The sequence below is a fragment of the Silene latifolia genome, chromosome 1, assembly GCF_048544455.1.
Source record: "Silene latifolia isolate original U9 population chromosome 1, ASM4854445v1, whole genome shotgun sequence".
Lineage (NCBI taxonomy): Eukaryota > Viridiplantae > Streptophyta > Magnoliopsida > Caryophyllales > Caryophyllaceae > Silene > Silene latifolia.
The window spans coordinates 14,488,212-14,560,300 of NC_133526.1; the positions used below are offsets into that span (position 1 = coordinate 14,488,212).

At 39.6% G+C, this 72,089-nt stretch overlaps 4 protein-coding genes across 4 annotated transcripts; 2 read left to right on the top strand and 2 right to left on the bottom strand.

Moving 5' to 3' along the window:
* Positions 1-14,526: 14,526 nt before the first annotated feature.
* Positions 14,527-21,349, top strand: LOC141599534 (RNA polymerase II C-terminal domain phosphatase-like 3). Its single transcript, XM_074419573.1, has 12 exons — positions 14,527-15,413; positions 15,678-15,810; positions 16,005-16,060; positions 16,160-16,220; positions 16,314-17,657; positions 18,069-18,644; positions 19,007-19,153; positions 19,253-19,521; positions 19,597-19,708; positions 19,880-20,137; positions 20,505-20,551; positions 20,659-21,349. Exons 1-12 carry the CDS (start codon positions 14,938-14,940, stop codon positions 20,720-20,722), a joined length of 3,543 nt encoding a protein of 1,180 aa, XP_074275674.1. The 5' UTR covers positions 14,527-14,937; the 3' UTR covers positions 20,723-21,349.
* A 3,019-nt stretch (positions 21,350-24,368) lies between these two features.
* Positions 24,369-32,380, top strand: LOC141599586 (RNA polymerase II C-terminal domain phosphatase-like 3). The gene is made up of 12 exons (XM_074419657.1): positions 24,369-25,398; positions 25,756-25,888; positions 26,006-26,061; positions 26,165-26,225; positions 26,317-27,663; positions 28,608-29,129; positions 29,836-29,982; positions 30,080-30,348; positions 30,430-30,541; positions 30,644-30,901; positions 31,311-31,357; positions 31,474-32,380. Exons 1-12 carry the CDS (start codon positions 24,887-24,889, stop codon positions 31,535-31,537), a joined length of 3,528 nt encoding a protein of 1,175 aa, XP_074275758.1. The 5' UTR covers positions 24,369-24,886; the 3' UTR covers positions 31,538-32,380.
* A 2,443-nt stretch (positions 32,381-34,823) lies between these two features.
* On the bottom strand, positions 34,824-39,219 carry LOC141599595 (putative aquaporin PIP2-6). The gene is made up of 4 exons (XM_074419666.1): positions 38,789-39,219; positions 37,169-37,464; positions 35,637-35,777; positions 34,824-35,199 (listed from the first exon to the last, which is right to left on the bottom strand). Exons 1-4 carry the CDS (start codon positions 39,099-39,101, stop codon positions 35,062-35,064), a joined length of 888 nt encoding a protein of 295 aa, XP_074275767.1. The 5' UTR covers positions 39,102-39,219; the 3' UTR covers positions 34,824-35,061.
* A 25,085-nt stretch (positions 39,220-64,304) lies between these two features.
* Positions 64,305-69,310, bottom strand: LOC141599606 (polygalacturonase QRT3-like). Its single transcript, XM_074419676.1, has 3 exons — positions 68,844-69,310; positions 68,201-68,446; positions 64,305-65,628 (listed from the first exon to the last, which is right to left on the bottom strand). Exons 1-3 carry the CDS (start codon positions 69,051-69,053, stop codon positions 64,615-64,617), a joined length of 1,470 nt encoding a protein of 489 aa, XP_074275777.1. The 5' UTR covers positions 69,054-69,310; the 3' UTR covers positions 64,305-64,614.
* Positions 69,311-72,089: the final 2,779 nt, after the last annotated feature.

Below are 72,089 nucleotides of genomic sequence, written 5' to 3' on the forward strand. Positions count from 1 at the left end.
GGAAATCGTCCCTCTTTAGCATCCTATCTCTAGAATGGCTCTCGTACGCCCTGGATAAGGTCGTCCACTATCCAAAGTTTCTGAGTAAGAGGTGAAGGTACGTATTGGGAAGCCCTTTAATCAAACACCCAATCCCGCCCGCATTAGCGGCCTCTACTGATCGATCTTGGTTGGTTGAATGCAAAAGTTGATAAAACGGTTTAAATGCATGAATGCGCATCCAATAATTTAAACCTAACATGTGAGAGCTTTCTAAGTCGAGTGATTTAATCCAAGTATCAAGTATAAGATGTCGGGTTGGATTAATGATTGGTTTGCATGCAAGACGGAAATTAAACATCCATTTACCGTATTAGGTTTATGGTGCATAACATGATCCATTTGTCTTAGTAAGACATTTTGCAAATATGGTATTGAATAGTCATCTGATCCATCCTATATCCGGGCTAGCCGGAGTCGGGATCGTCCTGGACTAATGTTGGAAGGGAACAGGCCTTGTACCAGACGGCTATATGAGGTGCGAGCCAGCCGGCGGTGTAAGGGGCCTCCCTCTGGTTTTGAAAATGAGAAATGGAGAGCCTGTTTAGGCGCATGTTAGCGCACGGTTTATGTGCCGTGTTTTGACCTTTTAGAAAACGTTATAAAGCGTATTGAAAATGGGTATTTGAACCCGGTTTGTTTTGAAGGGGTCGTTTAGACCGCATTTGTTGATTTGAAGAACTAGACTCGAATAATCATCATTATTTTGATAATATTCGGTGTCGGGTTCGGCTTGACAAACTTAACATGAATAGTTTTGAAAGTGATTATGGACTAATTGTCTTAAGTCCATTTGAATGTGATTAGTCTATACTCATCATCGTACCCGGGTTAAAATCCGGCATGGTATGTAGAACCAAGGATGACTTTGTGTTGGTGACTAATATGTTTGTTTAAAAATGTAAAGAAATGAAACAAAAGGCTTTAAAATATTTTTTAAATGTCATTAACCAAATATTATGACCGAAACACGGATTTAACCGTCATGGTATGAGGAACCAAGGGTGAACAATGTTTTATGGTTAAAACAAGTGAAGTAAAATAAAAAGGGTTCGAAAATACTTGAAATGGTGAAAACCGATTACAAATATGAAGATGGATTAAAGGGAAATGACGAGAACAAACACGCTTAATCTCTGGTCCGAGCACCCCATTTAGGCGCGGGCCAGTTGGCGACCTAAGGGGCTTATGCCTCAGACCAAAAATCAGTTTTGGCTCGTTTATTCCATGTTTTGGTTCATGTTATGCATGTTTTAGCATGTTATAGTCATGAAACAAATGAAAACACAATAAAAGAGGATTTTTACACCCTCATACTTACATGCTTGGTTATGGCGAGTGACCGACGTAAGTGTAACAACTCGTTTGATCGGAAAAAACTCGGTTTAAAACCATTTTGGTAAGTAAAAAGAGTGTTTTAAATGTTTAGTGATGGTGTAGTGGTCGAAGTGGTCGGTCAAGTGATTTAACACACGATGACGGTACCAAACAATGTGTAAGGCTCGTGTTTACGATCGGTAGGTCGTAAATACGCGTCGGGTTGTGACTTAAGAAGTCGAGTCGAGAATTTTAAGGGAGAAAAGAGGGGGCAGACACTCGCGTAAGTCTCAAATGGGTGGCATTTGAGAGGTATTTATAGGAGAATGAGTGGTTGTGTGAGTTTTGAGCGACGTGGCCACATGGGCTGCTCAAAGAGGCGCGAGCCACGTTGCGGTTCTTCGAGTTGTGTTGTCACTTTCACAACAAACGCAATCATGATTTGTTCTATCCTAGGTTTTGTAGTCACGTGTTTGGTACTTGACCAACATGAATCCGGGAAAACTTAAGGTAGAAGGTTTGAAATGTTTTGTTTTTGGTGGTTGACTCGGTTTGACTCGTTGTTGGAGTCGGGATTTGAATTCTTGAGTCGGTTTTTGGTCCGGTGTCGGTTTTGACTCTAGCTAGTGTCATTGCGACCCCGTCGTCGTGCATTAAATACTCCAGGTATTTTTGAAATGTTTTGAAATGTTTTATTTTCAAAATCGTTTTAAGTTTTCCGACGTAAAGTTGTACACAAACTGTCGATCAAACGCCGCGATTCCAAAACATGTTGTAGTCTGATAATCATCGTGTGTTTGTTGGAGTCTCAGCAGATACCGGGTATCTACAATTACATGTGACACTATCGAATAATGGGTAACGCGTACCTTTCCTCGATGAGGCAGATGAAGTCGAGTATGCAGCGTCGACGGTGTTTATTACAGCAGAGGTACAATAATAATCCTTCCTCCATACTGGTTCATGTCGTTCACGAGCTCCGCGTCCCATCTCCACCACTGCGGGTGATGCAGCAGGTGCTTCTTCCTCCCTTACTCCTCCCTCTGGTGCACCCGTAACCTCCTGCCCATCTACCTGTTCATCATTCACTACATCACTGTCTGCATTGGGTTGCTGCAAAACCTCCTCCTCGATGTCTCCCATATCCGTGAATGCATTGTCCATGAAACCCTCATTGCTTGGCACCTGTTGATTATGATTGCCTTCATGAAAAGGATACACGTGTTCCATGAACACTACATCACGGGAGGTATAAGTCTCTCGTCTTTCTAAATCATATACTCTCCATCCTTTCTTTCCACAAGGATACCCAATGAACATACAACGTCTCCCCCTTTCTGCAAACTTATCCTTCTTTCGAGCTTTGCTATGTGCATAACACAAACATCCAAACACCCGAAGGTTATCCAAACTCGGTGCTTGGTTGTGTAACAATTCATAGGGTGTTTTTCCATTTAAAAGTGGGGTTGGTGTCCTATTAATCAAGTAAACTGCCGTCAAAACGCACTCCCCCAAAAATTTTAATGGTAACCCGGCCTCAAAACGTAAAGCTCTCGCCTTCTCTAAAATATGTCGATGTTTTCTCTCGACTCGACCATTTTGTTGTGGGGTATCGACATTGCTAGTTTGCAATATGATTCCATTGGAACGATAATATTCAAGCATAGACAAGGAACGAAATTCGGCTCCGTTGTCGCTCGGGATAATTTTGACAGGCTTGTTAAATTGTCGTTGAGTCATATTACATAAGGTAATAAGTAATTTTCCTGCTTCGCTTTTGTCTTTCATCAAATAAACCCATACTCCTCTACTATAATCGTCCACAATAGTTAAAAAATAATGATCCCCGCTTAACTCATTTGTTCCATACGGCCCCCATATGTCACAATGGATTAAATCAAAAATATTCGAAACTCTCTTATTATTACGAATAAACGATGAACGGGTTTGTTTAGCCCGACAACAAGCATCACAAAAAATATCCTTATTGCACATAAGAGTACTACCAACTAAAGGTGATACGGAATACAAAACTTTATTTGAAGGGTGTCCTGATCTCTTATGCCATAATCGAACCTTTCTATGAGCTTCTACTCGACATACTACCTCCTCCTTTTGACCTTTGTAGTAATAAACACCATCATGCTGCTTACCCGCTCCAATCATCCTCTTCGAAGATCGGTCCTGTATTACACAAAAATCAGAATAGAAGGTTACAATGCAGTCTCGTTCCTTTGTTAATTGTTGCACAGAAATTAAATTACAAGTTAATGTTGGAACATATAAGACGTCTTTCAAAATCAAACCACCCTCCAAATGCACTTTTCCATGGATGTCAGCCTCCTTTTGTACTCCATTTGGTAATACGATATTAGCTCGTGTACCTCGACACGAGTTTTTGATTTCTTCTTGTCTACCTGTCATATGGTGCGAGGCACCGGTGTCCAGAATCCAACTATTTTTGAACTCTTTACCTGACATTTTCTCTGAATTGTCTTTAGTTGGTTGAAGCAAACTCCTTAAGGATTGCAATTCTTCTCGTGTCAATGGAACGTCATTAGCCGAGATGTTCCCTTGGTTTGCTCCTTGACTTGTAGAATTACTTGCTCCTTGTACTGCATTCACTTTCCAAGTCTGCTGCCTTCCATCTCCGCGGCCTGCTCCTCCTCTACCCCTGGTAGTTCGGCCTGTGGGAAATAATATGTATACTTCCCTTAAACTAGAAGGATTATAATGAATTTAACAATGATGATTAAAGGTCATAAACAAAATACATAAACAAAGTATAAGGACTTAGAATTAACCTTCGGTCCTAGCAAAATTGGCCTAAGAACAATATCAAAATTGATATTCGCCTATTAGTTGCACCCAAGACGATCTGAGATATGCCCTTTGATTATGCTAGAAATCGATCTAAAATTTTCTGTAAAATTTAGTTGTTTTGTGGTTTTTGATGAGAGAGAGGAGGCAAGGTCAAGAAAAAGCATTAGGGTAGAAATAATTCTCTCCCTTTCTTTTTATACAGACCGAAATTTGGAGTCAATTAGGAAAGAAAAGCCTTTCCTAATTTCGGCCATCAAACCGTGACAAGCATTATTTCCTCCTTATTTTTGGTCTTTCCAAAAATATATAATATGTGTTGAATTGTCATCTAATGAGGATCGAACCCATGACCTCTTGGTATGTGTACCCTCACTATTACCACTATGACACATTCAGCTTGTTGATATTAAATACAACTGATTATATTTAATTACGAATTAACAGATTAATTCGTCCAAGCTAACATTATATATATATTTAATTAAATATAACTTATTATATTTAATTTACTAATTGACAGTTAATTCGTCTCAACTAATATTATTTAATAATTATCTCATCAACACATCGACTAACTTTTTAGTCATTTTGGGCATCAATGTGATTATATTTCTATAACCACATTTCTCAAACACATCCTATAGGTGTGACCTTTAGGGACCAGTTGATCACCGCCATCTGTATGATAATAACGTCAAACTTTCTAGCAAGCCAACCGTTATTAGGTAAACGTTAATCAACTGATTAACTATACGAAGTATACCCTTGTGAACCTGTAAGAGATTTACAAACGTTATCACACAAATTTGTGGGGAACACAAGCTCCAACAAACTCCCACTTGTCCTCACAAGTGTATGTGCGATAACCGATTCTCATATCCTATAAAATTTCTCCCACTCAATGTAAAACAATTTGCAAATCCGAATTCACAAAGGTCATATTTTACAAGCGATCAATATCAAGAGTGGTTTTCCCGACTAGAGAGTAACTTAACTGATAAACGAATCAACATTCGAGCATGGCCATGCATTTCAGTTACAACTCCTCGAGTGGCCCTGAGAAATAACTATACCTGATAAGGGTTGGATATTTTCCTCAACTCGAATCCTGCAGATGTAAGCACAGTATGAAATGACCCAGAAAAATCTACTTAGCCCTAGTTACGGTAGACCGTGAGAAAGAAACCAAAGTCACCCAAAAACTGCCTTAATCTCAAGAGACAGTTGATAGTCAAAAGAATCGACTCTAGGAACACAATGGATGTCCTATCCACGACCTGGCACCGAATGTTATTAAACATTTAGGACTCCATTACGTTGTCACAAAAAGTTGTCCTACGAGGTATCGTCATAATCTCGTATCTGTGATCGATCAGTCAACCGTTTGACTTATGGCTCGTTGAACCCACCATCAATCGACTGCACAATATAATAGCCGGAGTTATCAGCTCACATTGGCGATTACGGACCAAAACAAATATAATGTAATTCATTCACTCTGTGCGTTCAATGTTGTCGATAATCCACAAGAAAAACAAAATATTATATATAAAACGATGAAGTTATAAATAGTATATGAAAAAGATAATGTATCAAATCCATAATCAAGTACTACAACTCAGGAACATGTTTAATTCCCATGGAATTTACATGCCCTACATGTTTATCATAATTCAACGGTTTGGTGAGAGGATCCGCGATGTTATCATCCGTCGCAATCTTGTCAATCACTATCTCTTCTTGCTCCACGTAATCACGGATCAGGTGAGCCTTCCGAAGTACATGTCTAGATTTGTTGCTAGACTTTGGCTCCTTAGCCTGGAAGATGGCACCTCTATTGTCACAATAGATGGTGATCGGGTCATTCGAACTAAGAACTACCGAAAGCCCTTGTAAGAATTGACACATCCATATCGCTTCCTTTGCTGCCTCCGAAGAGGCATAGTACTCGAATTCAGTAGTAGAATCTGCTACAACACTCTGTTTGGAACTCTTCCAGCTGACCGCAGCACCATTAAGAGTGAAGACGAACTCGGACTGAGATTTTGAATCATCTCGATCCGTTTGGAAGCTAGCATCTGCGTAACCGGTTGCGCATAACTTAGTATCGCCTCCATAAGTCAATACCCAATCCTTAGTCCTCCGTAGGTACTTGAGGATATTTTTGATCGCTATCCAAATGTTTCACCTGGAGTCTTTTGGTACCGACTCGTCATACTCAATGCATATGCCACGTCGGGACGTGTGCATATCATGGCATACATGATCGATCCTATTGCGGATGCATAAGGAACACGACTCATGCGCTCAATCCCTTCAGGGCGTCGTGGGTGATCGAGACTTGCTCAATCGCATCCCGGTCGTCATAGGAAGGTTCCCCTTCTTGGAGTTGGTCATGCTGAACCTCTCAAGAACCTTATCCAAATAAGACTCCTGACTAAGTGATAACGTCCGTCGTGATCTATCTCGGTAGATACGGATTCCCAAAATACGCTGTGCCTCACCTAGATCTTTCATCTGGAAATGGTTCTTCAACCATTCTTTAACCGAAGATAGGAGAGGAATGTCATTCCCAATCAAGAGTATGTCATCGACATATAATATCAAGAATACAATCTTGCTCCCACTCGACTTGATATATAAGCATGGTTCCTCGACCGATCGAGTGAAACCATAGTCCTTTATCACTTGGTCGAAACGATGATTCCAACTCCGAGAAGCTTGCTTAAGTCCATAAATGGAACGCTTAAGCTTGCATACTTTCTTAGGATGTTTAGGATCCATGAAACCTTCGGGTTGCACCATGTACAACTCTTCTTCCAAATAACCGTTTAAGAAGGCGGTTTTCACATCCATTTGCCAAATCTCATAATCATGAAATGCGGCAATCGCTAAGATTATCCGAATGGAACGTAGCATGACTACAGGTGCAAAAATCTCATCATAATGCAATCCTTGCACTTGAGTGAAACCTTTTGCCACAAGTCGTGCCTTATAGATATCTGGTTGCGCGTCTACAGAACGCTTTATTTTGTAAAGCCATTTGCACTGTAGAGGTTTTACCTTATTAGGTAAATCAACTAGATCCCATACGTTATTCTCATACATGGAGTCCATCTCGGATTGCATGGCTTCAAGCCATAGCTTTGAGTCGGAACTGGCCATAGCACCTTTATAGGTTGCGGGTTCATTACTTTCTAGAAGTAAAACGTCATTCTTCTCGACCATACCAATGTATCTGTCCGGAGGATGAGAGTCTCTACCCGACCTCCTAGGTTCCTCAGGAATATTAACCGTATCATCAGTTGGAGGTACAGCTTCCTCTATCTGTTCCTCGGTTGTTGGTTCTGGAATCTCCGACAGCTCGAAGGTTCTATTACTCAACTTGTTCTCGAGAAATTCTTTCTCTAAGAACGTCGCACTAGCCGCAACAAAAACTCGATGTTCGGTAGGCGAGTAGAAGTAATGACCAAATGTTCCTTTTGGATAACCTATAAAGTATGTCTTGACCGATCGCGGGCCGAGCTTATCCTCGTGTCTCCACTTGACATAAGCCTCGCAGCCCCAAACCCGAATAAAGGACAAGTTAGAGACCGTCCCTTCCACATTTCATATGGAGTCTTGTCGACAGCTTTAGACGGACTTCGGTTAAGTATAAGAGCGGCTGACAAAAAAGCATAACCCCATAATGAATCAGGCACTACGGTGTGACTCATCATGGATCGAACCATATCTAGTAAGGTTCGATTTCTCCGTTCGGACACACCATTCAGTTGAGGTGTTCCAGGTGGAGATAACTGTAAAACGATCCCACAGTCTTTCAGGTGTTGATCAAACTCATTTGAAAGATATTCGCCACCCCGATCTGAACGGAGTGCTTTAATCTTTTTACCCAGTTGGTTCTACCTATTCGTATTCCTTGAATATCTCAAAGGACTCACTTTTATGCTTCATTAAGTAGACATATCCATATCTACTCAAATCGTCCGTGAAAGTGATAAAATATCTATAGCCATTTCTAGCGGTAATTGACATAGGTCCACATACGTCCGTATGTATGAGTCCTAATAGGTCACTAGCGCGCATTCCAACACCTTTGAAGGAAATTCGAGTCATCTTGCCAATGAGACATGATTCACACGTGCCATATGTAGAAAATCCGAATGCGGGAATAGTCCCATTATCGACGAGTTTCTTCACACGTTTCTCATTTATGTGTCCCATTCGACAATGCCATAGATAGGTTTGATCTTTGTCACCAACCTTTAATTTCTTATTATTCATGTGTAATACTTCCGTGGTTTGATCTAAGATATAAATTCCATTCATGGAAACTGCTTTGCCATAAATCATTTCATTAAAAGAGAAAATACAACTATTATCCTTTATTGAAAATGTAAAATCGTCTTTAGCAAGTACGGAAACAGAAATAATATTCTTAGATAAACTGGGTACATAGTAACGGTTATTTAAAGATAACTCAAAACCACTAGGGAGTTGGATTACATATGTTCCCTTCGAGGCAGCAGCAACTCGTGCTCCATTCCCGACTCGCAGGTCCACATAACCTTTTTCGAGAGGTATGATATTCTTTAGGCCCTGCAAATGATTACACAGATGAGAACCACAACCAGTATCTAGTACCCAAGTTCCGAAACTTGCATGGTTAATCTCAATCATATGAATATAAGATGACATACCAACGAGAACGAGCGCGGCCTGCCTTGATGTCCTCACGGTAGACGGGACAGTTCCTCCTCCAATGTCCAGTCTTGTGACAATGGTGGCACTCTATGTCACCGCCCTTGCTCTTTGTCTTGCCCTGTGAGCCACTAGTCTCACCAGGCGCACTCTTACCGTTTCCTGACTTCTTAAACTTTGGCTTACCTACAGCTAGGTCGCCATGAGCCTTGCCCTTACCTTTACCTTTGTAAATTGTGAGAACATCCTGCTTCACGCTCCCACTCAATTTCATGTCCTTCTCGGTCTGTACGAGAAGGGAGTGTAGCTCATGAAGACTCTTTTTCAAGTCATTCATATAGTAGTTCGCCCTGAAAAGGGCAAAACCATCGTGAAGAGAATGAAGCATTCGGTCAATGACAATGCTCTCACTAATTTTACAATTCAGTGACTCCAGCTTCTCGACATTCTCAATCATGTGAAGAATGTGTGGGATAACCGGTTGGCCCTTCTGGAGTTTCGCATCAAAGAAGCGACAAGTATGCTCATAGGTAACGATTCTCGTTGCCTTTGAGAACTCGTTAGTGAGCGTGGTGAAAATCTTGTTTGCACCTTGGGCAATGAAGCGTCTCTGCAAATTGGTTTCTATTGCAAAGATGAGTACGTTCTTTATCGCACCCGCTTCCATAACGAAATCACTATAAGCGAGTGACTCGTTGACTCGCATTTGGGCCTGGTTGACCGGTATTGGCTCGATTAAATACCCGAGCTTACCGTCGTGATGGCAACATTCCGTAGTGCCGCCTCCCAGTCCGCAAAATTGGACCCATCATTCTTCAGTCGAGTGGACTGATTCATTTAGTCCATAAACATTTTTAGCCAGGACGAACGATCTAGTGTGGCACTAGGCATTGGGATTGCGTTATTTCCAGCCATTTGTTGTAACAGTATTATTGATAATAAACGTGTTCTACACTGCGAAAGAAGAATAAAATAATAAGCATGTGCACCGTTTTTATTTTAAGTCTAATGAACTAATGTCATAACGCGAAGACTCAAAAACATTTATACAATTGACCTCCCTCAAGAATTATATAAATGACCCCAAGACTCAATTCTCTGTAAATTGATAAGCTAACCTTTTAGCTAATTCTACCGTTAGAATCCTTGGTCGATAAATTTCTGTAAATTCTATCTATAGTCCATCATAATCACGAGAAACTCTTCGGACTATGATGTTGAGGTAAACTAAGTCAACACAACTAGTTACCCAACGTAGAAGGGGTCATATTAGGCCTACCGACGAAGAAGGGATTCATAGATGTTTGCCCTTATAAAGACTAATCTCAATTTCCGTTTTAGAGGAAGATCCCATCAACTTTATTTTAATTCATTTTAAGTGAACTATAATCTAGCATGCGAGAATGATTAAACTAAGGTGATGGCTTAAAGACTGTGACATCTGCATGTCCATATGAGTCAATTTTCATGCATTTTAGTAATAGGTGGTTTGGTTTTAGGCGGAATATGATGCATAAACTAACATGTGAATGAAAAGCAATAAGAATGAAAAAACGTAAAAACAGTAAAAGTCCTAGTGTGGCCTATCCTATCAAAATGAACAATAAATACAAGTTTGGAATCCATCCTTGGACCCGAGAAGCTTGTCTTGATGTTCCATCTTGATCCATGTAGCGGGAGTGAGCTTCAATCTCCATCTTTAGTCTTCTTTGAAATTACAATAAATAAAATTACATAATTGATCTATTAATTACATTCTAATTTCAAAAACCCAAAACTAAAATAAAGGAGATTCGAGATCTCATAATTACATAAGAAATCATGCTTCCTTCATTACGAAAACATAATTTGACTAAGGCCACACTAAGTATTACAAATTACAACCGATTGCAAAAATAAATACGTAAATAAAATTCATTCATTCGATTCATTCAACAAAATTAAAAGCATCAACTAAAATAAATTAAACATACATAACACAATACATTAATTATGTTGATTAATTTATCCAAACCACCTATTTAAATTAAATTAAGTGACAATTCCGCAATTTAATCACATTAATTTCATACTTAATCCATATTAAACTTGTAATATGAATTCTATCCGTCTAAATTTTAAACCGCTTTAAAATAACTCGGTATCTTTAAATTGTGAACCGATTCACAATAACTAATTGACCAAAATATAAAAAAAACAAAACCCAATATACACATGGTCTCGGCTGAAAAAAAATGACAATTTTTTTTTTTTTTTATAATTCCAGCTCCTACACGGCTGAAAACAACCCCCTCCTTTTTTTTTTTTTTTTTTTATTCGGCAAATTAGGAAAAAAACAAAAACTTTTCATAATATTTTTCGGTAATATGGCAAGAAAAACAAAGAAACTAAACTTTCCTTTTATTTTATTTTTATCTCGGTTTACCAAGAAAAACAAAAACAAAAATAAATTTTTTTTTTCTTACGGTAAACCCTAAAACGTCCTCCCCTTTTTTTTTCTTTTTTTTTGCGGCAATATGCCCTAAAACAAGATTTGATGACTAAATTGTTTACCTTTGCTATTAGAACATGATTAGCATATGAAATAATGAACATGATTAATTCATATGCCAAAAACTATATAGCAAAAACAATCTTTTTATCATAAACATGACGATTCCATTTAATTTTAACTTAATCTGCATTAAATCAAAACTACTAATTCTTCATATGATAATTTTAACTGATTATAAACTATAATATGAAAAATAAGATGGAAAAATATCATCAAACAAAAAGAGAAAAAAAAAACGGCAAGAGAAAAAAAAAACAGATCGGCACAAATTTTTTTTTACCGAACCCTAAAATTTTCGAAACCCTTATTGTTTACGTACAAATTTATGAAAATCATCAAGATTAAAAACGTGGCCTAGTGGGAAATAATCTGTATACTTCCCTTAAACTAGAAGGATTATAATGAATTTAACAATGATGATTAAAGGTCATAAACAAAATACATAAACAAAGTATAAGGATTTAGAATTAACCTTTGGTCCTAGCAAAATTGGCCTAAGAACAATATCAAAATTGATATTCGCCTATTAGTTGCACCCAAGACGATCTGAGATATGCCCTTTGATTATGCTAAAAATCGATCTAAAATTTTCTGTAAAATTTAGTTGTTTTGTGGTTTTTGATGAGAGAGAGGAGGCAAGGTCAAGAAAAAACATCAAACCGTGACAAGGAGTATTTCCTCCTTATTTTTGGTCTTTCCAAAAATATATAATATGTGTTGAATTGTCATCTAGTGAGGATCGAACCCATGACCGCTTGGTATGTGTACCCTCACTATTACCACTATGACACATTCAGCTTGTTGATATTAAATACAACTGATTATATTTAATTACGAATTAACAGATTAATTCGTCCAAGCTAACATTATATATATTTAATTAAATATAACTTATTATATTTAATTTACGAATTGACAGTTAATTCGTCTCAACTAATATTATTTAATAATTATCTCATCAACACATCGACTAACTTTTTAGTCATTTTGGGCATCAATGTGATTATATTTCTATAACCACATTTCTCAAACACATCCTATAAGTGTGACCTTTAGGGACCAGTTGATCACCGCCATCTGTATGATAATAACGTCAAACTTTCTAGCAAGCCAACCGTTATTAGATAAACGTTAATCAACTGATTAAATATACGAAGTATATCCTTGTGAACCTGTAAGAGATTTACAAATGTTATCACACTAATTTGTGGGGGACACAAGCTCCAACACGGCCTCTTCCTCTGCCTCTGGCAATGATGTGTGCTGGTAAACCGTTCTTCGACCAACAATCATCTTCATCATGGCCCCATTTGTTACAGTAAGTGCAACGTTCTTCTTGATCGTCCACCTCACCTGTATACTTTGCTCGTCCACCACGGTTACTAGACTGATTCTTTCGCACAGAGAATGCAACTTCCTCTGTTTTGTCTTCCTTTGATCGCACAATTGCTTTGTGCCTTTCTTCTCGCAAGATAATGCCATAGACCCGACTCAAGGCTGGAATTGGTTCCTCCATCAGTAGATTAGTGCGTAATCCACCATAAACCGCATCATCAAGGCCCATCAAAAATTGATGTACCTTCTCCTCTTCCTTTTCTCTCAAAATTTCTTTTCCGGCTCCAGAAGTGCACCTTGGTACACGGCTATAACTGGCCAATTCATCCCATACCGCTTTTAATTTGGTATAGTACTCCATTATGGCCAGTTTCCCTTGTTTTAATTCGCTCAATTCGGACTTTAGTTGATGGATCCTAGGTGTGTTTCCCGTTGCATACCTTTCCTTCAACTCGTCCCAAATTTCTTTGACTGTTCCCGAGAAGGCTATGCTGGCATGTAGCTTCGGGTCTATCACGTTTCTCAGCCACGTCTTCACCATGGAAATACACTGGCGTCTGACGCCAAGCAACATGCTCTACCGTCTCTGCTTCTCCTTTGGCTACTGTCGGTTCTTCGATTTTCCCATCAAGAAAATCCAATTTGTTTTTCGACTCAAGTCCCATCCGAACTGCATCAGACCAATTATCATAATTGTCACCATTAAACACAGTTTGAGTAGTCATGATATCTGGGTTGTCGGAGGGATGGAGGTACAATGGTGATGACTGCGGAATAGCCATCGGAATTTGCTTGCCATCGCCTCCAGCTGTGCCGCCGCTCTTTGTCATGATTTCTTTTCTTTTCTTAACCTAGGGCTCTGATACCATGTAAGAATTTGGGAAAGATTATGTTATTATTGCATATATCAATTACAATACAATACATCGTTTATATAGCATCTAATGACTTGCACAATAAGACATACCCTAGCTAGTTTAGGAAATCCCGAGATAAGGATACTGAATCCTACGTACAATATATCATAATACAATATGGAATATCGACATATACGGAATATCTTCATAATGGTAACCAAAAGTTTCTTTAGACCCTATATCTAGAGTTCGCAAGGCTGACCCGACCCAATCGAACTCGAGAATTTTGTGACCCAAAACCGACCGACCCGATGACGATCCGTAACCCGACACGACCCCATAATTAGTGACCCGAACCAGTCCCAACCCGATATTGACCCGATTAAATTGATGATCCGACAATTACTAAGCTTAATATTGATCAAAATGAGAGTGATTTAGTGTTTCGATTGATACGTTTGGCTTAATAATGAATTAACTAAACCAATAATGGTCGAAAAAATAATTTTAATGGACAAAAATTGAAGTAATGCGATAAAATCGCTGGACCCGATAGTACCCGACCCAAACCTGACCCGACACATCATTTGACCCCGAAATGACCGACCCGATAACGATCTGAACCCGACTCAAAAGGGTGTACTGACCCGATATAACCCAAATCCGATATGACCCGACCCAAACCCAATTGCCACCTCTAGGCTCTATGTATATCAACTTTTGTAGGAATAAAATTAAGTCCAAATAAACAATTAGTCTTGCTATATAATTGCTATAGACAAGACAAATACAATGAAAATAGTGATATTTTTTGTCCCCACCACCCTACTTGTTGTTTGTCCTATTAGAAAAATGGTATTGTATTTGGCCCGTCTATCCGTCTATAATAAAATTTGTGCCAAATAAAAGGCTCGGTAGATGAAATTTTAATTTATAAAATCGACTACATACAGAGCACGGAGTATCTTTTTGACCGGAATCAAATCACACTACGCAAATTCAACACAACCATCTTGTTCTTACTGTTCATGCTTTTGTTTTAGATCTCCATCTCTCAAAATAATTGCATGATCGCCAATCTTTCCAGCGAATTCATCTTCTCATTATTTTGTATTATCATCGATTCATCGTCAGCCGCAACTCAATCCAAATTCAATTATTTTTCACCTAGATTTTTCCCCCAAATCTGAAACCCTAATTTCGCTAACAATCTTAATTTAATAGCCTTGTAAATTTGATTACTAAATCAAATCGAATCGATTGATTGTGTATTATTGTTGTCGGAGATAATAAAACCCTAGATTCTATAGAATGGGCAGCAATGGCGGCGGTGGCGGTGTAGAAAACGGAGAATTAACGCCGCCGGAAGCGACTAACAACAACAACAACAACAGTAACAATAACAGCAATAAAAATAGTTATTGGATGAAGGATATGTATAAATATTCGTATCCGCGAGGTTACGGAGGTGCATCAGGGTTATACAATATAGCATGGGCTCAAGCTGTACAGAATAAGCCCCTTAATGATGTATTAGTCGAGCTCGATAATACCAAAGACAAGAATAATAAAATTGATGATGAGAAAATTGATAGTGATATGGAGGAAGGTGAATTGGAGGAAGGTGAAATCGATGGCGAATTCGAGGACGGTGAAGATAGTAATAATAAGGATAATAACACCAAAGGTGGTGGTAAAAAGGAAGAGATTGAAGATGGTGAATTGGAGATTCAAGTTTCTTCAATTCGTAAAGTTCTTGATAATGTCACTGCTGTTGAAGCTAATAAGTATGATTTTTCGCTATTCGGTTTCACATTGCTTGTTGATTAGTTTGAACTTTGATTGCACTGCTTTTAGCTCGGTTTTACTATATTCCTTTGATTTGATTACCCTGTTTTCTGATTGATTTTAACTTCGATTGCACTATCTTCGATTACAATGATTTTCAGTCGGTTACAACTATGAATGCAGTCATACATACACTGCTTTTCAGTTGTTTTAACATTGCGTTTTGATTGGCTTTAACTTTGTCATGATGATGATGATGATAGGTCATTTGATATCGTGTGTGCTCGATTGAGGAGTTCACTGGAGAGCTTGAAAGAATTAGTATTGCACACTTGGTTTCCTTCAAAGGATGATCTTATTCAACAATCCTTTTCTGCTTTTCTATGTGTTTACTCTGTAAGCTTGACTTTCCCTTTTTTATTTTGTTGTGATTATACGAAAATGTTGGACATTAATAATAGAAGTTAGACTGTCAAAATCGAACGGGGATAAATCAAGTTGGGAAGAGGATAATAATACAAAATAGGAGTATTATTGTGTGAGCAATTTTTAGTTAAACGAGGACCTTAATATGTGATTTCTATTTGCAGGTGTTCTCTCATATGAATCCTACTGTAAGGGATCAGAATAGAGATAAAATGTCAAGGTCTTTTCTTCTTCATGACATAGATGATCTTTCTTTTGCTTTTTTTTTTTTTTTTTTTTTTTTTGGTTATGTTGTTTACTTATATTCGTTTAAATGCAGGCTTCTCACCTTTGTCATGAGCCTTAGTTCTATTCTCTTTACTTTGGACCAGAGGAAAGAGGTTTACTTCGTTTCCCTCAACTAATTATTTGTCATTTACGGTTGAATTTGAGTTAGTTTTAAGTTTGACAGGAGTGATATTTTTCTGTCTCAGGTAGAGGCCATGATCGCATCTGTTAATCCTCCCTCTCCGCCAAAACCCAAGTCCATGGACAGGCAGGAGGAGTTGCCCATAAATAATGATAAAGCTATTATAACTGATTCTATCACAGCGAGTGTCATTAATGGTGACAGCTGTTCTGACTTTTCGGAAAGAGTTGGATTGGACTCACCTATTCATCAATCTGATAAACTGAACAGTGACGTGTTAGGCAATGCAATGAATCAATTTCAAGCTAACTTGAAGGCCAAGGGAGGTGGTTTTAGTCTTTTGCTGGATCTTCACAAAGTTCATGATGAGGACAGTCTCCCATCTCCAACTAGCAAAACAGCACCCACATTTCCTTACTTCGGATCAGGTGCTCCTCCTAAGATATCACATGGTTTGCACAATTCTGCCATGCATCCTTATGAAACTCAGGCAATGAAAGCTATGTCCAGCTACCAACAAAAATTTGGCGCAAGTTCTTTTATGACCCCTGATAGACTTCCAAGTCCTACTCCTTCAGAGGATGGCAATGAAGAAGGAGTTGATGTTTCCAATGGAGAGGTTAATAGTTTTGGTAATAACAGCAATGTTAAGAATGCTATTCACCCTATGTTGACGCAACCATCTACATCATCTGCTATTGCTTCTATCCTTCCAGCTAACCAAGAATTGGTTAGTGGTATTAGTGCTGGAACTTCAAATGTGGGGATTAATCCTGCATCTCGGATTTCTGGAAAGAGTCGAGATCCTAGGCTGCGGCGTCTTAGCTCTAATTCGAGCTCGATTGACCTTAGTTTTTGTCCTTCTCCATTGTTGCCTGTCTCGGCCCCTAAATTGGAGTCGTTGGGAGAGAAAATGAATCCAAAGAAGAAGCCTGAAGGTCCTGTGGTGGATAGTCCTGCATTGAAAAGGCACAAGAGTGGCCTTGAAACCACATATATGTCTACAAATGTGAATGAAGTGCAGACTGTACGTGGAAGTATTGGCTCGTATGCTAGCAGTTTTCTCGGACCTCCAACTGATCCTAGGAAATCGGTTGGTATTACTGTTAGTCCTGGGATTAGTAGTATTAGTACCAGTGGGCCAATAGGTACAATATCACAGCCGGTAAACAATGGCAGCTATATGAACCCCTTGCAGTCTTTATTGAATGGCCTTTCTGGCAATCCAGCAGCATTAGTCAATATATTGAAGGAGCAGCAAAAAATTAACGAGCCTTTACCAAAAGTATCAGAGTCAGCAAACTCAAATTCAGTACAAGTGCAAGTGTCATTGCCAACCACTTCTTCAACAATGTCTTCTGGGGTTGGACCGCTTCAGACCTGTTCTCCTCCTCTGATAACTGCAACGGTGATGCTTTCTGTTTTCTATATCTCTTTCTCCCTCGCATGAAGAGAACAACTACCACAATAAAAATAACCTAACAATGAAGCACAACTAACACAATAAAAATAACATCACATGAAGGACTTCTAGAACTGGACCTCTTTACGCGATTGTGTTAGTTCTCTTCATGTGAGGACCAGTTCTAGAAGTGCTGCAAGTCCTGGCTGTTTGTGTGGTGTGAGGGCATGTGAAAATTTATATTGCGTAAAGAGGATAAATGTGGTTTATTAGCTGGTTTGTTATAAGCAGCCATTCTTTTCTTTAGTTTATCATGATTTCAGTAATGTTATATCTCAACCCATAAACAATGAAATGTGAAGCTTTGTGATTCATTGGTCGTGTTCTGAGGCTAACATGTGGCAGTTCTACATGCAGAGCCCACAGGAAGACCCAGGAAAACATCGAATGAAACCTCGTGACCCTCGCCGTGTCCTGCAGTCAAATGCAACTCAGAAGACTGGCAATAATAAAGTTAATGGTTTACTTAATGTAACCAACCAAGGAGTTAAGGACAATTTCAATACAAATTCTACATCCTCTTTTTCAACCCCTGATCTGCCGGATATTGCTAAGCAGTTCACAAAAAACTTGAAAAATATCGCAGACATAATCACCTCCTGCGAAACGTCCAGGGTGCTGACTTCACCTTCAATAGGTTCTCAATCGCTCACAGTTAATCTAGACAAAGCGAGTGTTAATTCTGCATTAGTAAGAACTGTTGATCACCACTCAGGGTCTGCATTAAAGCCTGAAGAGGCTGTTGCCAGTCGTCCTCCATCACAGAACCACTGGGGAGATGTTGAACATCTTTTTGAAGGATATGATACTCAAGAAAGGGCAGCTATTCAGCAAGAAAGGGTTAGAAGGATGGACGAGCAAAAGCAAATGTTTGATTCCCGCAAGTTGTGCCTTGTGTTAGATTTGGATCACACTCTTCTGAACTCAGCCAAGGTTAGCATCTGTTTTAAGGTGGTAATGTGGTATATTATGGTAATTCTAACATGAATAATGTTATATTTTCTCCATCCCGAATTTGCTGTCTCCATTTGACTAGCTTGTGTCAATTTTGATTATCAATTCCTCCAAATATATTAAAACTTGAAACAATGCTTGTATATGTTGGACATGTTGGGTTTTTAAAAACAATTTATTTGCACGATCTTGTAAAAGATTGAAACTATTTCTGTTGTGAGAAAATATCTATCAAAATCAACAACTTTAAACCACCATGTCAAATGAGGACAATAATAATGGGATGGAGGTAGTACTTAATTTGCGTTTTAGATAGATTGCTTCTGATCATCTCATCACAGTTTGTGGAGGTGGATCCTAGACATGACGAGATCTTGAGAAAGAAAGAGGAACATGATCGTGAAAAGCCAAAACGCCATCTTTTTCGCTTCCCACGTATGGGAATGTGGACGAAATTGCGGCCTGGTGTCTGGAATTTTCTTGAAAAGGTACATGTTTCTTCCGAAAAAATAGTTTACCATGAATACTGGAGAGAATCGTGTGTGTTGTTTTGAGGGACTCAAGTCTTTGTGCTATTGCCATTTCAGGCTAGTAAGCTTTATGAACTACATCTTTATACCATGGGGAATAAATTGTATGCCACTGAGATGGCTAAATTGCTAGATCCAAACGGAAATTTGTTTGCTGGGCGAGTAATCTCACGAGGGGATGATGGCGAATCCTCGGACGGGGATGATAGGGTGTTCAAGACTAAAGATTTAGACGGTGTTCTGGGCATGGAATCTTCCGTTGTAATAATAGATGATTCTGTTAGAGTTTGGCCACATAACAAGCTTAACCTAATAGTCGTGGAAAGGTGAGTGATTATGAAGCACCTATATGACATAATATTGGCTTTTTTTTGTATGTGCTCACATTTCCTTTGGGGCAGGTATCTGTATTTCCCTTGTAGTAGGAGACAATTTGGGCTCTCAGGTCCTTCTCTTCTTGACTGTGATCGTGACGAGAGACCAGAGGATGGAACCCTGGCATGCTGTTTAGGAGTAAGTCTTGGGAAAAGTTTAATTTTATCTACATGCATCCAAATCATTTTCTTTACCTCTTTTATTCAAAGGTAAACAAATGACTCAGGCGGAGGGAGTATATTTATTTTATCAGGGAGATACATTGGTGGATGATACTATTGTATATCTAACTATCTATACATGAACCAGGTCATAGAGAGATTACATAAGAACTTTTTTGCCAACAAGTCGCTAGATGACGTAGACGTTAGAAACATCTTGGCTTCTGAGCAAAGAAGTATTTTGGCTGGCTGCCGCATTCTTTTCAGCAGAGTTTTCCCTGTTGGCGAAAGCAGTCCCCATCTATATCCCCTTTGGCAGACAGCCGAGCAATTTGGTGCTGTGTGCACCAACCAAATAGATGAACAAGTTACTCATGTAGTAGCCAATGCTCCAGGAACAGACAAGGTATTCCTAATGTTCATCCATTTTTTATTGTCTCCAATTTATAAACTTTATATTACTCGTCAAAGCATTTTGACTTCGACCAGTAGGTGCATGTTGATTTACAATGAAAAATTTGCATACTATCTTTTTAAAAAAAGATTGTAGTTGGTGTATTTTGTTAGAAAATATTGGTTACTGTTGACATTGTTTGACTGCTAAAGTCAAATGGGGACCGTATGTATGGAATGGAGAGAATTTTAGTTAAGTACCATCTGATTATGCGATTGCAATGTTGCTGGTGAGGAGTTTACTTATTTCATTTATACCCGAGTAATGTTTGTCTTTTCCTGTTCCTACTGATTGCTCTTAACATTTTAATCTGAAACAGGTTAACTGGGCTCTTTCAACCGGAAGGTTTGTAGTGCATCCTAGCTGGTGAGGAATTGTGCTCTTCCACTGAAGTTATTCTTATTATAGTCAAATAGCTATTATCATTAAATGTTTTAGACGTGTGATGTTTTTCTTCGGACTTGGTAATACAGGGTGGAAGCCTCTGCTGTACTTTATCGAAGGGCAAGAGAGCACGATTTTGCTATTAAACCTTAACCATATGTTTGGATAGAGGGATGTGGAAGGATACAGAGGGAGAGAAATTTGGTTAGTAAGATGGGGTTTGAGGGAACTGGTGGTGTGAGTAAAATGGAAAATCCATATTCTCTGCACAAGCCAAATTAAAGTCCTTTTAGGGAAGTTCCAGAAGGAAAACACCATATGCCTTCCTCCGTTCCGCTCTTCGTCCTCTTCCCTTTCAACTGCATCCAAACAAGCACCTTACGTTTTTATTCTGATAGCAACGCCAGTTGAGGGTAAGTTTTCGACCATTTCTGGGTAACCGTGCATGAGGTCAGTACTGGAGGAGGAGGTTGGTGATACATGCTATTCGCTACTGAATATCTTTAGCTTTTGTCATCAGGGCTTCGCCTAACCCTATGAGAAGAGAATCCCTAAAGATTTAGGTCAGGGGTTGATTGATACAGAAAAGGGAATGAGATCAATTTTTGGGTGACACATTGTTGAGAGGGATGGCAGTAGATGAATCAGAGAAAGGAATTATCAAGTCTCGGCTAATTGCTACGACCCGTATAATGGTTTGAATTTGGAAACTAAAGGCCAGTTGCATATTTGAATTAATTCATGAAACTAACTGGAAATTATAATTAACTTGTTGAGGCATTGGGAGTCTATGACTCTTATGGACGAACTTAAAAAGGAAAAAAAAAATTTGAAACAAAAAAAAAAAAAAAAAAAAAAACCATCTCAGTGATAATGAAATACCCAAAGTTGAGGAGTGTCAATGAAAAAGAAAATCATCTCATTTGACAATATACCAACAAATGAACAAATTAAATTTATTTTTATTTTATTTAATTTTATTTGAGTTTCTCATTAATCAGGGTGAGTTTGATCAATGAATCATCACGACGTTAACACTAGTAGTCTGAGGTAAAAGGACAACAAAGCTAATCCGAAAAGGAAAATGTATCTTTTACTCGTATTAGGCAGTAAAATGTTTTGACATATTTGTTGTCGCCAAATACGCAAGTAATGATAAGAACAAATGAGGTTCAAACCAACATTCGTATCTGTGCATGATGTTGACTGTTGTGCTGATGTTAACTTAATAAAATTTCTTGGTTAAGATGGACCTATTCGTCTTAAAGAATAAAACGAAACAAATAGATGGAGGAGAAAATACGCTAAATGTCCAAGGAATGATAGTCTTGATTCATCTACCTCTATATGCGTGAGCAAAAGTATATGATACGCTTTTATAATGTGAATGTAATCAAGTATTTTAAGTGATTACACGAATTTCTGTATATACGATACGACTTTTAAAAACGGTATCAGATTAGGCTTTGTTAAAATTGAAATCCAAGTCAAATATACGGTTTCTAACCCTGTTTAATCCTTTTTCACACAATCCTCCAGCACAACAAACATCTCTTACAAGTCACAACCAACCTAGCCAGTAGCCACCACCTTTCAAGTCGGGACCACCAACACCACCCTTACTATCTGCATCTTAGCCTAGACCACAAACACCCTCCTTATTTCTATCACCACCAACCAACCTTCTTCACCCTAAATCTAGCCAAAGCTTGGTACTTCCTTCGACCACCACCACAAACTATATCGAGTCCTCTAATGCTTTCGACAAACACCAATGCCTTCTTCATCGACGGTTTTGTGGGACGTGCATCAAAAGAGGTGGGTGCGGCCGTGCGGGTGGTCATCATAAAGGTCTAACTTTTTAGAGATGACCGGTCTTTGAAGGTGGTCGACCAAATCTTACCTATTTGGTAGTTTTTACTCATTGTTTCACTTAAAACAGATATGATTGTCTTAAGGGACACTAAGTGTAACTACTTAAACATATGAAGAGATTTTTGAGAAATTTGAAATTAACCATTTTTATTTTATCAATAGCCGAGTTGCCCGAGTAGAATATAAGCATAATTTATAAAGGTTGTTTATCAATACCTACCTAAGATAACCCACCCCCTCTTGCCTCACTTCCCTAATATGGTTGTTGCCTCGCTTATCCTAGCCGCCCATTATCAACATTACCACTCCCATCAACCATCACCACATTGCACGTCTAATTACCGTTGCGCTGACGACACTCTTTTGTGGTCGCCGACGCTAGCACCACATTACCCGTTGTATAAACCTTTGCCCCTCCCTTATTCAAATTCTCACACCACTGACACAACCACCACCAAAAACCTAAACGAACCTTACTTCACCTCCGAAATCACCTCCCCCGCCCATGCATGGAAACAACTTTAAAATTTGAAATTGGAATTTTGCTCAAATGCTTATCAATTTCAACATAGCTAAAAGTTAAACTGTAAGCTCTCAAATCTCTACCTAATAATAGTCGTTTCAATTCTATCGCTTTCCGATCTCTTCCAATAAACTTTTCTTATGACGCAAATTTGGTCCCAATATTTTTTTTCCATGTCATAAGTATTTTCCGTTACTATATTTATTTATTTTATTCAAATTTTTTTCCACAAAGGATAATAATCTGTTCGGAAAATTCACGTGGTACCTTCAGAATTTGTCATTTTTCATGTGGTACCCAACTTTTTAAGTTTGTGCACATAATATCCTTAAAATTTGATTTTCAAGCACAACTTGCCTTTTTATCGTTTTTAAAATTTTCAATTGGTCATAAATTATAGACCAGAAATCGGAATTGATTTTTTTTTTTTTTTCAAATTGATTATCTCTCCGAGATCTATAGATTGATAAAACGAAAATGGTCATTCGGAAATTTAAGATCGAAGATATGGTTGATTTGAGATTTTCGTTAAAAAAAACCCTATAAAATGTCAGTCGACAATTTTTTTTTTCACAAATCGTAAATTATGATGAGATAATCATTTTAGGAAAAAAAATTGGTCGATTCAGAATTCCAGTCTAGGAGTTATGCGCAATTGAGTTTTTTTACAGCGACAAAAGGGGTATGTTGTGCATAAAAATCAAACATAGAGGGTATAATGTACACAAACTTAAAAAGTAGGGTACCATGTGCAAAATGGAAAAGTTCGAGGGTACCACGTGAATTTTCCGTAATCTCAAACTTGTCACAATAAATTACACAATTCTAGTTTTAATTACATAGTTTTCTAAAACACCCTTGAGAATTCATAAATGAATTCCAAGTGATCTTCAAACGGGTTTATGACATTAGAATTGAAATTAAATATTAACAGTTAAGTTTCAACTTACATCATAAAAATGAAATCAATTATGTATTTTCAAACATCTCAACGGAAAAAAAATCATGTATATGAAAGAAGGCCCCGTTCCTTCTGGCTTAATTTCAGCCTAATTCAATTCAGTTCAACTTAATTTTACCGATTAACACTTAGGGGTCGTTTGGTTGCCACTTAGAAAACATAGGCATTGGAAAATTCCATGATTTTGAAAAACATGGGTTAATAAGTTGCCATAAATTTTACAAAATGTAGGAATTAGAACTTTCCAGGAATTTCCAATGCCTACATGAGGTGGGAAGTTGCTTACCTACTCCCCCTTGGTTATCGCAAGTTCCTATGGAATTTAATTCCTGCATGAGCAACCAAACACTTTTCCCAAATTCACCTGAATTTGATGAGGGAACTTAATTCCCATGAATTGCATTTTTCTAGAAAAATTAAGTTCCTTGATCAACCAAACAACCCCTTATTTTAGTTGAGTTCCATTGTTCAAATTCAGTTCAGGTCAACAATAAATGGAAAGAATACCATAAAATGGATGGAGTCGAGAATAAATATTTAAAATTTAAAATGAAATGCATCTGAGATTAGCTGCCAATACTCTAGAATTAGAGCCGTGAATCTTCAACTTTTGGGGATAAAATAACTATCGTATTCTCACTGCTGCTGCCTTTTCTCTGCTAGATCTGCAAATTATTCGACGGAGATCGCCAATCTCTTGTTCCCCAGCGATTGATGTCCAACAATCTACAGTTCCTATTACCATTATTCTGAATCTGCTTGCAAACTAATTTCTCATTTCTGAAACCCTAATTTCGTGAATAATCCTAATTTTATCTCCTAAGTCCTAACCAAATTAACCTTATAATCGCGATTGTTTCGCTAACGTTCTGCGATTGTTGAATCGAATCGAATCGAATCGAATTGATAGATCGGATATCGGTGTTGTCGGAGGTACTAAAACCCTAGATTTTACAAAATGAGTAGCGGCGGCGGCGGTGGCGGTTGTGGTGGTGCGGAAAGTGGAGAATTACCGGATACGAAACCAGCAGCGGCATCGGAAGCGACGAACAACAACAACAACAACAATAATAACAATAGTAACAGCAATAAAAATAGGTATTGGATGAAGGATGTGTATAAATATTCGTATCCTCGAGGTTACGGAGGTGCGTCAGGGTTATACAATTTAGCATGGGCTCAAGCTGTACAGAATAAGCCTCTTAATGATGTTTTAGTCGAGCTCGATAATCCGAAAGATAAGAATAATGATAGTGAAATGAAAGTTGATGATAAATCTGATAGTGAAAAGGAAGAAGGTGAATTGGAGGAAGGTGAAATTGATGGCGAATTCGAGGACGGTGAAGATAGTAAGGATGATAAAAGCAAAAATGGTGGTAAAAAGGAAGAGGTTGAAGATGGTGAATTGGAAATGCAAGTTTCTTCTATTCGTAAAGTTCTTGACAATGTCACTGCTGCTGAAGCTAATAAGTATGTTTTACGATTGGTTTTAGTTTTGGTTACACTGTTTCCTTTTACTCCATCTGTCCCAGTCGAGGGAACCTAGCTAGTAGCAAAGGGTAGCACCCGCTACCCCAAACTTGCATAAAATGGTTAAGATTGTCGCTTTTTGCTACCTTAAGATTCTTAAATATGTGACCTTAACATAAGTATAAACAACATTTTAGTTCTAGGTTCGCCCTTTACTCCCAGTCATTTGTTTACGTTTGATTAGAATATCTCTTACAAAGAGTAAGAAAGGTAAACATATGACGGAGATGAAATGAGTACTTGCTTTTTGAGTGGTTTTAACTCTGATTACTTGTTTGTTCATAATGTTGATGATAGGTCGTTTGATATCGTGTGCGCTCGATTGAGGAGTTCACTGGAGAGCTTGAGAGAATTGGTGTTGCACACTTGGTTTCCATCCAAAGATGATCTTATAAAACAAGCTTTTTCTGCTTTTCTGTGTGTACACTCTGTAAGGCCGACTCTCATGTTCTTATTTTTGCCATTGGTAGTAAAACTATTGCGTAACACAGTAATGCGTGAGCAGTTTCGAGTTAGTTGACGACCTTAAATTGGTTTTTATTTGCAGGTGTTTTCTACTATGACCCCTACTATAAGGGATCAGAATAAAGAGAAAATGATAAGGTCTTTTCTTTCCCACCCCCGTCTTTGTTTTTTACTTCGTAAATTTCATTTCCTTTCGCTTTGGCTGTTTGTTTCGTTGTTTCCTTATATCCTTTTAATGCAGGCTTCTCAATTTTGTCATGGGACTCAGTTCTGTTCTTTTTACTTCGGACCAGAGGAAAGAGGTTTACTTTGATTGCCCTCAACTAATTAATCATCTGTGGTTAAAATTTGAGTTAGTTTAAATTTGACCTGAAATTTTATATGGTGTCCTAGGTAGAAGCCATGATCACAGCTATCAATCCTCCGCCTCCACCCTCTCCGCCAAAACCCAAGTCAATAGACAAGCAGGAGGAGCTGCCTATAAATGATAATAAAGCAATTCTAACTGATTCTAACACAATGAGTGTTACAGACGGTGACAGTGATTCTGACTTTTTGAAAAGAGCTGGGTTGGACTCACCTACGCATCAATCTGATAAACAGAATAGTAGTGCTGTATCCAGTGCAATGAACCAATTTCAAGCGAACATGAAGGCTAAGGGAGGCGGTTTTAGTCTTCTTCTGGACCTTCACAAAGTTCATGATGAGGACAGTCTCCCTTCTCCAACTAGCAAATCAGCACCCACATTGCCTTTCTTTGAATCAGGTGCTCCTCCAAAGATATCACATGGCTTGTACAATTCTACTATGCATCTTTATGAAACTCCAGCATTGAAAGCTGTCTCCAGTTATCAACAAAAATTTGGTGTGAGTTCCTTTTCGACACAAGATAATCTTCCAAGTCCCACTCCTTCGGAAGATGGAAAGGACGAAGGAGTTGATGATCTCAACAACGAGGTTACTAGTTTTACTACATATAACAGCAATGTTAAGAATGCAGATCCCCCTATCTTGACACAACCACGTATTTCATCTCCCATTGTTACTAGCATTCCAGTTGCCCGAGAATTAGCAAGTGGTAATAGTTCTGGAGCTTCTAATATGGAGATAAATACTGCATCCCGGTCCTCTGGAAAGAGTCGAGATCCTAGGCTTCGACGTCTTACTTCTAATTCAGGCTCTATCGACCTTAGTTTTTGTCCTTCTCCACTGTTGCCTCGTTCGTCCCCTAAATTGGAATCATTGGGGGAGATAATGAATTCAAAGAAGAAGGCTGAATGTCCTGTAGACGGCAATCCTGACTCGAAAAGGCAGAAGAGTGGCCTTGACATTACACATATGTCATCAACAAATGTGAATGAAGTGGAGACTGTGCCTGGAAATATTGGGCCGGATGTTAAAAGTTTTCTTGGACCAGCGACTGATCCTAGGAAATCGATTGCTGTTACTGGTACTCCTGGGATTAATAGTGTAAATGCCAGTGGTCCAGTTGGTGTTATATCACAGCCGGTAACAAATGACAGCCCTATGGATCCCTTGCAATCTTTATTGAAAGGCTTTTCTGGCAATTCAGCAGCATTAATTAATATATTTAAGAATCAACAGAAATTCAGTGACCTGCTACCGAAAATATCACATTCAGCAAATTCGGATTCAGTAAGGGGACAAGTGTCATTGCCAATCACTGCTCCAACAATTTCTTCTGGGGCGAGTCCGCTTCAGATCCCTTCTCAGATAGCTGTAAGGGCGATTTTTTATTTGCTCTATGTTTCTCATCCTCCCTCTATGTTTGAAAAGTGCAAGGCTCAAAACTGTGTCACTAGTCAAAGTGCTTTAGGGCGCCGTAGGTATGCCTTTTCTCAAGGCTGGCGAACAAGGCACACTACTATGCAATTTTCATTTTTATTTCTTCTGGTTCTGTTGCGCCCTACCCTTTGCCTCAATATACCTAGCTTTTATTTATTCCCTTCATCCGATCATTTGTTTACCTTCGGTTTTGGCAGGAAGACCAAGTAGAGTGAAAGGGATTTGTTTGTAGATATTGTTATTGGATGACAAGTCGACCCAAAATACACATGAATGATCAAATTACCCCCAAATAATTCCCAAAATAGGGGTAAACAAATGAATGAGACGCCCAAAAATGGAATAGTTAAACAAATGACTGGGATGGAGGGAGCATTTATTTGTTTTTATTATTTTACTGGTAACCCTCTTTAAAATCCAAGGGGTATGGGTGCTGACAATTTTATTTTGGAAATACAATTTTGGTTGCAAAGACAAAGTGCGTTATGTGTATGAGGCTCATGTTTCCACTTTCCTCATTGCTCCTTGTGTCTTGTTGTGTCTCGCACATTCTAGAAGTTAGCTCCCTCCCCAAAAAGAAAGTTAATGGAAGGTTTTAAGTTAATTTTGTTTCCATTCTTCGCCGTCTGCAACTGCGGTCCATTCCTAATACTGCGGCGATTCTTCGTTGTTGGTGCAGACTGCATGTAGAAGTTTAATTATGTCTTGGGATGATATACTGCTCTTATTTTTGTAGCTGGCTTCTTGTCAGCACACATTCTTTCTTTAGGTTGCTCATGATTTCAGTGATGATTCATTCAGATCCATTATCAAAGAACTTTGGAGTGTTATGACCCTCAGTGTTACTACTGAGGCTAACATGTATTGAATACTTGCAGGGTCCTCAGGAAGACCTAGCAAAACATCGGATGAAACCTCGTGACCCTCGCCGTGCCTTGCAGTCCAATGCAACTCAAAAGACTGACGATAATAAAGTAAAGGTTTTACCTAATGCAGCCATCCAAGGAGTTAAAGACAATATTAATACAAATTCTTCCCCAGATTTGCCGGATATTGCTAAGCAGTTCACTACAAAATTAAAAAATATTGCCGACATAATCACTGCCTCTGAAACGTCCAGTGTGCAGACACCACTTCCAGTTAATCTTGACAGAGCAAGTGTTAATTCCAGCGAGTCAGTTAAATCTGCGTTAAGGCCCGAAGAGGCTGTTGCTGATCGTCCTTCATCACAGAATCACTGGGGAGACGTTGAACATCTTTTTGAAGGATATGATGCTCAAGAAAAGGCAGCTATCCAGCAAGAAAGGGCCAGAAGGATGGATGAGCAAAAGCAAATGTTTGATTCCCGCAAGTTGTGCCTTGTGTTAGATTTGGATCACACGCTGCTGAACTCAGCCAAGGTGGGTGTCGATTTAAGGTTTTATGGTAATTCTAGCATGGATAATATTATACTTACAAGTTACACCTACCATAACTTAAGCAAGTTTTTTAAAAAATTTGGAATAATAAACAACCCCGAACTTTTAAGCGCAGTAGTGATGTATGCTGTATGCAGCTGAGGCATCCTAACAGACTTGAACCTTGCTCCTACATGACTCGATCAATTCGATAAAGCATTCGCCATCTATTTTCGTTGTTCAATTATTTGACAACACGAAGAACCATTGGTAAACTCTTTGACAACCTGAAAAAACCAAAGCCCTGCCCTCCCTCTCTATCTATCCAAGGGATAGAAGGGTGGAGGCCTTTGGTGTCCCCTCTGGCCACAAATTGGGATTCAACCTCTGATAGAAAAGATATACCTTGGTTATATTTCATCTCTTCAACAAGTTTAGTAATGAGCATAACAACCCTGTCGTTCCGAGCTTCTAGTGTGTCACTGTGTTGTAAGGACTAAGGAACAGAAAAACATGTGAATATGTGGATGAAATTTAAGTTGGTGAAATTTGTAGGGGTCATAAACCATAATGATCATAAGTCACATACAAATATGAAATATTCCAAATAGGAAGTTCGCTCATGAACTTCCTAAAATATTTATTCATGGACAGAGGGAGAAGTTAGTACTGAATTAAGATAGATCTTTTCTGATTATGCTCATCACAGTTTGCGGAAGTGGATCCTAGACATGATGAGATATTGAGAAAAAAAGAGGAACACGATCGGGAACAACCACAGCGCCATCTTTTTCGTTTCCCACGTATGGGAATGTGGACGAAATTGCGACCTGGTATCTGGAATTTTCTGGAAAAGGTACACGTTTCTTCCCTAACGTAACTTTACCTTCATACTTTCCTGAATCATTATTTTGTTTCTAGGGTCTAAAGTCTTTGTGCTATTGTCATTTCAGGCTTGTAAGCTTTATGAACTACATCTTTATACTATGGGGAACAAGTTATATGCTACCGAGATGGCTAAACTGCTAGATCCTAAAGGAAATTTGTTTTCGGGGCGAGTGATCTCACGAGGGGATGATGGTGAACCCTTGGACGGGGATGATAAGGTGCTCAAGAGTAAAGATTTAGAGGGTGTTCTGGGTATGGAATCTTCCGTTGTAATCATAGATGATTCTGTTAGAGTTTGGCCTCATAACAAGCTAAACCTAATACTTGTGGAAAGGTGAGTGGGTATGAATCAACTTACACGTCCCACACAATTTTGACACTTTAATCTTAATTCCCACATACCATTTGGTCGCAGGTATCTTTATTTCCCTTGTAGTAGGAGACACTTTGGGCTTTCAGGTCCTTCTCTTCTTGATTGTGATCGCGATGAGAGACCAGAGGATGGAACCTTGGCATGCTGTTTAAGTGTAAGTTTCATGGAAAGTATTGTTTTTTTTTTTTTGCTTATTTTTTTTTATCGCGGTGATACATTGGCAAATGATGCTATACTGTATCTTTACATGAACCAGGTCATAGAGAGATTGCATAAGAACTTTTTTGCCAACAAGTCACTAGATGATGTGGACGTTAGAAACATCTTGGCTTCTGAGCAAAGAAGTGTTTTGGCTGGCTGCCGTATTCTTTTCAGCAGGGTTTTCCCTGTTGGGGAAGCCAATCCGCATTTATATCCCCTTTGGCAGACAGCTGAGCAATTTGGTGCCGTCTGTACCAACCAAATCGATGAACAAGTCACCCATGTAGTAGCCAATGCTCCAGGAACAGATAAGGTATTATTGCCTCAATCACATTGTTATTGTCCCCATTAACTTTGATAGTTAAAAGTTAAAACATTCCAACTTTTAACTGTTTTTATTTATAAATATAACTAGATGTTCAAGATAAATTTTGCGTAGCTTGAATTTTCCCCAAAAAAAAAATCTTCATATTTGCTTTTTATAGAAATGTTGTTAGAAGTGTGTAATGAGAAAATTTTGGTCAATTATTTGACTGGCAAAGCCAAATGGCCACGATATATATATGGGATGGAAGGGTGTTACCGTGTTAGTTAATAACTTATTTGATTATGTGATTGCAACGTTTCTGGTGAGGGGTTCACCTATTTCATTTTATTTATGTAATTTGCGTGTCTTGCCGTGCTCCCTACTGAGTGCAGTTATCATCTTTAACCTGAAACAGGTGAACTGGGCTCTTTCAACCGGAAGATTTGCTGTGTACCCTAGCTGGTGAGGATATGTGTCTTTTTCTCCAACTAAAGCTTTACTTACTATATTCGAGTTTCTTTTGTTATCTTATGTTTAGACTTGTGATGTTTTTCTTTCATTCCTATTGGGCAATACAGGGTGGAAGCTTCTGCTGTACTTTATCGAAGGGCAAACGAGCAGGATTTTGCTATTAAACCTTAATCCCTTATCTGGATAGATAGATCAAGAAGGAAAACGAGGGGAGGGAAAGGGAGATGTATAATATCTATTATTTGGATAGCGAGTTTGGGTTGGAGGGTAATGGAGGTGAGGGAAACGAAATGAGACCATTTTCGCTCTTATAAGCCTAATTAAAATCCGCCCGACGTAGGAAACTTAGGGAAGGAAAACACCATATGATGTACATTCCCCCCTCCCCCACATTCCTTATCCTTAGTTCCTTACTCTCCCCTTCGTTTCCTTGATTCCTTCTACAATTGCATCCAAACCAACCTTGCGTCTTATTCTGGTTGGAAACTTAGTGGGTAGCCTTTCAACCATTCTAGGGCAGCTGGCCATTGGGTTGGGGGGTTTGAATGTCTTCGATACATGTTAATCGACCTTTTATAGCCATAAGTTTGGATGAGGGGACCTGTCCTTGGCTTTTTTTACCTCGTTTTCTCAAGCATAGGGCGAGAGAATTCCCAAGGATTAGGGTAGGGAGGAAATTCTGGCTTTGATACCTTTTAGAGAGGGAGCCAAAGTTTGAGGTAGAAAACTATGGTTCGTCTGAATTTGTTGGCTTTGCTGTGTGTATGGTTTTGTTGGTGAAGATCGATTATTCATGTCCAAGTCGCGGCTAATACTGTTTTGAACTTGAAACTAGAGGCCAGTGGAATTGTTGGATTAATTCATGAAATTAACTAGAATTATAATTAATCTGTTGGGGGCATGGGAATTATATGGACATCTTTGGAAAAAGAATATGAAAAAACCAATCACAGCCATGATTATAACTTGTAGAATTTTGCAAATGTGTATCACAAATATCTTCTTGTGTCTCAATTATTTCCGATAAAAATAATCTCTCACAACCAAATATATAAACAACAAAATAATTTTTTTACATGACATTATTTGATGCTAGTCTCTAACGTTAATTTCCTTGTACAAAATCTCTTTTTCATGCGTATATAACTCTATATTTCATATACTTGACTTCTTGAATGTGAGAATGACACTATTTCATTACAAAAAGCATTTAAGCCTTGTATTATCTCGGTTAACATTTGACGCTGTCACTCTAAATAAACATTTCCGTCTTGGCTTAAGACGGATATTTCCGTCTTAAATGAGAATTTGTGTAAACCTTTACGGTCAATAATTGTGTTGTCCATGATGTTGAAAGCTCAGAATGTTATGTTCTGGTGGTGGTGGCAATATAGTCTGTTACTGTCTTCCCTGCATTAGATGTCACTGTAATACTGTCTGTATTTTGGTGGTCAAAATATTGTCTTTTTCAAACAATGAAAGGCAGATCCTATTACAGCAATCAACATGGGATTTGCCATTCATGGAAACATCACCACCTCTCTTTTTCTTACAAATAAAGGAACCTAACAAAGTAACAAACACATTCCACTATCAACAGAAAAAAAAACAATACTCGTTAAATTGATTCAAGTGATTTTTTTTTTTTTTCATGAAGTCAGATTAACAACTTTTAAACAAGTGTTCAACTATATATGGACTCTCTAAAATTGCTCGAATGTTCAGCTTGTAATGTGGTTGAAAGTCATGCTAAAGTTGGACTCCTCTAATATTGCTCGAAAACTTCCCGTTGATAATACAAAGTCATATATGATGCATACCATAACGCTTTGTGACGCTTATGAGGGAACTTGGGAACCATAACCTCCGAAGTTAATCAATGTTGTTCAGTGACGATGCTGCTCTTACGAAATTATATCCAGGAAAATGCAAGAAAGACTTGTGGAAAGACGCAAATTCTTGTTTAAGATAAGAAATTTTTGTGAACTACTTGTCTAAGACGTACTATGTATGTAATAAAACATGACATTATACTCCCTCCATAGCATACCAATGATAACATGGTAAAAAATGAGGTTTTTAAAAAAAGAGGGTAAAAACAGGGGTAAAGATGGAAAAAATAGGTAGGGCATGTAATTGTGGGTTTTGTAGATGAGGTGTAATGACATTTTGTGTAAATATCAAATGAGTATAAGGATAACTTGGTAATATTGTGGGCCAAATAAGGAATATTACCATTGGTGTGGTACGGCCGTATTAGGTAAGTGTTACTATTGTTCTGATATGAAGGGAGTATATATTATTACAAGGTTGTCATATTTCGAAACTCAATTGCAATTAGAATCCTAACACCAATCATCTTCCTAAACTCAAGATATATACATTGAGATTTCAAGATTGAAATTTGGAGTGTCTAAAGACGATGTCGAAATGTACTCGTAGAACTGTAACCCATCGAATACCATTAGATTTGGTCATTGAAATATTGGTTTGGTTACGGGCAAAATCCATCCTACGGTTCAAGTGCGTATGCAAAGAGTGGTACAATCTTATCAACAGCTTTCTATTCCATAAACTCCATCTTAACAAATCCCTCAAACCCAACTCGCAACACAATTGTATCTTATACTGGACGACTAGTATCCTTTGTGTCGTCGATGATCTTTATCATCCTGTTAAACTGACCAAATTGAATTGGCCTATCACTACAAAAAACGGTGACGGTATTTTTCATGTAGGCTCTTGCAATGGCTTGGTTTGCTTTGAAGTTCTCGGTTTTCCTTCTTATAATACGGTTAAGTGTTTCCTTATATGCAACCCTACAACGCGTACATTCAAATCAATCTCTCCTCCTCCCTCGGACAAGAAATTATCATATGGTTTTGGTTACGATAGTGAACACGATGACTATAAGATATTCGGAAACAATATGCTACACTATCTTCTTTTACCCGTGACACACGACTCATTCAATGATAATAAAATTGCTCGTTTTGATATCGTTTCAGAGAAATGGATAGACGACCTAAGTTTACCGGTTCAAGTAAAGTATCATGTACGACTTGGAAACTTGGATAGACGGTTATACGTACAATGATACAGGATGCTCCTTAACAAAGTTACAGGAAATGAAGGAGTAGAAGCTTAGTATTGTTCTTTACTCGTTTACCTTGTACTCTTTCCGTCTCACTTATTTGTTACCTTTTACAAATGATTTGAGAAGAAAGGAGTTTATCTAAGAATAAATGTTTTTTTTTTTTAAAAAATATTTTTTATTGGATGAAATTAATAAGGGAAGACCCGTATAATCTACAAAGTGTTGTAGCTTTTCATTGGAGCGGTGTGTAACTGAAAAGCAAAACAGCTTAAAAAACCGACATGGCAAATTAGGCTGTCCATTGGAGATGCCTTAAGATTCTTTTCTTTCAATTGAACATTAAAATGAACAATTCCAAAGAATCCAAGAGTAATAAAACGTCATCTTATCAAAGAGATGGCCATACATAAAACCGCAATACGATATAACTATTATTTAAATTTCACTTAAGACTACGCATAACATGAAATAACACAAAACAAAACATAAATAAATAAGACTGATGTACAACATGTAACAGTCTTGTTTGCATTTCTAATGTTATGCTAATAATACCATGCATGCTTGAATTTGTCGATGAATTGAACCGGAAATAGGATTATTCATCGTCACACACATTGGGGGAGCTCGAGTTCATGAACGACTCAACCGCCTTTGCAAAACCCGCTCTCAAGATATATTGATAGTAAACCACAACTATTGCAGCTCCGATGAATGGTCCGACCCAGAAAATCCACTGCATTGTCGTAAAATTCGACATAAAAGTTTATTTTTACTACGATTTTAGTCTATGGATGTTATTGTTAGATTTAATCATCCGATTAATAGCCATAAACTTCATACTAAATTACTCGGTAAAATATTTAATTTGTCCATCTATATTATCGTATTTAGGCCCATAATTCTTACAGTTATGCATTGCAATGTTTGATGGACTCCAAAGGGCAAATGAATGTTGTGGGGCAAACATAAACACCCCAACGGCCCAAATCAATGAAATTTTCCGACTTTTAGTTGAAATTTTCGAATTTTTTTGGTTTAGTTTCATGCATTATTTGTTCGTTTCCTTGACGTATTTCGGCTAAAGTACAATTTTTAGTTTTGTCATCAACGAAACGATGTAATTCGTTTAGTATTTCGCTAAAAGAAAAAAAAAAGTTGGTGTATTCTTACTTGATCGTCCCAAGCTTTTTTATCATTGAAGATCACGGCAGCTCCGAAACTTCTAGCCGGGTTGATACCGGTGCCGGTAATTGGGATGGTGGCTAGGTGAACCATAAACACAGCAAATCCAATTGGAAGAGGAGCCAATACCTTAACATTGTCCAAAAATCAAGTTAAAATTGTGTCAAATTTTAGACGTAAGACTATATGTTAAAACACTACTCCCTCCGTTCAACTCCACTTCGCAAGTATGCTTTTTGCACTGATATTAAGGGACAGATTAAAAAAACTATAAAAAGTACATAGGGAAAGGGAGTGGTGGGGTTAAAAATGTTAAAAAAATATAAAGGTGGAGTTTTATGGTAGATTAGTGTGGGGTTTGATGACATTTTTTTGTAAATATGAAGTGTGAATAAGGATAGAATGGTCATTTTCTTGGCCTAAAAAGAAAACATGTAAAATGGAGTTGAATGGACGAAAAAGGAATACATGTAAAGTGAAGTTGAATAGAAGGAGTAATTCTTAAGAAAGACGGTCTTAACAACAGTAAGACTCATCCTCTAACTAAGTCCAAGTACAAAACTTAAGAACGTTCTTACGTTCAATTGGACTTTCAAATAGATTGAAAATAATATGGGGTAGAGTACATTATAAATAAAGGGTAATGAAAATTTAAGAACTAAGGGGGCGTTTGGTTCAATAGCATGGAATGGAATGGATTGGAATATGAATCCATAATGGTATAGGGTTCTAAATCCATTCCCTCATAAACTTATTTGGTTCATCTTAAAATTGTAAAAGGGTGGAATGGAGTTTGATACCAAGGGTGGAAGTTGGGTATGAGATTCTAGGGGGATGGAATGGAGTTAGAATCCATTGGGTATCTAACTCCATTCCAAAAGACTCCAACCAAACATTGGAATGGAGCAAATCCATTCCAATCCATTCCAAGAGAGCCAACCAAACACCCCCTAAATTACTTCTCAAAATAGAATTAAATTAGAAATTTATGACACAATTACGCGTAAATTGATGTCATTAATGTTTGATTTCAGTTTTCCTTTCCTTTTTTGGTACATAAATAAATGGGGTAATTAACTCGGTTTGGATTACCAAAAAAATTAAATGAGTTAGTATAGGGTTGATGCAGTTGAACAGTTTAAATAATTAAATCGGAATAATTTATATTTAAAACAGACACAAACTCAACATAAACTGATATGTTTGCAAGACTTACTAACATATCGTAAAACACTCTTTTAATAATTTTTTTTAAGAACTTTTATTAGGCATCAACTTGCTTATAATAAGTGACTAATTCGAGCAAAGGCTATATATTAGCAACAATTCTGTTATACGACTGTCTTTTCCGTGTTTTATGGCAATTGTGACCACTTTTTGGTAGGTAGTGACCATTTTTGAGTAAATACTCACTATTTATCATAAACCAATCACATTTTTCTCGGTGCACGTATGACCATCGTACAATATAATTTGTGGTATATTTAATAGAAGGCAAAAAAGAGAGAAGAGGAAGTTACAGGAATATGGGAGTCCCTAGCTCTGCGTTTAGGATCAGTAGCAGAGAAAACAGAGTAAACCAGGAAAAAGGTGCCAATAATTTCAGCACAAAGGCCAGTTGACTTGCTATAGCCGGTGGATAACACATTGGCTCCACCACCAAACTGATTGTAGTTGCTATGTTGTATGGCCTTCACTAGTCCAACTCCACATATGGCCCCTAAACATTGGGACACCATGTACAATATGGCCCTTGCTAGTGTCAGTTTCCTAGCCAATAATAATCCAAATGTCACTGCTGGGTTTATATGTCCACCTGCACAATTTTTATAATTAGTTATGTGTCAGACGACTTTACGCTAATATTATGTGTATTAAGTGGATTATTATTTACTATGTTAATTAAAACAAAAACAAACTCTAAAACAACCGCTGCAAAAAACCGTTCTACAGAAATTCTTGTACAAGACGGTTTTACACAAGAATTTGTGCCATTTTTGAGTCCATGCTAAGTTTAGCATCTCACATTTGATTAGTTAACTTACATAATAAATATCACAAATTCTTAATTAAGACGGGTATATTTATCTTAAACTTAAAACGGTTCAAATAGTATAAACAAAACAAAAGTTAATTATCTAAGAAATAACAAAAAGCTTGTCTCATTATATCTAATTGGGCATTATTTAACTCGTTTTAATCTTGAAATGAATACTGCGGAGTCTAGTAATACTAGAGATCGAATAATGGTGTTGACTTTATCATTCTAATCAACTGATAGATTTGTTCTTGACTTTGTAAACAAACTTCTGAAAAAATAAACATTAATTAATCAGTCACTAAAAAATGACTTGACCATAAACAACCCAAACCCTTAATGATCCAATCTGAATGACCAGTATCCAATAAGATTTATTCGACAATATTTCTCACAAATAATTAAATGATAAACAAATAATGGGACAAAAGGAATATTAATTAATTAATGATAATAACATACTTAATCATATTCAGCCTATAGTTCCCATTTCTCTAATATATGTGAAGAGTATTATAATGAAAGAGAAAGTATAGGCTAAATAAGAGGGAGTATGAAGTAAGTACATGAGCTATTATAAATATTAAGAAAAATGATAAACTCTATTTAAGGTACCAAAAAAGGAAAAAAAAAGCTTAAATCAAATATTAATGACATTAATTTACGCATAATTGCGTCATAAATTCTTACACAAATTCTTGTTTACAACCGTTGTAAACAAGAATAATTTACACTGAGAGTATAAATCCACCCAAACCAACAACTTTTTTTAGGGTGATGACGCTTTCCATCCCTTCGTTATAATTTACAACTGTTATAAGTAAGACTAACTAAAATTCTTAATTTAATTTCATTTTAGGAAGTAATTTATAAATTTTGAGAAGTAATCTAGTTCTTAAATACAGCTGAAGCACGAGTATTGTTTTGGACGTGTGAACAACATTTATAGTAGTATCAGTAGGAATTTAGAATGTGCATTAATACATGTTAATTAATTCCAATTAATACGTGATCATATGACTTTACAAATCCATAGTAACAGTTATACATATGCAGTTATATAGGTGATGATATGAGTTTAATGTCGAAAAAAGAGACGTACCGGAAACACCAGCAGTGCAGTAAACAAGAATAAAGATCATGCCACCAAAAGCCCAAGCAATGCCAAGAATATCAGCACCACGGCAATCATCGTGACTACTTTGGCTCTTGTAACCTATAACGGTCGAAACCGAGATATACAAGAACAGAAGAGTAGCAATGAATTCTGCAAGAAGAGCTCTGTAAAATGACCATCTTCTTAATTCCTTAGTATCAAGGAAGAGTGATGGTGGAGGGTCTTTATAGGCTACTTTTGGCACTTCTTCTTCTTCTGCTGCTGGGACTGCTGCTGCTGCTTCTACATCGCCAGTCATTTTCTTTCTTTTTAGGATATAAAACTAATATAAGGTTTTTGTTTCCAAATAAAAGTTTTATGTAAATAAATGAGACTTGTGGTTTAAGTGTTGTTTTGCTTGAGAAAAATATGAGGCCACTTCCTCCTTTTATTTTAGTTCTTTATTATTATTTTTTTATTTTTTTTCTTGTAAGAATATAGAGGGCTTACTCAATTTATGTGAGTTTATTTTAATATATTTGTATTAGGTCTTTTGTAGATTATTTAATGTTTAAAATATGGGTAATGTTAAATACAACCTAGTGGGTTAGCATTAAATACCTTCTAATTTGGATATTAATTTAGGAATTAAAAACTAAATTACACATTAACCAATACAATTAATGCATATATTAAGAATTTATTTCCTCTTTTGGTTTCTTAAATACAACCCACTGGGTTGTATTTATCATTACCCTTAAAATATTCCTATATCACAAATACAAGTTAGTTGCATATGCATTCATTTTTTTAAATTTTTTTTTGGGTGTAGACCTTCCGATTTAGTCAAGATTCAAGTCTGTTGGATTTTCAGGGTTCGAACACAAGACAACTAGTTAAACTAGAACAATTTTATTCTCAATTGATCTAAGTGCGCATGAGTTGCGTATCCATTCATCATAACTATATTTAACACTTGAATGAATGAACAATTGATTTTAACTTAGTTATTCACCTCATGTTACATTTATTTTAGGAACAATAATCTATTACGAAGTATTATTATTTGACAATTTTCTAATTAAAACTAATGAAAAACAAGATAGAATTGCCAAAACGGATAAACATATAAAGTGCTGAATTGATATAACCAGAAAATTAAGATATACAGTGTTAATTACTCACTCTATCTCCGTCATTTGTTTACATATTTCATTGTTGCGTGTTTTATTAATTTGTTCACTTTTCTATATTAAGATTATATTGATCTTACACATTCATTATGATTCACTTGTCATCTAATAATTAACCACTATAAATGGCCATCTCTTCTTACCTTGATTTTTGTGAAAAAAGTATAAGGTTAACAAGTTATAGAGAGATTAATAATGAGAGGTCGGATTGTGAAGTCATGAGGATCGAGAGCTTCATCTCTCTACGATCAGGCGAAAAACCCAGAAAGTCATAAATCCCCATTGTTTTGATCTCTTCGCTTGTTCTCTGCTCATGGCACGACCCCGCGGTAGAGGGCGAGGACGCCCTGCTCATGCTCCCCCAGTTACAGATGCTCCATCGACGGATTGTGAAGTCAATTCAGGTGAAAACCCTAAATCCCCAATTGTTTTTAGCAGTTCAATTAATGAGGTTAGTTCTAGCCATAGTCGTCCCAATACGTTTAAAGCGGTTATTAGCTCCTGTAAAGCATCAGGTGATCCTTTGTTTGATGATATTGTTCCATCTTTAGAAATCCCCATCCCAGATTTTCCCAATTGGAAAATTCGACAAAAAAAAACCAAGCCCCGACCAAACTTATCGATTCTAATGGCTCTGCTATCCCTAAAACCGGAATACTATCGCTAAAGCGAAGGTCGGCATGAGCTTACACTTTTGTGAGCAGAGCGCGCTTCTACCGAGATAGATATTTGTGAAGACGATATTGAGGGTGAACTCCAGTACTGGAAATACACTCTCATGGGTAATGTGTTAGGAGCCAAGCCTACTACTACCCAAATGCATAATTTTGTTTCTAAGCATTGGAACCATGTCTCCCCCCCAACCGTTCAATATTTTAGAAGGGGGTGGTTCTCCTTCCGCTTTCCTTCCCAAAAGGATATGGATGAAGTCCTCAAAGGTGGACCATGGTCAATGGGAAACAATTCTATGGTTCTTAAGCAATGGTCACCGACCTTCTCTAAAGAGATGGACAAAATCTCTGTTGTCCCTATTTGGATTCTCTTCCCAGATCTTGATCCCCTCCTCCGTCCGATATTGTTCTCAAAGAAACTTGCAAGCAAAGTGGGTAAGCCAATGTACGCTGACATGACTACTACCACCAAAGCACGACTCTCTTTTGCTAGAGTTTTAGTGGAAGCTGACCTTTCAACGGAGTTACCTGAGAATGTCATTCTAAACACCCCCTTCCATGGACAGATCAACCAGAAAATTGTGTATGAATGGAGGCCTTATTATTGTGTTTGCTGCGGGAAAATGGGGCATACTGATAACTTTTGCAAGCTTAACAAGGCAAAACAGGCCGCTAAGGAGGTGTGGCAGCCTAAGCCAGCCCCTGCTCTGCCTGCTGCACGGCCACCAAATGTCCCCACCACTGCCCTCTTCACTCCTGTAAAGAGCCCTAGGAAACGTCAGGCCCCTCATGGTACCTCACCTCCACCCTTGAAGGAAGATGAGGTCCCCGTCCTTGTCATGAATAGCTTTTCCCTGCTCACTGAACAGGAAAACACTTTTGGAGAACTTGATGATGATGCCTTAGGATTGGTGGAGAATGTTGATCCTCTACCCCCTGATATAAATGAAGATAGCGTCCTGGAACATTAGAGGCTTCAATGATAGCCTCAAGCACGCCGAGATAAAAAGTTTTTGCTTCTCCATAGGGTGGATATTTTTGGTTTACTTGAAACTCATGTGAAGGACCACAAGGAAATCTCTATTATGAAGAAATTTCCTAACTATGAAATTATTAGTAACAAGATTCGTGGCAGAATCTGGTTATTTTATAATCCCTCCTCTGTGGTTGTTAAAAATGTCATAGTTCATGAGCAACTCATCCACTGCGACGTCACTTCCAAGGCTTCTAATCTCAGCTTTGCTACTACTTTTGTCTATGGTATGAATGATGGGCACGACAGAAATAGGCTATGGGAGAAACTTCATACCATATCCCTTTTTGCTTCTCCCTGGATTGTGATGGGGGACTTCAATGTTGTTAGAGACATCAATGAGCGTCAAGGCCCCAACCCCCCCTCCATCCATGATATTATGGATTTTAACGCTTGCTTGGCTAGGTGCGCTTTAGATGATATGCATAGCATAGGGTCTGAGTTCACTTGGACAAACAAGCAGGACCCCCTCACTAGAACTTGGGCTAGACTCGATCGAACCTTAATCAGCCCGACTTGGACTTCCATTCACTCTGCTTCTTTTGCTGAAATCCTGCCCCCTGGTATCTCTGATCACTCCCCCTTAATGGTGGTTCTGCCAGGTGGGATGAGGATTACTAAATCCTTCAGCTTTCTCAACACGTGGATCAATAACCCGGACTACACGAACCTGGTTGCTGCAGCTTGGAATACTCCCTGCTATGGCACCCCCACTTTCCAGCTGTTCTTCAAACTAAAGGCCGTCAAGAAGGCTCTCTCTGCTCTTCATAAATGAAGCTTTTCTGCTATCAAGGCCAAAATTAATGGTTCTCAAAGGGATTTGGAAACTTGTCAAAAGCTCCTCCAAGATGACTTATTCTCTCCTACTCTCATTGCTCATGAAAGACTTCTCACTGCTCAATACAAAGACCTTTGCAAGGCTGAAAACGACATCCTTTTTCAACGTGCAAAGGTCTCAAATATCAAAGCTGGTGACTGCTCCTCTGCTTTCTTCTTTGCTAAAATCGCCGCCCGCAAACATCAAAGTTCTATTGGTTCCATCATAGATAAAGATGGAATTAGGAGAGACGGGATTGGTGAAGTTAACAATGCTTTTGTGGATTACTACTCTCACCTCCTTGGCACAACCTCTAATGTCGCCCCCTTAGAGAATTTTATCTTCCAGGAGGCCCCCGTTGTTTCTGATGATGCTAGGGACCATCTATCTCAGCCGGTTACCCGGGAAGAGATTAAAATGGCGTTGTTCAGCATTGGCTCCACTAAGAGTCCTGGTCAAGACGGGTTTTCCTCTGCTTTCTTTAAGAATGAGTGGCATCTCGTTGGCGATCTTTTTTGCTCCGCCGTTGAGGAGTTCTTTAGAAAAGGCAAGATGATGAGGAAGGTAAACACTACCCTCATTGCTCTGATTCCCAAGAAAACCGTGCCCTCCACGGTTCATGACTTTCGACCTATCTCTTGCTGCTCGGTTGTTTACAAGACGATAAGTAAAATCCTTGCCCGCCGCCTCAAACATATGCTCCCTGACCTCATCGACAATGAACAGGCTGCTTTTATAAAGGGGCGAAATATTTTTGAAAACATTATGATGACCCAAAATTTGATCAAGAACTACAATCAGGGAGCCACTTCCCCTAGATGCCTTATTAAGGTCGATATCCGCAAAGCTTTTGATACTATCCAATGGAAATTCATCTCCTCCATGCTCAAGGGCCTGAAATTTCCGGATAGGTTTATCGATTGGGTCATGGGATGTATCTCTTCCACTTGGTATTCTTTGAAAATTAATGGCACTACTAGTGGTTTCTTCCCCGGTAAAGCTGGCGTCCGACAAGGTGACCCCATTTCACCCTACATTTTTGTCCTTGGAATGGAGATGCTCTCAAGATACTTAAGACGTATTCACCTTCAGCACCAGGTTTCCTATCACCCGAAATGTGCAAAACTGAACCTCAACCACTTGATCTTTGCTGACGACCTCATGATTTTCGTTAGAGGTGATGTCCCCTCTACTGAAGCTGCGGCCCACTGCCTTCAGGTTTTTGCTAATCTCTCTGGACTCCACGCAAGCCCAACCAAAACAAGCATTTTTTTTGGCGGAGTTCACTCTGACACAAAAAATCAAATTCGGAGCACCACGGGTTTTTCTGAGGATTTCTTTCCTTTCCGCTACCTTGGCATCACAATGAATCCTGGTAGGCTCTCTCCCACAATGTACAACCTGATGATTGATAAAATCCAAGGCGCAATTCAACATTGGTCCTGTAATTTTTTGTCCTACGCGGGGAAGTTACAACTTATTAATGCTGTGGTCTTTGGCCTTGAAAATTTTTGGTGTTCTGCTCTTCTTCTCCCTCTTTATGTAACTAGAATGGTTAATAAATTATGCAAGGATTTTTTCTGGGGCATAAATGCGGGACAAAGAAAGATGAGCTACAAGAGCTGGAACTCTATTTGTGCGCCCTGGGGCGAAGGCGGCTTCAACGTCAAAGAGCTTCTTAGCTGGAACAAAGCACTCCTCAGTAAATGGGTATGGCAGCTTACCATGCACCGTGATTGCCTTTGAGATTCTTGGAGTCGCACCTATAATCTTAAAGGTAAGTCTATCTGGGAAGGTCATGCTCTCACTTGTCATGGTGAGAGTTGGAGGGATATTATTAAAGTCAAGGACGCACTCCTTGATCTAGCTGGCTCCAAGAACGCTGCTCTTTCTATGCTCAACTCGTGCGTTTCCCACGGCAAGTTCCTGGTGGGTCGGGCTTATAGCCTCTTCCGCCATTGCAGACCTAAGCTCAGATGGACTATCCCCCTTCGGTCTGACAGCATCCTTCCAAAACATCGCATTTGTGTTATCCAAGCTGTGCAACACCAGCTTGCTACTGTTGACAATATCAACAGGCGGGGTCTTATGCTCGTCAATAGATGTTGCCTTTGTATGGTTGCCCAAGAGTCACATCGACATTTGTTTTTCAGATGCTCCTTCTCTCAACAGGTTAGACGTAACATGTTAGCTTGGCTTGGGGCTTCGGGCTCGAGCTCAGACATCGATATTAAAAATTACCTCTACAAAATCAATGCTGGAAACAAATGTAACAGTTGGAGGAATATTCTATCGGGTTGTAGTGTCGCGGGTATGGTCTACGCCATCTGGGAGGAGAGAAACAATCGTCTTTTTGGAGAAGTACAAGCTACACCGGAGATAGTCGCGTCTAAGCTCCAAAGTATTTTGAAAATCCGCCTTTCTGATAACCAGCATCCTCGGATTAGACAGTGGTTAGACTTTACAAATTAGTTTGTGTGTTGTGTTTAGCGGTACTTTAATGCTCCCTCGGTCATTAGTGTTTTTGTAAGATGCCTTCTCATTTCTTTTTTTTCCCTATATGGACGAATACAAATGAGTTTAACTTTCTTGCAAAAAAAAAAAAAAAAGTTATAGAGAGATTATTCAAACTCAAACAACAAATTTTCATAGTTGTTTGTTTTACTTGTGACATTTTTCTATCTTTTGTATTTCAAATGCACAAATAATATATACACTACCCACAACAATATTACTCCAGTGTTTTAATAACTCTCTCAAATTATAGGGTAAGCGAGGTTGGATGTACGCAACCTTATTATTATGTTACCAATACAAATAAATTGTTTCCGAAAAACCAAAGATGAAAATTGCGTTGATAATTGTATCGGCGGACTGTCACTTCACAAAAGAAAGAAACGCCATCTTATCTTTATTAATTCAGAGACAATACTGAATGCAGGATGCGCCACGTCATTTGTACAACCTTTTTTTTTTTTTGGAAATTCAGGTTATGGTGGGACCCGTTGATGTGCAAAGAAATTAATTCTTTAAATCACATGCTAATACAAACATGCGACAATTTCCGTCTTAGAAAAAATTCTACTCCCTCCTATTCTAAATAAATGTCTCATTTGCCATTTTCGTCTATTCACATAACTGTCCCATTTATCATATTTGGACATGGTTTTTTACTTTCCTACCCTTAGCTCTTTTCTTTATTTACCACCCTAATTACCCATAACCCATCATATTCAATACTTTTCATTATTTAACTCATATATTCTTACCCCTATACAATAATTTTCATTATTTTAACTATATTCCTTAATTTTCGTGCCATTGTCCAAATGGGACACTTATTCGGAATAGGAGGGAGTATGAAATAATTTTATAAAACTGGAATAAATGAAATTAATTGCATATAAGCGGAATGCATTAAAAATCGGAATAAATGAAATTAATTACAAATAATCGGAAAGAATTACATAATTAATAAAAAAATTACATAATAATAAAATTACATAATTACGAGAAGAAATTACATTTAATTACGGGAATGAATTACATATAATGCGAATAAATTACATAACTTGCATAATTTTTAAAACTAGATAGTACGATATATTTTAAAAATAAAATAATCGTGACGGAGTATTTACTTAAAGTAAAAAAACTCGACAACTTTTCTATCAGCCGCGCACACTGAAAATGGTAGGTGAAAATGATAGGCTACAGAGTAAATTTACACTCCAACAAGCCTTTAAAGCTAAACTAAATATTTTATTTCGTTAAAAAACAAAATAAATTTATAAATTTATTGAAAAATTTAAATTTACCAATTTTAAAAAATTATAAGACAAATGATTCAAAATTGTTCTAAAAAATATTTTTTTAAAATATAACACGATAATGACACAATTGTAAAACGTTTATGTTTTTTTTTTTAAATAATCCTTTCAGATCTGTACAGAAAGCCGTTCATCACCGATGATTTATTTACTTAGAGCAAACATTATGGCAACTTTACTTGTTCCGGGTGTAATTCCGGAGCAGGATTTGTTACCACGTATGCTTGTAGAATGATGACTTTGCTTGACTCTTCCTTTCGGCCTCTCCTGAAACAATGAACAAACTGAGGGCTCGGCTTGGTACCGAGCGAACTCACTCCGACGCTCAAGTCAGTAAACTTAAAGAGATTAAATTGCGTGTTACTTGGCAAAGTATATTGTAGAGAGATAAGAGAGTTTTATACCAGATTTATAGTGAGTATTAGGGTGAATTGCGGATTATTGGGTCGTTTTCTCAATGAGGATTGAGGAGTATTTATAGACCTTCACCTTTTGTCACGTAGTGGCCAAGTGGCAGGGCAGGTGGAAAGACTGTTCTACCCTCGGCCGAGGGACCCATGGCAGGCCGGCGGACCTGGTTGACTCCATGCCGAGGGGTCTTGGATATGAGTACGCGGATATGCCTCCCGGCTAGGCTAGTTGCCAGTAGAGACCCAAGTGACAGCCGACAGTGCGCGTCGGTTATCTTTGTCTAATACGTTGACTTCCTGTCTTTTGGCTTTGACCTTGCTCAATATGTTGACTCGGTCAGCGGGTGCAGAATATGCCCCATCAATTTGCCCCCAGCGTAGTCTATGCCGTGGTATGGACCTTCGATGAGTGTTGAGCGTATTCTGCGCAAGTTGAATTTCTTCCCCGGCTTCTTCTTCCTCGGCTTGGTTCTCGCTCGGGCCGTATCATATCCCCCCTCCACATGGATGTGTAATGGACATCAAATGTGGAAAAGAAAATGGCGCTGGCTGAGACCGAGGTTGAGAGTGCCGTGTGCTTTTGATTGCCCCCGGCCGATGCTGCCAAGCTTGGTTGAACAGCGGGCCGTTTGGCAAGTAGATACCAAGGAGCGTGTTTGAAGAAGATACGTCGATTGGAATTCTGTCAAGGAGCGTGTTAAAGAAGATTTGTAACTGTATGTCGATTGATATTCCATGGCTGCATGGTTGACACGTGGCTCGGTGTTGATTGGTTGACGCTTCATGGGCTTTGCCCTGATTGGTCCGTTTCATGGGCTTTGCCCTATAAATAGAGCAGTTAGCCCCTGATTTTGGCCACCAAAAAATCATTTTCTCAAAAAATTTCTTCTCTCTAGCTTTCTTCGAAGAAACTTCTCTCTAGTCCTCAAAGAGTTACTCGGCGTAACACTTTTCCAAGGTAAACAAACAAATTTTTCAACTTTTATTCGTTAAGTATTTGTTGTCATGTCTTCTGCTGATGCTGGACCCAGTACTTCTGCGCCGGGGGGTGAACCGTCGCATCCTGATGAGCAGGAGCCACTTGCCGTCACCCCGATAAGGTTCGGGGGGCCCAGGTCTTCTTCTCCTGAAATTGATGAGAGATATTTGGAGGGTATTGATGATGACGATGATGAGGCGACCTCTTCTGTCGTAAGGAGGCCGCTTATTTCGGGGCACGGTGATGCCTGCTCGATCAGTCTTGACCGTGCCTGGACGAACAAGTTCGCCACTCGTTCCGGTTCTGAACTATTTGAACACCATTACTCCTTCGGCAGGGGGTATAGAATTATTATCCCTGAGGAGGGTCAGGTCGTCTGTTGCCCTCCCGAGGGTTGTATCGGTGTATATATCAGACACCTGGAGTATGGGCTCCGGTTTCCTCTGAATGAATACGTTGCTGCCATTATTAAAGCCATGAATGTCGCCGTGGCCCAACTGCATCCGTTGGCCATCAAGACAATTGTTGGTTTTGTATGGTTGTGTCTTTTCAAAGGGGAGGCCCCAACGGTGAACCTCTTTCGCCGGCTTCACCACCTTAGACAGAATGTCATAGGTGGCATGGGGTGGTATAGCATACAGACTGAGCCGGGTTATATCACCGTCTCTAAGCTTACTTCTTGCAAGGACTGGAAGGGGCGGTGGGTATACGTTGAGGTTCCGGAGGACTATCCACTGCCCCGGTCCTTTCAGAGCCGCGTCAATTTGCGGTGTGAGAACCAAGGGGAGCATGACAAATATGTCTCCCGGAGTAAGCTTAAGATGGACGCCAGCAGGGTCTATCTTAATGAGGACGAAAAACGGGCAATGAAGCTGTTTGAGGCTGAGAAGGATGGGACGCCGAAGGGATGGATGCCCCCGACGCAGATCGTTCTTCAGGATGAGCTGCTCTGCCACGTCGGCCTCATACCGGCCCTCGAACAGGGTGAGCGGGGTCGGTGTGAGGCCCATCTTTGCTTTTTATGTTTCTGTTTTTGAACTTGTTTTATTTCTTTTGCTTAACTCCTGCTTCGTTTCTTTTGCAGACCGATTTGGCCCGGAACTGCCTGTCTCCGTCCTCGAGAGGTTGAGACTTGACGAGAACGGGAGAGTTGTTGAGTTGCATCCTAAGGCCGCGGCACGTGATCGCAGACCGGCCCCAAATGAACTTATGGAGCAGCTGTTGAAGGCACTAGATGTGACGGCGGCTCAGGCGCAGATTGCCGGTAACGTGCCGCGCCGGAGATCGAAGACAACGTCTGCGGCGGCAACGATGTCAACCCAGCTCAATCTTCAGTCCCTGTGGTCCAAAAGGAGCAGGTGGTGGTGGTCGTCGATGTTGAAGAGGAGGTCACCGTTGCTGAGGGTCCTCCTCCTTCAAATAAGAGAAAAGAGACAGCGTCTGCTGCTGCCGCTGTTACCGAGACCGGTAAAGAAAAGGGTCCTCCAACCAAGAAGGCCAAGGCTGGTACGGATCTAACCTATGGCTCAGATTTAGCTGGTTCATTAGGCATTCCTGATGACAGGCTTTCTGACTTGTCAATGAATGTTGACATGGATGCTTTGTCCGAATTTTTTGTAGATCAACCGCTGCCGGCTGTCCCTCTCACTGAACGACAATTGGAGAAGCGGCCTGTGCAGACGGGCGATAAAAATGCCACTGTCGACTCCTCATCCCTGAAGCCTTCCCCCGCCCAGATTAGGGCGGAAGGCATAAGGCTGTCCAAGATGCTGGCGAAGTGGACTGAACTAGACGGCGCTCACATTATGGAGCAAGAAAAGACCATGGCTGAAGCTGCCCCTGTGCTTGAACGGCTTAGGCTCGAGCTTGATGCCTCTAAGCAAGAGGCCGAGAAGGCGAAGAAGGACCTCCAGGCCGCCGAAAATGATTTCCTCGCCGAGCGAAAGCTCAGGGAGGATGCTGAGAAGGCGGTCCTAGCCGAGAGGGCCAAGGTTGAGGCTGTACTGGCTGATGCCGCTAAGCTGGAGGAGGAGCGGGACAAGCTTCAGGGTGGTTACGACGCTGCGGTTGGTAAGAGGGAAGAATGAAAGTCTCTGTATTCGGCTCAGGCGAAGGGGCACAGGAACACAAGGGCTATCCTCGCCCAGAGGGAGAAGGACATTGAGACGCTCCAAACTGTCATCATCCCTAACATGTGTGCCCAGTACGGGACCAGGCCGAAGATGCCACCAGGGAAGTAATCAGAGAGATCTTTCCTAAAGACCCCTTCCCGTGGCAGGATTTTGACCGGCTTCTTGATGAGAAGGCGGTTGCTGCGGAGGCAAAGGCTGCGGAGAAGGCAGAGGCTGCGAAGGCCGCTGAGGAGGCTGCAGAGAAGGCGGCCCATGCTGAAAAGGTGAAGGCGGCCAGGGAGGAAGCTGAGAGAGCAAAGGTAGGTGAAGCTGCCAAGTCGGCTTCTGGGTCGCCCATTGATGGTAATGCCGTTACTGCCGCCGGTGGCGAGCAGGAACAAGCATAAGGAGACGGGCGGTCGTCACCAGATTCACCCGACCCTTCAGACAGTTTCAGCTGTTCGGGGGCCAACTATTGAGCCTTTCCTCCCTGCCATCTTTTTTGGCGCTTCCAATTCTTATGTCTGTAACCTTTTGCTGTACCTTTCTTTTTTTTGTTGAACTTTGGTAGGTAGTGTTTAGGCTATCTCTATGGGGACGGCTGTCGACTTCTTTCTTGTATTACCTGTGAACATTTTTAATAAGAGTTTGTGTATTTTGCCTCGGCTTGGCCGGGGCTTTGATCACAATCCTTCCTTCAGTTGTCTTCTTTCGTTATTAATTGAGCGCTTTTTTTTTTCTTTTTTCCTTCGGCTTGGCCGAGGCAGTTAGAATGCGTATCTCAACTGTACTTAATGTTTTTAAACATGTTGGCATGTCGGCCGCTTCCTCCTTCACTCTCGGTCTGGCCGAGGCGTCAGATTTGCGTTTCCCGACCGCCGTTGTGAACATGTTAGCGTATCGGTCGTTGTGTCCCCGTCACTCCCGGCTTTGGCCGAGGCAATCGGGGTTACGGCTCGACAGCGTTCGTATCTGTAGACATGTTGATCGCTTCCTCTTTCACTCTCGGTCTGGCCGAGGCGTCAGATTTGCATTTCTCAACCGTACTTATACGTTCCTAAGCATGTTGGTCGCTTTCGCGAGTATCAACCGCTGTTGGCAAATCGCGTTTCCCTCGTCACTCCCGGCTTTGGCCGAGGCAACCGAGTTTACGTTTCGACTGCTTTCCGTATCTATAGACATATTGATCGCTTCCTCTGCCACTCCCGGATTGGCCGGGGCAGTCAGATTTGCGTCTCATTAGTGCTTATACGCTTTTATAATTTGGTAGTGACTGCCCGGCTTTGGCCGCGGCGTCTACTTTGGTAGTGACTTCGGAGGGGACAAGCATTTTGATGGAAAACTTGGATCACTTTTCATAAGGTATAATCACACGTTGGGGTGTCCACAACGGTCTCGGACACCTCCGCCGCTATATAAAATATTTCCTTAGGTTGTCTGTGTTCCAGTAGCTCATTAGAGGCACTCCCTCCATGTCTGTCAGCCGGTATGTACCCGGCCTCATTTCTTCAACCACCTTGTAGGGTCCTTCCCAGTTGGCCGTCATTTTTCCATGGACGTTTCCTTTGTTTGTGGCGGCCGACTTTCTTAGGACTAGGTCTCCTACACTTAAGTCACTTTTGTGGACCCTACGGTTGTATGCTCTTCTCATCCGGTTTTGATACACCGGCAAGTTGAGCCGTGCCGTGTCTCGACTTTCTTCGACCAGGTCTAGGGAGGCTTTCAGGCCTTCCTCATTTTCGACTGGGTTAAAGGTTTGCGTTCTGAATGTCGGCACCGCTGCTTCAATTGGCAGGATGGCCTCAGACCCATAGACAAGGTGGAATGGACTGTATCCTGTTGCTTCTTTCTCCGTGGTTCTAAGGGACCACGGGGCCGGTAGTTCATCACCCACCTTCCCTTTAGATCTTCAACCTTCTTTTTCAGCCCGTTTAGGATTGTTTTATTAGCTGCTTCCGCCTGCCCGTTGCTCTGAGGGTGGCAAACGGAGGAGTATGCAAACTTGATATCGAGCTCTTCTAGCCAGTTCATCACCATGTCACTCCAAAACTCTCGGCCGTGGTCAAATACCATGACTTGGGGTAACCCAAAACGAGTTATGATGTTCTCCCAAATCACCTTTCTTACGGCCGCCGTGGTCTTGGCAGGTACCGCGACAGCTTCAACCCATTTGGTGAAGTAGTCAACGGCGACTGTAACACCCCCATACTCCGAGTGCCTTACCAGGACCACTCAGGTATGGAGACATCACCATCTCGGTTGCCCGAGGTATGATAATCAAATAGACAAAACAGAAACAACATTTATTATAAGTAATTTAATGAATAAGTACAATCCGCGAAACCAAACTGAAAGTACAATACATTATTCCAAACTATCGAATCTCAACTGAAACGTAAATAAAACTAAACTACAGCGGAAGACTCTATCGTCATGTCGTGGCCATCCCAGCTATCCCCGTATCATCTCTATACCTGTTCAATATCTGCTCACCATCCCCGAATGGATCACCGCAGGTTTTACAAAACAACACCGGGGTCAGTACTAATCACACAATCAAAATAGATAACGACAATAAGACAAACAGACAGTTGAACTGCCACACACACACACACACATCCAACCAACCGTCTCAATCACGATCGTCCACTGGACCAGCCCGCCCGATGGGGGACCGCAGCCGTTCCCACCTAAGCCCCGCTCATCGTACGAGCGATAACCCTGTCCATTAATGTGCACATCCCCTTTCGTGGCGGGTTCCACGAAGGGCGAAACTAGGGCGTGAGATCACTCCCGCAAGTGACCCCACTCAGCCGAGAACGCATCTCGAGGACCATCACAAACACAACCACAATCACAATCACAATTACAATCATCATATCAATCAACTAACTACAGCACATCACCAATATCCCGTTATGGGACTAATACTGAGTAGGAAATCCTACCTGGAAAGCACAACACGCAGACGGTATCTACAGCTGTCTCAAAACGCCTCTTCTATGAACTCTCCTCCTACCATACAACACATAGATACTACTATTCAATTACTATTCATAAAAACCCCCAAATCCTAAATTAGGGTTTCACTAATCTTAACAAAACATTATATAAATTGTATTAAAAGCTTACCCTCGACGCAAGGAATCCAACGACGCAAACTACGATGCAAACCGACCGTCTGAACTCCGGGAATTGTCAAGAACGCGATTAGGAAGAAGACAAGTTGCTTTCTCTCTTAAACAGGTTTTAGGTTTTGTAAAAAGTGATTTAGAACAAAGACGAATTGGTTTAAATACCTTAATCGCGTAATTAACAAAACCCGAGAAAACTCCCCGTCAGAAAATGGGACACTCGATCGAGTACCCAAGGTACTCGATCGAGTACCCCCCTACTCGATCGAGTGCCCCAGCTACTCGATCGAGTGCCCCAGCTACTCGATCGAGTGCCCAACAGGTCAGAAACTATTTTATTCTGCAACATACCCTTACTCGACAGAGTAAGGGCTACTCGATAGAGTACCCCCAAGACCATAAATACGGAGTATTACAACGACGATGAGGTACTTGCTTCCTCCGGAGGCCGTTGGAAATGGCCCTAATAAATCCATCCCCCACTGTGCAAATGGTAGGGGGCTAGGTACTGGTTGCAAGTCTCGGGAGGGTGCGTGTATCACCGGAGCATGCATCTGACAATTCTTGCACTTCTTGGTCTTGGCTCTGGAATCCTCAAGCATGGTAGACTAGAAGTAGCCGGCTCGGAGAGCTTTGTGGGCTAGCGTTCTTGCCCCTTTGTGATGTCCACAGATGCCTTCGTGAATTTCTGTCAGTATGAGCTCCGCGTCGGCTGGGCCGACACATTTTAAAAGTGGTCTTATTACAGACCTTCTATACAATTCTCCTTCAAATACCAAGTACCTCGCGGCGATCCTTTTTATCTTCTGAGAGAGACTGCGGTCCTCCGGTAACTCTTTTGTTAGTTTGTATTTCATTATCGGAGTCATCCACGTCGTCTCGACTTCGATGTCGCCCACCATGCCGACGGTCTCAGTGATGCTTTTAGTATTCCTGATATCCACCAGCACGGTTCGGCTGACATTCTTGATGGTTGAACTGGCAAGTTTTGAGAGAGCGTCGGCTCGCTTGTTCTCAGACCTGGGGAGGCATTGGATTTGGAAAGATTTCAATTTTGCAGTGTCAGCTTTTACCCTTTCCAGGTATCTTACCATCCCATCGTCTCGAGCCTCATACTCTCCTCTGATTTGGTTAGTCACCAATAGTGAGTCTCTTCTTCAACACAATGTGTTCCGCCCCTACACTCTAGCTAGCTCGACTCCAGTTATCACCGCCTCGTATTCGGATTCGTTGTTTGAGGCCGAGAAGGTAAACTTCAAGGCATACTCAAACTCGTCCCCGTTTGGGCTGATGATAAGGATGCCGGCTCCTAAGCTGTTTGTCGTAGAGGACCCGTTGGTATATACTTCCCATACGCCGGGCTGCGATTCTTCTTGGTATGTGCACTCGGCCAGGAAGTCTGCAAGTGCCTGCCCCTTTATCGAGGGCCTCGGCCTGTATTGAATGCCGAAGCCGGATAGCTCTACTGCCCATTTGATGAACCTGCCGGATTATTCAAATTATTCCAATGCTTTCTCCAATGGTTGGTCGGTTAAGACCGTCACGGGATGCGCGTCGAAGTAAGGTTTCAGTTTCCTTGCGGCAACGACGACAGCAAAGGCTGCTTTTTCAATCAGTGGGTAATTTTTCTCGGCGGCCAGCAGTGTATGGCTGATAAAGTAGATTGGGTGTTGCTGCTTGTCTTCTTCTCTGACGATTAAGGCACTGACCGTGGCCGAGGTAACTGCTAAGTATAGATATAGCGTTTCCCCCAGCGTCGGCCTGGACATGGTCGGGAGAGTTTGAAGATGAGGTTTCAGTTGCCTGAAAGCTGTGCTCTGTTCCTCCCCCCAGCTGAAGTCTTTATTCCCCTTCAACACTTTGAAGAATGGGGTGCTCTTGTCGGCTGACCGAGAGATGAAATGGGCGAGAGCCGCCATCCTCCCGGTCAACATCATCACCTCTTTTCGATTTCTCGGCTCCGGTAGGTCTAGTATTGCTTTGATTTTCTCTGGATTGGCATCGATTCCCCTGGCGCTGACAAGCACGCCGAGGAACTTACCTGCGCGGACACCGAAGTTGCATTTCATCGGGTTAAGTTTCATCTTATATTTCCTTAGTGAACAAAATGTTTCGCTCAAGTCGGCCAAGTGCTCGCTGTCAGACTTGCTTTTTACAATAGCATCGTCGACGTAAGCCTCGATATTTCGCCCTTTTTGATCTTGAAACACTTTGTCCACCAGCCTAGTGTATGTTGCGCCAGCGTTTTTCAAACCGACGGCATCATTTTTTACATGTATGTGCCGTGTATGGTGATGAATGCGCACTTAGGCATGTCTTCTTCGGCCATGAATACCTGATGGTATCCCGAAAAGGCGTCTAGCAGGCTCAGCATAGTGTAGCCTGCCGTTGCGTCAATTAAACTATCTATTCGAGGCAAGGAATAGCAATCTTTAGGGCATGCTTTATTAAGATTTGTAAAATCAACACACATCCTCCACCCACCTGATGACTTCTTCACCATTACAACATTTGCTAGCCACTCAGGGTAAGTACAAGGCATGATAAATCCCGCCTCTAATAGTTTGTCTACCTCGGCCTTGATGGCCTCATCTTTCTCGGCCGAGGAGTTCCTCATCTTCTGTTTGACAGGGCGAGCGTTGGAGAGTACGTTCAGCTTGTGAACGATCACCTCTCGGCTCACGCCTGGCATCTCGGCGGCTGAGTACGCGAAGACGTCTTTGTTCTTTCTCAGCAGGTCTAGGAGATCGGCTCTGAATTTTGGCTCCAGGCCGACACCGACAGTTACGGTGCGTCCTGGGTCAATTTCTATTTCTTCGGTCTCGGCTCCCTCGACCATGCCGACGGTGTTCATCGGATCACCCTCCTGTTGTAAGGATGGGCTCTTCCCCTTCTCTGATTTCTTCGCCACTTTGAGGGATTGCATGTTACACCCCCTGGCAGATATTTGGACATTGACAATTTCATCTCTCTCGTCCTTTGAGACGAGCTTTTGTGCCTCCCACCGGTTCGAGACATACATCAATGTCAAGGCCCGGATAGACATCACTGCGTCGGCCTCGCTCAAAGTGACTCGGCATATGAGGACGTTGTAGGCAGACGAACCATCAATGACCACGAACTCAGATAAAACATTCTTGGCCGCATTGGCTTGGCCAAACATCACCGGCAGTTTGATAGACCCCAGGGGTACCAGGCCGGCCCGAGAAGTCGTATAGTGGGTTGGTGCAGGGGCTCAGGTTCTCAATCTTCAGACCGAGATTGAGGAAGCATTCCCTGAACATGATGTTCGTGTAGGCGCCTGTATCAATTAGGCACCTCTTAACCAAGTGGTTGGCTATGTCCAGGTGGACTACCAGCGGGTCGCTGTGCGGGGCTACGACTCCTTCGTAGTCCTTCTTTCCGATGGTTAATCGGGGACGGTGGAAGCGGAGATCGCTGTGGTGGGCACAAAGTTGATGGCTTGGTAAAGCTCATTTAGGTGCCGTTTGTGCCCATTAGCTGACCCTTCGTTCTCGTTTCCTCCGATAACAACCTGGATCACTCCCATCCTCTGGAATACTGATTTTCTATTCGCCCCGTCGGAGCTCGTTTCCGGGGTCCCAGCTACATACTTGCTGAGGGGCCCCTTTCGGATCAGCTCCTCGATGGCGTTCTTCAGATGCCGACAGTTGTCGGTCTTATGGCCGGTCTGGCCGTGGTAATCGCAAAATTGGCTTGCGTCGCCTTCCCCCCTCGTCTTGGGGGGTCTTGCCCACTTCTGCCCTTCATTCTTGCTCAGGGCAAAGACCTCGGCTGGAGATTTGACCAGGGGGTTGAGACCGTTGTACCGCTTCTGGGCGTATGGTCCCGAACTCCCCCCGGCGCCCACCGAGTTCTGCTTCCTATTAAATCTCTCCGGCCGTGACCGATTCATGTCACGGCGACCTTCATCAGCATTCTCCCGGCGGCTCCTCCTTTCTGGGTGCCCAGCTTCACTGTGGCCTACCCAGGTCTTGTGGTAATCCTCCACCTTTACGGCTCGGTCGGCCATCTTTCTGGCGGAGTCCAGGTTGAGGTCCTCGCACTTGATCAGCTCATTTTTGAGCTCGCCTTTCGGGAGGCCTTTCATCAGTGCGAAGGCCGCCAGTTCGGTGTTCAGCTCACGGATCTGCTGAGCTTTTGCGTCGAACCTCTTCACATAGCTTCGTAGAGACTCGTCCTCCCCCTGTCGGATAGTGAGGAGATCCGATGTCTCCACGGCCCTTCTCTTGTTACAGGCGTACTGGGCTATGAAGTTATCCCTTAGGTCGGCGTAGCAGTATACCGAACCATTAGGCAGCCTCTTGTACCAACTCTGGGCCATTCCATGCAGGGTTGTTGGGAAGACTTGGCACCATACCTCATCAGGCTGCTCCCATACCGACATGTAAGACTCAAAAGCCTCGGCGTGGTCGGTTGGGTCACTGTCCCCTTTGTATGATAGGGACGGCAGCTTCAGTTTAGTCGGCACCGAGACTTCGAGGACATAGGCACCGAGGGGTCAGCCGACCACGTGTCGAATGACACGCTGCGATCGGCTCCTCGCGACATTAGTCCGGCTTCTCTCCCCGTGGCGGGAAGGGCTTCTTGTCATTGTCCGACTTTGGTGAGTCGGACTTCTTTCTTCATTTCTTCGGGGGTGGCCTCGTTGTTGCCGCGGCGACGCTGTCCTCCCGCGAGTGGGGGAAGGACTTTGGTCTGCCACTGGCAGCACGGGCTCCGCCGGCGTCCTAGTATGCATGGCTCCTTGTATCGCCCCGGACAAGTTGTTCGGGGTCACTTTATGGGCCCTGGTCACTGCGGGTGTCTTTGCCGTCACCGTCGTTGCGGCGGGGTGATCGGCGTACTACCCATCGTCGTCCGAGAATAGCTTCGGTTTGGTCGCATCGACCACATGTCCCATGACAGGTGACTTAGCCGGTAGGCGCGTGTTCACAGTAGTATCGGCATCCCGTACGCCGGTTGAATTACTCGGCCGTGGGGGACTCGCCGATCTCGAAATTAGGGACCGTGTCATCCTGGTAGAATGCAGTTTCGTCGCTCACAATTATTTCTTGTTGTTTTGACATCTTCTTAGCTTGTTGGATGGGTTTTGTTTTGTGTTTTTTTTTTGTAAGGGATTTGACTAGCTTTTAGTATCTTTCCCACAGACGGCGCCAATTGTTCCGGGTGTAATTTCGGAGCAGGATTTGTTACCACGTATGCTTGTAGAATGATGACTTTGCTTGACTCTTCCTTTCGGCCTCTCCTGAAACAATGAACAAACTGAGGGCTCGGCTTGGTACCGAGCGAACTCACTCCGACGCTCAATTCAGTAAACTTAAAGAGATTAAGTTGCGTGTTACTTGGCAAAGTATATTGTAGAGAGATAAGGGAGTTTTATACCAGATTTATAGTGAGTATTAGGGTGAATTGCGGATTATTGGGTCGTTTTCTCAATGAGGATTGAGGAGTATTTATAGACCTTCACCTTTTGCCACGTAGTGGCCAAGTGGCGAGGCGGTGGAAAGATCGTTCTACCCTCGGCCGAGGGACCCATGGCAGCGGGCGGACTGGTTGACTCCATGCCGAGGAGTCTTGGATATGAGTACGCGGATATGCCGCCCACCGCTAGTTGCCCACCGAGACCCAGTGACAGTAGACAGTGCATCGGTTATCTTTGTCTAATACGTTGACTTCCTGTCTTTTGGCTTTGACCTTGCTCAATATGTTGACTCGGTCAGCGGGTGCAGAATATGCCCCATCATTACTATCAATCCCGCACTCGGAACTCGGATGATGACAATTATAGGCTACCGAGTAATTTCTACTTCGACAAGTAGGTTTTATAAGCAATATTAATATCGTCATGTTAAATACACTTGAACCGTCAAACTTCAAATCATAAACTGCATGAAATCTGAGAATCAGTTATGCTGACATAATGGCATTTGCAGTTAATTAAGTGATGGCAACAGTTACAGCGGTTTGCAAGGAGTGGAGTAGTGGCTTAATGGCAATAGTGGGGAAGTTAGGGTTACATTAGAGGTTATATAGATCGCCGATTTAGACCAACTATATAATTATAATAGAAATGTAAATAAAAAAAATTCATCCAAAAACATTAATACCGGCCCAAATACATACCTGTGCAATTTTGCACGGGTATCAAACTAGTTTTAATTTATTCTATTATAATCCAAAATCAAAACAGTAATAATGAGTCTTTCGCTCCATTAAAAATCCCCCTAAAACTAAAAGATTAAGGATTCTTAAAAGTTTTCCCGCTCAGTTAATTGACAACTAAAGTGTGATCCAATTAAAAATATTTTATTATTATTGATTGACATATCATTAATAGAGGCAAAATCTCTTTACGTATGAGGTGGGCCCTATAATTATTCTTATATTGATTTCATACAGTTAATAGAGGCAAAATCTGTGTACGGGGCCCTATTGAAAATATTTCAATCAACTTCTTATTTTAGTAAAGGATTACTCATCTATAAAGTTTTCCTACAATAACTAAAACTAAAAGATTATGTCATTTATAAATTTTTTCGATCAATTCAATAACATAGGAGTGATTCTATATTACATTATCTTATTCCATAATAGTCCGCTATCATTATTTTTAACAATAAAAATAGGTTCACATAAAAATAACTTAATCTAAAAGTTCTTTGAATAATAATTTTTTTTTAAAAAAAAAGTGTACTAACATTATAAGCCGTACATTTCAACAATCTATTTAAAGTACAACTCATTTATGTAAACATTTAAAATTTACCAACGCTCTATATGCACAACTCTCGCAACTGCCGTGCTTTAGCACGGGATCTCAACTAGTATAGAAACAATGCACATAATTCCCCTCCAAAAAAACAATGCATATAATAATATATCAAAGATTTAATAATGTTGCAGTTTTTTTGTGTTGGTTTTTAAACTCGTAGCTAATGTCCTATCTAAATTATTATACGACCAATTTAAATCTAATAATGTGCATTCATTATAAGTTTGATAAATCCATTTTGGTACAGTACATGGTTTGTGTTTAAGGTACGGTGTTAGCTGTCAAGGAAGTTTTATTAGTCATCCTTCCTATCTTGACAAACACCAAAACAAAACAAAACATATTATTGAGTAAAACAGCAAATAACATTGACATTAGGATCCTTCTATTCCAAATAAAATGATTAGAGATATATATACTAGAAATCTTCATAATTCAAAAGAGTAATTTAATCTTACGCATTCATTATTGTCCAGTTGTCATCTAATAACAACCACTATAAATGGTCTTCTCCCTCTCGTTAGTCTTTGTGCCGATAGGGAAACAAATAAACAAATCGGAGGGAATAACAGGTTAACAAGTTAACGAGATTATTCACTCAAACTGTCAAACATTCCTAAAAGATTACTCCATTTGTCACAATCATTTGTTTGCGTTTTTTATATTTTGTGTTAGGTATTTTAATCAAAGGCAAACAAATGATTGAGACGGCGAAATTAACAGTTATCGGTTTTACTTAGACATTTTTTTATATATTGTATCTAAAGTGCACATAATAATACATTAAAGATGTATTCAAAAAATAAAATATTAAAGATCACAATGCTACTGACTGACTCATCGTGCCTAAAGGAGAAAATGGCACGGCCGGGTACGGAAAGGTGGGCTTTATATCGTGCCGTGCCAGTGAAATGGAAATGACGGTCTAAACATGGCATATGGCGTGTCATGTTGCGCCCTTGGGTGTGCCCAAACAATTCCTCCACCAACTTCAGCCTTATTTCTTTGTATTTTGGGTGTATCCAAGCATGTCATGTTCAGATTTATCGTGTGTGGTTGGGTTAGACACAGTCTTCTTTCTCAAACTACTACCGTGTCGTTTTAAAATGGCCCATAAGCGATGCTGGATCATACCACCATCAACCCGCGCGCTCACTTCCATCTCTAGTCCTATCTAAATTATTATACTACGCACCAATTTACATCTAATTAATAATGTTCATTAATTACAATCAAGTTTGATTACATCAATTCAGCTACATTACATGTTTTCTGTTTAAGGTACGGTGTTTGCTGTCAAAGAAGGACTAATCCTCAACCTATCTTTAGAAACATCAAACAAAACAAAACAAAATTATTAAGTAAAACAGAATCTAATAACAAATAATTGATATTATGATATCCCTCCCTATTCATTCAAAATAAAATAATTAGAGATGGATATATACTACACATCTTTGGCCGACGTAGTTGCGTTAAATACCATGTTACTCTCGTTTCATTTTCAATTGCTGTTGACAGGACACGGTCTATCATCATCCACAAAATTTAGAAGAATAATTGTGTAATGGTATTTTGCTACTATGTTGTATTATGTATATATATTACTCCCTCCAATAAATTCTATGTATTCTTCCCTTTGTTTGTGGGCACGGAAATTAAGGAGAAGAATAAAATAAGAGTAAAAAGTTGGGTGGGGTTTGGTAATTGGAGAGAGGAATGAATAATTATGATAAATAAGAAATGGTGGGGCCAAAACATTAAGGAAAGTAATCAAATATGAGGAAAAGAGTTGGGTGGGGTTTGGTGATAAGAGAGAGAAATGAATAAAATAAGTGTAAAAGTTTCCAAAATAAGAAAGGGGAAGAAAACCTTAATAATCCGTTTTAGGAAATAGGGAAGAATATATAGAATAGGAGGGAGTATATGTGGTGTATAATGTGTATTGCCCCAATTTCTCAAACTATACGTGGCTCCAATTTCTGGCATTATGCTTATTTTCATAATGTGATACTACAGGGTTTAGTTATGTTTGTTTTATTGTGTTGTTCGGTGAAATTTTTTAGACAGATGCATGTTATAGATATTTTGGCGATTTAAATCTGAATCCGCCAAAGACATTACATTATTAATATTACAGTTTTTCTAACGTGAGTAGTAATAAAATGGACTATAGTAATATAATTTGACAAGAATGCAAAGCCAAATGATTTTCACTGAATATATCGTGGCGTAGAATCTAATGATCCGAGTCTGCAGGCCCATGAAGGCAGGCTTCATGTTGTGTCGTGTCAATCAAATGAAAATGGCAGCCCAGCTACAGCCCAAATCTCATGTGTGTCGTGCCGTGTTTGAGCGTGCCTTAACAATTTCTCCATTTTAACTGAGTTTTTTTGTATTTTGAGCGTGCCCAAGTGGGATGTGCTTAGGCACGACCTTTTTTCTCAAACTTCGGCCCGAATACAACCTGTGATGTACCATGTCCTGCCAATTTCGTGTCGTGTTAAAATGGACTGTGGGCTGTGCCGAGACGTGCTAGCCCAACAGCTCGCGTGCCACTACCAACTTTGCTTGTGAATTGTGATCCTCAATTCTTTGTTTGCAAAGAAAGGATAACCTTAGACACAAATTATTCTATATGACCATTTTATGAATAAGTCTAACCCATTTACAAAAGGTCCAACTAAAATAATTAATATATTTATATAAAAATATTTTATTTTAATATCCTAATATTATATTTTGATAACTTGCACATTTAAATATATCTGAGTTCATCCTAAGATATTGAGTTATTAAAAATAAAATTAAAATCCAAATATATTTAACTATTAAGTGTGAGCTATTTTTTTATTAGGTCAGTGTTATGCTATAAAACGGTATTATAGGAGAGTTACTGAACCAAGGAACTCATCACTTCCCTATCCACCAATCTGAGTTAAAGATTTTGATAAAAGAGTCCAGCCAACAAGAAAAATACAGACCATTTAGGCCCAATAACTAGTTATATTGCGCAACGTTTAGGACCAAACAAGAGCTATGATACAAGTATACAAATGGGCCAGTTTGACCCAAAGTGTTGGTGCTTTACAATTATTACACAGATCTTCACTCCTATTGACCCGGCAAAATGAACCCAACTTGAAAACCGACTGAAAATATTCGAATTAATAACTTATCGAATATTCAACATGAGTGACTTGAATGGTGCCCGAAACTAGAGTAAATTTATATCGAACCGAAACTGACCAAATTTAATAATAATCGAATAATACCTGAACGTGAATATATTCGAACCAAAAGAACTGACTTTGGCTCTGTTTGGTGAAATTAACTGAAAAGATAGCTGCAACCTGAAAAACTAATTGAAACCTGAAAAGGTAGCTGAAAATTAGTTACCGATAAAATAACTGATTATATAAAAAAATGTTTCGCAAACTGTGGACAGCGGGCCGCCCACGGGGGCTAACTGCAAATGTAACTGATTTTGATGAAATGATGTAAAATTATTTAACTGTATAGATTTAAGGTAAAAAGGGAAATCAGATCAAATCAGTTAACTGAAATCTCAAATGCTACTCTACGTAGCATTTCATTTCAAGTACCTTATTTGGTTAAACAAGCTACATGCCAAACGCTTACAAAAAATTAAGGTACTTGAAATTTTAATTAAATAAGCTACTTTGACCAAATCAGGTACCTGAAATACCTTGCCAAACAGAACTTTCGATTAGAGATGTTTATTTTCTCCTAAAAACACTCATACTTTCGGTGTTTTTTCATTAATTTCTTTTTAATTATTTCATGAGTTATTATATTCAAATTGAAAAGTATTAGGTACATTTAAGCAAATTTTATGACCTTCGGGTGTTTTTTTTTTTTTTTTTGAAAACTTATGACCTTTGTGTTAGGTTTTAGCTCAAGACAATTATGATCGAAATTCAACTGCTCCAGCTCGAGTTAGCACAAATCAATTAAAGTGACTAACTAAAATGAATTTGATTCAAAAACTGAAACTAAGGTCAACCCAATTTTATCGAACTGATTTAACCTCATTTGAAATCAATTCGAATGGATCATAAAATAATCTCCACAAGATTTCTTGCTTGAACTTGACATTTGATTTCACTTATTTGAACCAAAGTCGCATTTGATTTTTTTTTTTTTTTGTGACGAGGAAACCCGCAGTCGCTAACTTAGGTGCGCATTGGATAAACCTTCGGGTATACGTGATAGCCTGCAAATCACGTATATCAGGTAAGTCACCCGAGGGTGACATACTCGAAGTTTATTACTCTATTAGGCATGGACCCAGCCACCCAGGTCAAGAATGCTCTCCTGTAAATTTCACTCAAGTTTTAACCACTAAACTTCATCTTTACGGGTGAATTGCATTTGATTTTATCCTGTTTTTTTTTTTTTTTTTTTTTTTTTTTTTTTTTTGAGATTACCTGTATAAATTATGGAACATTCATTCCTAATTTTTGACTTTATGGAGTCCACATACAAGACTGATGTCCGTAGAACAGAAAGTTCAAACAAAACAAATACTTAAAATCACTGCCATTTCTTTATCATTTGCATCATCAATTAATTTACACTTGATCTTACGTCACTACAACCAAACAGAAGAGTCCGGATGGAACACGAAAATGGAACAGAAAATCCGGACACGAAACAGAAACGCTTTTTGAAAGCCTAATGGACTAATGGTCATATATCAACCATTTTTCCACCCAATACATTTGACATTTAATCAATAATGATCCATTAATCACTATAATCACCTACCATACCCAACTAATCAACAACCCGAGACGACTAATATCGTCTCCGTAAACATAATCACCTTCTTAAATCAGTTTGAACCTTGGTCAACCGTGACATAAACACTCGTAGGAGCGACTATATTGGACTTGATTACCACTCGATTATCAGACACATTCCGCAAAGCATAATTAGGAAAAGAATTCCCGCTCGTACTTAAGGTATACTGAACATGCTTTATGAGATTCGGAAACAGAAGAACTCTGTTAAAATCCGCTGTCCAAGACGCTGCATTACCCTCAACTGCTACACGAGCGATTGTCGACTTCAGGTTCATCCCATTTACACTATTTCTATCAACCACAACCTGATCAACATTCCCGAACGACCCATCTAATTGAACAATGTCGATTCCTTTGCCAGAACCCGAAAATAAATTATCAACAATATTTACTCCGTTAGCAATACCCTTTATCGACTTGAATTGAATGAACGCGTCTCCTAGGAAAAAGTTGTTAGAAATCACTAGTTGAAATGGATCTTCTACCACAATTCCCGTGTAATCTAAGTATGAATTTACAATCCGAGTTTGAGTTAATCCTGGCAACTTCAAATAAATCCCCGTGCCACCGAAACCATAAGCTTTATTATAACAATGCACTCCTGATAACAGGTTAGCTTGCCCGGAAACCAATATTCCAATTTGTGCCGAAAAAATCACAACATCAGTAACAACATTATCGTTACCATTAAGGATAATTCCTGTTCCATTGAATCTCCTTTCTCCCGGATCATTCCCGGCAGTTATATGTTGGCCGATGAACGAATTTCTAATCAAAGTCTCATGACCACTATCAACACGAATCCCTTCCGTCATAAAATGGGCAATATAACAATTGTCTACGCCGATTCTAAGAGAGTTTGTGATCGTAATACCTCCACCTTTGTAATTGCAGTCCAACATTAAGTCCCTAAAAGTTATGTACTCGAAATTGTAGGAAGCCGAGTTGGAGCTAAGTTGTTGAGTCGATGATGATGCGGAAAGTTCAATAAGGTAGCCATTTGTAGGAAAATTGTCCGAGGCTTTTAGTGTTCCTCCATGTATCTGTATCACAAAATCACATGAGAAATATTATTAATCGCGAGTTCTTTCAAAGGTTATCAGTGATGGAGCAAACGGGGCTAGTAGGGAGCTACTCCCTTTAATTATACATGAATAACAAGGGCCAAGTCGCGATAAAACCAATTTTTTGAATTTTTTTATAGAACTTTTTTACGAGTATTACTTTTTGGCTCGTAACTATAAATTTTAATGTTTTACACACTCAGACTTAAAATAGTGGGTCCGAAAGAGGTCGGATTAACGTGTGAAAGACCTCACTAATTTAATTCTATGTCCCTAACCCCGTGGCACAACATAATAATTCCTACAAAAACTTAAGATCGACAAACATAAATCGTCATAATGGAATTGTTGATGTAAACTTAAGCAATGTAAAAAGAGACAAAAACAAAAGCACAATTAATAATGTAAACGTTGATAAAATGGTCTTGCTTTATTTAAGTAGCGGTTGCTGATTTTCTCGTCATATCATATAGAAAAGAAAATGGTTTTGCTTTATTTGAGTAGCTATAGGAAAACTTGATTTCTCATAAGTTACCTAATGTACAAAAATGTCTACCAAACTTATTGAATAATGGTGTCAAACTTATTGAATTGATTTTTTTTTTCTTTTATAATTCAATTCTTGTCAAATTAAGGCAAAAGACAATTTAAACATCCACCCACTAACTTTAATTCTCTTAGATACTAGAGTAATATCTAGACTTTTCATGATTTTTGGTAGCCTAATAATCTCTCTTGAGGTATGCTACATTGAATTGAAACTTTCACTAGAAAACATACATTGAATAGAGTTAATAAGAACTTAAAAATGTCGTATTACTAGAAAATAGAAAATGGCATCCTAATTATCTCCGGTTGTCATGCCTCCTAGTAGCCCTTAGACTCGACAACTACTCATCAACGTCCATTATTTGAGACGAAGTAGATTCAAATTCTACTCAAGGTCGAAACATCAATTTTACCTATATTTCTATATTTTTTCCCAAAAATCTTGTCCGGGACATGGCCTGGTCAGGCTGAGCTTTGCTTCGTCTATGACCTTCATTCACAAATTGGCATACTACCTCGTATCAAAGCGATTTTTGGTCCGTGTTAACATATCGCGGAAGCTAGAATTTGGAAAGATTTTAGACCTTATCATGTACACAAACACAACACACATTTATATGTGCATGAACGATATCGTTTTGGTATTATTATTATCTGTTTTAGATCATTTTAAGTCAGGTCATTTCTTAATATATATTTTTGAATCAAATAAATTGAAAATACGGGTCTAGTCAGTTTTAAATCGGATTATTTTTGCAAAGCGTCTTGCTTGTGACGGACACTATCCGTCACAAGCTGAAGACGAATAATGTTCCTCTCACAATAAGGCAAGTGGGAGGGCAAATGGGGGAAAATGGAGCACCCTATGGATAATGCCACTTGCATATTGTGAGAAAGTACTATCCGTTTTCAGCTTGTGACGAATATTGCCCGTCTTCAAATGAGAATTTTTATTATTTTTGTGGGTCAGTAGCACATGAGAGCCTTGTGGCTCAGATCATAACATCTGTTGTGGTAGGTCGAAGAAGTAAAGTCTAATTGTTGTCGTCAAAGGACTACATCATAGTCCCTCTGTTACGTCCTTGAAATCTAAAATGTCCTTAATTTGTCTAGAGTAATTTTTACGTAAACGATCACACATTATGAAACGGTTCTGTTGTTTAAAAAGACAATTCATTCATTAATATGAAATGAATTATACGAGTATTTCTTGTAATAATAGCTTGTCTCACATGTAAGATCGTCTTACTTAATAATTTGTGATTCATTAATGGAACTAATCCGATTTCCCAATCTATGTCCTAGATCCCCTCAACAAAACTAAAGTCTTCATGTCGGTCAGTTTGTTAGCTCAAAGAATTTGATTATTTGTTTCCTGTGTTTCCTTTTCGAGGATCACACCAAGAAAGTAAACAACACGCATCGGAATAACAAACCTTGCTTTTCTTCTTATTATACGATTAAACATCGTAAAGTAACAAATTATTGCGTTTCTTTGTATAGTTAATTCACTTCCATCTTTAAATAAAAGAATCGATTTTTCTAAGGTGTAACGTCTTACGTAAAATGAAATCTTAGGAGCTTATACTTCTAATTCTCGCATTCAACTCAACAATAATCAATTACGGAGTATTTAGTAGACTGTATATAAACAATTATACGAAGATTGTATATAAACAATTACGGAGTATTAAAAATCACATAATTGTGGTACTCATTTAGAATTTGACATTAATTTTATCTTCTAAAAAAGACGACGACGATTAGCTCATTCATTATTAGATACTCCGTAATTTTTACACACTTTCGCATGCATATTAGACATCGCACAAATTATAAAGTATTGTGAGATGGTCTATTTCTGTAAAAAAAAATTATTCATTTATTGCTAATAAATAAATTACTATCTTTTTTATATTACAGGACCGTGTCATAAAGTGAAACCATGTTATTAGAGAAATTAAAGTGAAAAATGACGAAGAGGAGGAGTAAAAAAGCGTACCAAGATATTTCCAAGGTAAGTAGTTGGGAAATGAAGAGGACGGTTGATTACGTACGTACCACCATCAAGATTAATTTCTACTCCTCCCAAATTAGTAATCCCATCCATTAAATTTCCATTATTATTATTGTTGCTATTTCCGATTTCCGAAAATACCCTTAAAAGTGCTTCCGTACTATCGTTTTTCCCTGTTGGGTCCGCTCCATATAACGTGACGTGATACACCATTGTGTTTCTTGTTTGCCCCTGCATTTTTTTCATTTTTCCCGTATTAGAAATCGCAATGTTAGAGAAATGTCGAGATATAACTTGAGTAATTATTAATCGTACTATATAAGAAACATAGTACGTAGTTTTGTTATCAAAATATTTAGTTGAGGCTTTTTAGATTACACATCAGTGTTATATTATTAAAGTCGTCTCAATCAATTATATACTTTTGATTAAAATAAGTCACACAGAAGTCTAAATGGTCTAACTTCTTCATTACTTATATTCTGAACATGTATATATCTGAATATAATGTGTTGTTAGAACTCACATTTTCTTTCCAGGTCAGGTTCAATGAACGGGACAACTCATAAACATACGTAAATTCATACGTAATTAACAAATAAAAAAAGTTATGAAATAGAATGCATACCGGAGGAGGAGCTGAGGCAGGGGAAGGAGAAGCAGCAATTAACTCCCTAAACGCCTGCATTTTCCTAACATGATGATTAATACCATGATCATAATGCTTGTCTTCTAAAACCCGTCTTTCGGAACTAGTAAATGTATTATCACCATGAACTTTGATCACCATAATTATCAGTAAATTGAGGAAGAAAACAAGTGATTTTGATGATGCCATTACAGAAATATTTTTGATTAATGTCCCTCTTAATTAAGTTTGTTTGATGTTTTAGTTTGTGTGTTGTTGTTTGTTCAAACACTCAAAGAGAGGTTAAGTGAAAAGAAAGGCATTGTTTAAAGGTGTTTATATATACTTGGTTTGGAAGAGGGATATATGGAAAGGCATGGAAAGAGAAGGGGCTAACTAAATGGAGATAATCTAGCAATGAATATTGGGATTTTATATTGGACTTGTTTTCATCTCTTCATACATATAACACCTAGTCTTGCCTTTTGCTTTATTTAATTCATTACTTCATTGTAGGGACTAGTATTTAAGGGTGAGCTACTTTTAAATCAGTTCGAAAACTGGAAAGAATTTCGTTAATAAAGAAATTAGATTAAACAAAAAAAGATGAAAATCGGATGGATAAACGTCGGTTTTTCAGGTCCAAAGTCTTAAACGGTCTTGACCAAAACAAGTACCGCTCCGTTATCGAAGCTATCCGTGCCCGTGACACATCAATTTCGTTTGAGGCCCTTCATGAGAAACTAATTCAATATGAATTGCGTCTCAAACTTACCACCCATACCCCGAAATTTAACCCATCCGCGAATGCTGCAAATTATCGACCCAATAATCGTAATACCTACACTCCTCGTCAGCCTAATGCTACCTCTCAATCTGCCCCACCTTAACAATCAAACACCGCCTATAAGAACTCGTATAATGGCCGCTGTCACTTTTGTGACACGGTTGGCCATGTTGCCTCTGACTGCCACCTCCTCCAAAAACATTACCCGAACGTTGTATTTCCCACTCGTCAGCCGCGTCAGCCGCGTCCTCAGGCCAATACTGCCTCTCGTGCCTCGCCTCAACCACCACAGTCCTGGACTGTTGATATCGGTGTCTCTCACCATATCACGGACGATCTAATAAACACGCTCTCTCTTCACTCGGTTTATGAAGGACCTGATGATCTCATTATTGGTGACGGTACTTCTCTATCCATCACTCACACTGGCTCTTTCACGTTTAATTCCGCTTCTTCCTCGCTTATTTATAATAACGTTTTAGTGGTACCAAAAATTTCGCGTAAATTGTTTTCCGTTTCACAATTTTGTCTTGATAATAACGCTACTGCTATTTTCTTAGTCGACTCTGATCTTTTCTTATTAAGGACATCTCGACGGTCCCGCGGGATCTAATTCAGGACCATCGCACTAATGACTCGTGGTATCATCGCCTCGATCATCCGTCTATTAAAGTTTTAAAATATCTTAATACTAAGTTTAATTTACGTATTTCAAATTTCGCTGAATGTATTTCATGTCATATCAATAAAAGTCACAAGCTCGTTTTTGGTCAATCTACGCTTTCGACTTCTGCTCATCTCAATATTATTTTTTCTGATGTTTGGACATCACCGGTTTTGTCAACTCAATCGTTTTAATATGATATTATTTTTGACAATCATTTTACTCGTTGTGTCTGGTTATACCCGCTCAAGAAGAAGTCCGATGCCCAAACTACATTTGAAAAATTGTGTGCTATAATTGAAACATATTTTCAACGCCCCATCCGTCAATTTTATTCTGATAACGGTGGTGAATACATTAAAATGACACCATCATCTCACTTCACCGCCACATACACCCGAGCACAATGGCATGGCTGGAAACGATATCGACACATTGTTGAGACTGGCTTGGCACTGCTCACACATGCACAACTGCCCACTGACCTCTGGCCCTATGCCTTTTCCACGGCTGTTTATCTCATAAATCATCTCCCTTCCTCTGTCTTATCTAATCAATCATCATATTACATCCCGTTTCGTCAAGAACCAAATTTACACAAACTCGACAATTTTGGCTGTTTGTGTTTTCCATAGCTTCGCCCTTACTCCGCTCACAAACTTCAACCACGATCCATCAATGTGTCTTTCTAGGCTACTTCCTCACCCATATTGCATATCTATGTCTCGAACCGATTGAGAACCTTGTATACACCTCGCGATATGTTCGCTTTATTGATACCGTATTCATATTCAACTCCCTGCTCAACCGTACCCCACCCACCAGCGTCAGCACTCCATCCACCTGGTGCGACTTTTCTGTCCCTATCGTTCCTCCTTCACAACCTACCATCCCCAATACTGTCCCCACCACCCCTGAACCACGCTCCTTGCCTCCCCTATTGCTCCTACCACACCCAACTCCCTTGCCCTATCTTCTCCCTCTACTGTGATCACACCCGCCACTGCTCATATTCCCTCGCCTCCTCCCCCCCCCCTTCACCTCCTCCCTCTCGACATGGCACCCGACTGTCCAACAACATCCGCAAACCTAATCCTCAGTATGCCAAGCTTGCTCTAACCTCATCCCCACTCGTTGCTGCTACTACACCAAACACATTGAAACATGCTCTCCTTGACCCTCATTGGAGAGGTGCGATGCAATCCGAGTTTGACGCCCTTATTCGCAATAACACCTGGACACTCGTGCCTCCATCATCCTCTTCCAATGTCATCGGTTACAAGTGGATTTACCGTCTTAAATACAATCCGGATGACTCTTAAAAAACACAAGGCTCGTCTTGTGGCCAAAGGGTTTCATCAACACCCCGGCATAGATTATTCGGTGACCTTTATCCCCGTTATTAAACCCACTACCATACGCCTTATCCTATCTCTCGCGGTGACTCATGGTTGGTCTCTCCGTCAAATCGATATAAATAATGCTTTTCTTCAAGGTACGCTCTCTGATGATGTATTTATGGTTCAACCACCTGGTTTCGTTAATTTCACCACTTCGTCATATCTTTGTAAACTAAATAAAGCAATTTACGACCGTACACCGTGCTTGGTATACTGAGCTCCGTAATTATTTAATATAGTATGGTTTTTGCAACTATATTTCCGACTCCTCTTTGTTTTTTTTAATAAAGAAAATATTCGAATTTATACACTTGTTTACGTTGATGACATAGTTGTCAATGGTCCTACTCCGTCTGATCTTAAATGTTTTATTGAAAGTCTAGCTGTTCGGTTTT

Coding starts and splice junctions, on each gene's coding strand:
- LOC141599534 (XM_074419573.1), top strand. CDS start 14,938: ATGGGCAGCAATGGCGGCGGTGGCGGTGTAGAAAACGGAGAATTAACG. Junction 16,221..16,313: donor CTTTGGACCAGAGGAAAGAG/GTTTACTTCGTT, acceptor TTTCTGTCTCAG/GTAGAGGCCATGATCGCATC. Junction 18,645..19,006: donor CTCTTCTGAACTCAGCCAAG/GTTAGCATCTGT, acceptor ATCTCATCACAG/TTTGTGGAGGTGGATCCTAG.
- LOC141599586 (XM_074419657.1), top strand. CDS start 24,887: ATGAGTAGCGGCGGCGGCGGTGGCGGTTGTGGTGGTGCGGAAAGTGGA. Junction 29,130..29,835: donor CGCTGCTGAACTCAGCCAAG/GTGGGTGTCGAT, acceptor TGCTCATCACAG/TTTGCGGAAGTGGATCCTAG. Junction 31,358..31,473: donor TTTGCTGTGTACCCTAGCTG/GTGAGGATATGT, acceptor TGGGCAATACAG/GGTGGAAGCTTCTGCTGTAC.
- LOC141599595 (XM_074419666.1), bottom strand. CDS start 39,101: ATGACTGGCGATGTAGAAGCAGCAGCAGCAGTCCCAGCAGCAGAAGAA. Junction 35,778..37,168: donor CTAGGGACTCCCATATTCCT/GTAACTTCCTCT, acceptor GACAATGTTAAG/GTATTGGCTCCTCTTCCAAT. Junction 35,200..35,636: donor AAAAAGCTTGGGACGATCAA/GTAAGAATACAC, acceptor ACGACAATGCAG/TGGATTTTCTGGGTCGGACC.
- LOC141599606 (XM_074419676.1), bottom strand. CDS start 69,053: ATGGCATCATCAAAATCACTTGTTTTCTTCCTCAATTTACTGATAATT. Junction 68,447..68,843: donor CTGCCTCAGCTCCTCCTCCG/GTATGCATTCTA, acceptor AAAAAAATGCAG/GGGCAAACAAGAAACACAAT. Junction 65,629..68,200: donor CTTACCTTGGAAATATCTTG/GTACGCTTTTTT, acceptor TTTGTGATACAG/ATACATGGAGGAACACTAAA.